Genomic DNA, 72,089 nt, shown 5'->3' on the forward strand with positions numbered 1-72,089 from the left:
AAGGGGTGCTTGGCGAGTTGTGTGTTGTCACACCAAGTACCCTTAATGGGAGCTACCACTTCTTACCTAGATCGTGATTATGTTCCAACGCCCGGGAAGACCACCTCCCCGACGCGCGTTTCGGCTCGGGCTGAGCCTTCGTCTGGGGGTGGCGTCCTCCCGGACGGGAATCTCCTCTTAAATCATGAATGGACCAATGAAACTGCATGTGGCCGGTCACGTGACCGAGATCGTGTGAGGCCTATGACGTGGCCATGTCACATGACCGATCACGTGTACCGTGTCTATGGGGAGCCGCGGTTGCGGTGGAGATTACAGCATGGAAACCGGCGTACCATGGCGCATGCGCCGATGCTGCAGTCCGACCAACAAGGTAATGGGGACATAGAAATCAATCAGACGAGTTATGATACCGGACACTCGAAAGTAGAGGTACTATGTGTTTGAGTTACTACGGCCATGGAGTGTATATTTGACACAGTTATGATTAAAATACGTTTAATGAAGTCCGTGCTTTAAAGTAACAAAATTTAAATGTGTCTGGCATGTCTTGTGTATAGCGTGATGCCCAAGGTATAACGTGCTTCGGCAAATGTGAGTATAAAGTGCTGTAGTGACGTTGTATCTGAAATATGTAGTGTATCTATAGGTGTGTCTAATGATATAGACTAGTATGATGAATCTATGGTGTAATTAGAGTAATAAGGTGCATGTGCTATAATAAATACATAAAAATGGGAAATGACATACAGAATCGACATATACTAATATTAATGTGTCAAGAGGTGACACTGCATTATACTGTATAAAAACATTATTAACAATACAACCATCCTATATGACATACAGAATCGACATATACTAATATTAATGTGTCAAGAGGTGACACTGCATTATACTGTATAAAAACATTATTAACAATACAACCATCCTATAGTACAACATCATCGGCTACGGTCAATCTAGTTCAATAGCCATTTATGGCTGGATGTGATACCCTTGTCGTTAGGTAAGTCCTTAATGGCCACAAAATCTTTAGTTCGTTAAATCCCAGACAAGCAAATCTACTTTGTATATATACATTAACACACTGGTATGTGTGTAGTGAAAGTGAAGGGGGAAGGGGGATAAACGTGAGGAAGGGAAAGTGAAGTGCCAAAAGGTGAGGGGAGATTGGGGTGTATGGGGTGTGATAACAGTGATGTATGGCCAAAGCAAGATTTACCATTCTAACATTCCATATACCTTTATAACGTTCCGTATAATAACTCGACATATGTCAATGTAAGCTGGACTGTAGATATAATACCTTAAACGCATATAAGACTTTTGATTATAAACTAGTGCTAACTATTCACTTTTTGTTGTTGTTAAGACCTGTATCTACTGTCACACCTTCCAGTATCTTGTTGTGACGTAACTTAGACTATATAATGCTGAGGCATTGGATGCTTGTTTGGTTCAAAGGTGGGTGGATGCCCACAGTCTGGTATAACCAATGATGTACTCATACTCAGCTGTCCCAGGATGTAGATAACCTCATGGCTCTATGGGTACATTGCCGTTTTATTTCTTTAGGTAAATGGTCCGTGATCTTCATATCTGTAGCATCGAAGTGACTCAGGAGAACGGCCGGGAGAAAAAGTATCTGGCTAGGATACAAAAATTGCAAGGTATGGTTAGTTAAAAACACTTAAAAGCTGGTGTATGATGACGCCAGTGCGCAAATGCAAGTCGTGACCCATATAGAACCAATAAGGTCCAATGGCCCACAAACCTGTGGGGTGAGGATATGGTGGGTGGTTTGCCCATTAGAGGAACGGAGCAAAGCTCAGTGTCTCATTGAGCCCCTGGGGTTTCAGAGTATTGAGGGTCCAAATCCATCGGGCCTCGCACTGTGCCAGTCTTTTTTGAACTGGACCACCTCTGATACCCACCTCAATTTTATCGATGCCGCGTACTTTCAAGAGCTTGGGGTCTGAGTTGTGTTTATCCTTGAAGTGTGCTGCCACCGGTTTACCTTCAAGGTCAGACTCTGTATCTCGAGTAGCCCTGATGTCACGCATGTGCTCCCTGATCCGAATTTTCAGAGAACGGCTTGTCAAACCCACATAGATCAGATTGCACGGGCACGTTGCATAGTATACAACTGCCTTTGTGCTGCATGTGATACTGTGTGTAATGTTGAATACTCTCCTTCCAGAGGAATCCAGAAATGTATTTGCCCGTTCCACATTCGGGCATGCGATGCATCTCCCACACGGTTTGCATCCCCAGGGTGGTCGTGGTGCCCCAAATATTGTGCTCGTTCTGCCTGATACATAATGGCTCCTTACCAGTAAGTCACGAAGGTTTTGTGCTCTCCGGGCTGTCACAGATGGGTATGGCGTTATGTATTTGTTTATGATGGGGTCACTTTGGAGTATTGGCCAGAAACGTGTCAGTATTTGGCGCATGTCCTGCCACCGAGAGTGATAGTTCGTGACGAACCTTACCTGATCTGTCGCTGGGCGTTTTTCTCTAGGTACCAAGAGAGTTTCACGTGGTGTATTTTTGGCGCGTCTATAGGCCTTTTTCAGTGATCGGTTGCTGTATCCACGTCGTTGAAATCTTTGTCGCAAGTCTGCTGCTTGTATTTCAAAATCTTTGTCCGTGGAACAGATTCTTCTAATTCTAAGGAACTGGCCTGTGGGAATCGCCCTGATTGTCTGGATCGGGTGAGATGATGTGGCGTGTAATAAAGAGTTGACTGAAGTTTCCTTTCTGTAGACGTCTGTCTGTAGATATCCTCCTGCGTCTTTCCTAATAGCCACATCCAGAAAAGAAACATGAGTTTTGTCAACATTGTATGTTAGCCTGATGTTGTAATGGTTGTTGTTAAGAACCTCAAAGAATCGTTGTAGTTCTATAAGGTCACCCTTCCAGACAATCAAAATGTCATCTATGTACCGGGCCCACAGGAGGACCCGGTCCATAGCGACATCGCAATTACTGTCCAGGAGGTCCCTCTCCCACAGCCCCAGGAACAAGTTCGCATATGAGGGCGCACATGACGCCCCCATAGCTGTTCCCTGGAGCTGCAGGTAGAAGGCACCCCCGAACACAAAGAAATTATGGTAGAGAATAAACTCCAACAACTGTAAAATAAATGAAGTAAACTCATTTGACAGATTTTCCATTGAAAGAAAAAACTGTACTGCCCGAAGGCCGTCTTGATGTCTAATGCACGTATATAAGGACTCCACGTCGCAGGTCACCAAATAGGTATCACTTTCGACGTGAAGGCCATCGATTTTACGTAGCAGGTCCATTGTATCACGGGTATACGATGGTAAGGTCTCTACCATTTTCTTTAAATAATGGTCGACGAACTTGCTTACATTTTCGGTGAGGCTCCCTCTTCCCGATATAATCGGACGGCCAGGTGGAACTTTGGGGTGCTTGTGCACCTTCGGTAGAAGATACAGAGTTGGGATAGTTGGATCTGGATTTCGCAAACATTCACACAGGTCTCCATCTATGATCTTGTTACGGACTGCCTGTGAAAGTAATGAGTTTAAATCTTGTGTAAACTTAATCAGTGGGTTAAAAGTAAGGCGTTGATAACATTGTTTATTCCCTAGTTGTCGATACGCTTCGGCCTCGTACATTTCTTGTGGCCAGAGGACCACATTGCCCCCCTTATCTGATTGTTTTATAACAATCGTTTTGTCCCTCTTCAAATTATTAATACATTTTCGTTGGGCATTAGAGAGATTGTCGTGACTCACCTGTTGGTTTATCTTACAAAATTCATTGGTCACTGTCTTGACAAATTGGTCCACCGCTGAGCAGGATGCTAAATTAGGGAATTTCTTAGATTTTTTCTTTACACATTGTGGAATTTGTGTGTCCATACTGTGTTCAACTTGTAGTTCCTCTAGAATCCGCACAGCCTCAATTTCTTTTTCTGTTTCGAATATCTCCGCTGGGTCAGTTGTATGAAACCATTTCTTGAAGATGAGGGATCTCCCAAATAATTGGAGGTCTTTTACTGTGGAGAAAACATTAAATTTAGCACTAGGAGAAAACGTTAACCCCTTTTCCAAAACTTCTGTCTCCTGAATTGTTAATGTGCGATTTGAGAGGTTTATTACCTTTAGTTGACTATCATTAGTGGCACTGCGGGTTTCCGGGCGTCTCTTGTTGTTGGCTTGTGCTTGAGTGTATTTCCTTTTCGTCCCTTGATTTCCTTGATTTGTAGAGTTGTCACCTTGGTCATTGTGCGACCTTATTGATGACAGAGATGAGGACCGACTTAATGTCCGTTCTGATCGATTAAAACGTTTGTTTCTACCAGGACGCCCCCAGTGGTATATCTTCTTTTGCGAATAATCATTCTGATCACGTTGGTATTTTTTTATCTTTTTGTCGCATATTTCTACTTCCCATTTCTCAAATTCTTGTTCGAGATTTAAATCAAAGGCTCTTGAAAGTACGCGGCATCGATAAAATTGAGGTGGGTATCAGAGGTGGTCCAGTTCAAAAAAGACTGGCACAGTGCGAGGCCCGATGGATTTGGACCCTCAATACTCTGAAACCCCAGGGGCTCAATGAGACACTGAGCTTTGCTCCGTTCCTCTAATGGGCAAACCACCCACCATATCCTCACCCCACAGGTTTGTGGGCCATTGGACCTTATTGGTTCTATATGGGTCACGACTTGCATTTGCGCACTGGCGTCATCATACACCAGCTTTTAAGTGTTTTTAACTAACCATACCTTGCAATTTTTGTATCCTAGCCAGATACTTTTTCTCCCGGCCGTTCTCCTGAGTCACTTCGATGCTACAGATATGAAGATCACGGACCATTTACCTAAAGAAATAAAACGGCAATGTACCCATAGAGCCATGAGGTTATCTACATCCTGGGACAGCTGAGTATGAGTACATCATTGGTTATACCAGACTGTGGGCATCCACCCACCTTTGAACCAAACAAGCATCCAATGCCTCAGCATTATATAGTCTAAGTTACGTCACAACAAGATACTGGAAGGTGTGACAGTAGATACAGGTCTTAACAACAACAAAAAGTGAATAGTTAGCACTAGTTTATAATCAAAAGTCTTATATGCGTTTAAGGTATTATATCTACAGTCCAGCTTACATTGACATATGTCGAGTTATTATACGGAACGTTATAAAGGTATATGGAATGTTAGAATGGTAAATCTTGCTTTGGCCATACATCACTGTTATCACACCCCATACACCCCAATCTCCCCTCACCTTTTGGCACTTCACTTTCCCTTCCTCACGTTTATCCCCCTTCCCCCTTCACTTTCACTACACACATACCAGTGTGTTAATGTATATATACAAAGTAGATTTGCTTGTCTGGGATTTAACGAACTAAAGATTTTGTGGCCATTAAGGACTTACCTAACGACAAGGGTATCACATCCAGCCATAAATGGCTATTGAACTAGATTGACCGTAGCCGATGATGTTGTACTATAGGATGGTTGTATTGTTAATAATGTTTTTATACAGTATAATGCAGTGTCACCTCTTGACACATTAATATTAGTATATGTCGATTCTGTATGTCATATAGGATGGTTGTATTGTTAATAATGTTTTTATACAGTATAATGCAGTGTCACCTCTTGACACATTAATATTAGTATATGTCGATTCTGTATGTCATTTCCCATTTTTATGTATTTATTATAGCACATGCACCTTATTACTCTAATTACACCATAGATTCATCATACTAGTCTATATCATTAGACACACCTATAGATACACTACATATTTCAGATACAACGTCACTACAGCACTTTATACTCACATTTGCCGAAGCACGTTATACCTTGGGCATCACGCTATACACAAGACATGCCAGACACATTTAAATTTTGTTACTTTAAAGCACGGACTTCATTAAACGTATTTTAATCATAACTGTGTCAAATATACACTCCATGGCCGTAGTAACTCAAACACATAGTACCTCTACTTTCGAGTGTCCGGTATCATAACTCGTCTGATTGATTTCTATGTCCCCATTACCTTGTTGGTCGGACTGCAGCATCGGCGCATGCGCCATGGTACGCCGGTTTCCATGCTGTAATCTCCACCGCAACCGCGGCTCCCCATAGACACGGTACACGTGATCGGTCATGTGACATGGCCACGTCATAGGCCTCACACGATCTCGGTCACGTGACCGGCCACATGCAGTTTCATTGGTCCATTCATGATTTAAGAGGAGATTCCCGTCCGGGAGGACGCCACCCCCAGACGAAGGCTCAGCCCGAGCCGAAACGCGCGTCGGGGAGGTGGTCTTCCCGGGCGTTGGAACATAATCACGATCTAGGTAAGAAGTGGTAGCTCCCATTAAGGGTACTTGGTGTGACAACACACAACTCGCCAAGCACCCCTTGTTCATTGTATACATTGGCACTGTCCATGAACAACATCTATATTATTTGCTACCCTTGTTCCCCCTGTTATACATATACAATATAGTTCCACCTTGCCCATCGGTTGACCACTGTTTCTGTTTCTGTGTCCTACCACCTTGTATCATACTGTATCCTGTGGACCTCCTTCACAGTGAGGCCACATTCTCTGTTTTCATGGTCTTTTTAATAGATTTCAACAGCATTATGTATTGCTGTATCAATAAAGGATATTTTTGACATTTCTAAAATTGTATCAGTGCCTTTCTCCTTCCCTCAGGGAAGGTAACTTTGGTTCCTAATGTATTTAGCTGTAGAGTCCCTTTAAGGCAGGTAGAGCACCAGGGGGGGGGGGGCACATATTTTTCTTGGCTCTTATGCCCCGTATAACATAAATGCTACGTGAAGTTCCAGTCTGTGCCATGTGCCAAGACGTCTTACACCCGGATCAGATTCCATAATATTCACCTGCCAAATCCAAGGAATCACTCACCCCAGCACCCTGCGCGTTACCCAAAATAACCTGTGTGTGTGTGGGGGGGGGGGGGGGTTGTCACAACCCTGAGCTCTAAATACAGGGGAATAACTCACAATAGCAGATACATATGAGGATGATGTATCTAATCCTATCATGTGTGATACTGGCTGCTGAGCTGTGTATCTAATCCTCTCCTTTGTGATACTACTGAGCTGTGTATCTAATCCTATAATGTGTGATACTGCTCAGCTGTGTATCTAATCCTTTCCTGTGTGATACTGCTGATCTGTGTATCTAATCCTCCCCTGTGTGATACTGCTGAGCTGTGTATCTAATCCTATCCTGTGTGATACTGCTGAGCTGGGTATCTAATCCTATCCTGTGTGATACTGCTGAGCTGTGTATCTAATCCTATCCTGTGTGATACTGCTGAGCTGTGTATCTAATCCTTTCCTGTGTGATACTGCTGAGCTGTGTATCTAATCCTCCCCTGTGTGATACTGCTGAGCTGTGTATCTAATCCTCCCCTGTGTGATACTGCTGAGCTGTGTATCACATTATGACATGTTACAGTATTACATGATGAGATGGGTAGGTGGATCTAAGTTGGTGCCATAGATTTTTCCTTGGGGGTGGGGACTTGTTTCGTTAGTGACATCATCAGTAATCCCGCCATTACTTGAAGCTGGTGGAAAATTACTCACAATTTGGGACACAGATTATGACCTGGATTCCGGCAGCCAGTAATAGGGCGTCTCGGATATTATGGGACTGGCACACTTTTTTTGGCTGTTATTTTGGTGAATGGAAACTATGTGTCATGTGACGGATCAGACAGAGCACGAGCCCTGGATACAATGTATTCAACTAGGATACTTCTAAAGCTACAGGACCAACATATAAACATACAGGAACATTCATCACTATTCTGCTGCTGGTGCAGTCACTGTGTACACACATGACATTACTTATCCTGTACTGATCCTGAGTTACATCCTGTATTATACCCCAGAGCTGCACTCACTATTCTGCTGCTGGTGCAGTCACTGTGTACATACATGACATTACTTATCCTGTACTGATCCTGAGTTACATCCTGTAAATCTTTTATTTTATATAAAAGTGAAAAACATAACAATAATAAACATAAATAAAGCCATAACTTCTGGCAAAAGAATTACAAAAGAACAAATATAAACGAAAATAAACTTACAAAACCTCCTGGCCCAGCCACACACACACCACACACTCAGCATAAGAATAAACAAAACCTTCACCCAGTCCCACCACCTAATTTTTTTTTTTTTTTTTTTTTTAATATCAAAATACACAGCAAAATACACATAAATAAATAAACAATAAATAAACACAGAAATAACAATGAATATAACGGAAATAACATTAATAACAATAAATAACATAAAATATAACTAACTAAATCCCACGCCCATCACCCTCCCCCCCCAGACACTGGTCTAACGTCCAAAGTCCGCGCTATATAGTCCAGACCAGTGCCCAGGATCGTACAGTCCAAGTCCCGTCCACCCCCCTCCCAACCTAACACCCTAACACCAACACCCCAAAACCAACCTATATACACACAAGAACTATAACTACATATAACTATATACACACTGTACACAAGATACAAACACATTAAACATATCAACATATATCAAAACCACATAAAGCCCAGGTTCGGCACCTGCAAGCCCAACATCACTATAACCTCAGATACAAAACAAAATTCTACAGTGCAGAATCAGCCCAACACCAGGAGCGGAGATGACAGACTAAGGGACACTAAAGGAGAACCCCCTCCAAAGGAGAGAGGCCCTCCCCGTGCCCAGCCTCTCATACTCCAGAGAGCGCACCTTCACCAGGTCACCCAGAATGTTCCTAACCACCTCATCCACCGGGAGGATTTTACGCTGCGTCGACACTAAGCACCGTGCGTTCCACGTGTGGTACCTGACCACTAGACTAACTAGAAATAACGTGCAGCGGTCCCGGCCACCCAGGCCTCTGAATGCTCCATAGGCCCACTCCGCATAGGAGAGACCGGCCAACCCGGGCCAATGGATGGAAGCGCCCACCCGGTTGTACACCTCTGTGTTAAAGGGGCACTGAAGCAGGAAGTGGTCCATGCTCTCCAGCAGGCCACCGCACTCCTCCCGGGGACAACCCCTTTCCTCAGAGCTCCTACACTTCAGATTGTCCCTCACACACAGCTTTCCATGGAAGCAGCGCCAAGTCACGTCCCAAAACTTCAAGGGGATCCTGATGGAATTCAATAAACTCAAACCCACCCCCAGATCCCGACTTGGGCAATCCCTGAGGGCCAGAGGCTTCTGGAAATGGGTCAACAGAACCCTCTTGTCAAGGACTTTCCTCGACATGGTCCTGATCTCCCACATTCCCAGACCCCACCGGCGAATCACCTTCAGAACCGGGGTAGCGTAAGCCGGAAGATGCCCATGCGGTGTACGGAGATCCTTCACTTGCCCTCCTGTCTCCCATTCCTGGAAGAAAGGCCTAAACCATCCCCTGCAGGAGTATACCCACGGAGGAGCCCTCTCTTTCCAGAGGTTTGCTACATTGATCTTAAGAAAGGTATTCACTAGGAACACCACAGGGTTGACCATACACAACCCTCCTTGTCTCCTCGTGCGGTAAGTAACCTCCCTCTTGATTAGGTTCAGCCTATTCCCCCATAACAGCTGGAAGAACAGACTGTACACCCGAGTCCAGAGGGGTTCTGGCAACATGCACACACTGCCCAGATAAATCAGCAATGGGAGCAGGTAAGTTTTGATCAGGTTAACCCTTTCTCTGAGGGTCAAAGACCAACCCTTCCACTGGTCCACCCTCTGAGCGGCGATCTTAAGCCTGCCGTCCCAGTTTTGCATGGGGTAATCCCCCTGGCCAAATTCGATGCCGAGAACTTTGGCAGAGTCCTGGGGCCCTGGAAGAGTGTCCGGGAGATCAAAGCCTGGACCTCCCTCTCCCAGCCAGAGACTCTCACACTTATCCCGGTTGATCTTGGACCCAGAAGCCTCTGAGTAGCGGTCAACCTCTGACATCACCCATTGCGCCTCCCCTCTCGAGGACACAAAAACGGTGACATCATCGGCATACGCTACCACCCTTAGAGTGGCTTCCGGTGCCGCCTGGTCCATCCCGACTCCCACCAACGGCCCACGATCAACCCTCCTAAGGAATGGGTCAATCGCGAACACGTATAAAAGTGGGCTCAGAGGACAACCCCGGCGAACACCAGACCCAACCTCAAAAGAGCGGCCAATCCAACCGTTCACAAGCGGGAAACTCTCTGCCCCTGCATACAAAACCTTTAGCCAATTGACAAACTCCCCCGGCAGGCCATACCTCAGAAGGACAGACCAGAGGTACTCGTGGTTAACCCGATCAAACGCTTTTGCCTGATCCAAGGACAGCAAGTACCCCTTCCAGTTACCAGCCCTGCCCTGCTCCACTGCCTCCCGGACACAAAGCACAGCACTAAATGTACTGCGGCCTGGAACAGAGCAGTGCTGGGTCCCCGAAAGGAGCCGGGGCGCAAACTGCACCAGCCGATTAAACAGCACCTTTGCCAAAACCTTTCTGTCCGTATTGAGAAGCGCTATGGGACGCCAGTTCTCAATACGAGATCGGTCCTTACCCTTTGACAGGATGATCAGGGCAGACCTCCTCATTGACTTCAGCAGAGCGCCCGAGGAAAGACACTCATTGAATACCTCAGTCAAGAGGGGAACCAAGGCGTCCTTAAAGGTCTTATAAAACTCGGATGTTAAGCCATCCGGACCCGGCGATTTCTTGAGGGCGAGCCCTTCAATCGCCAGGCTGACTTCCTCTTCCCTGATCATCTCTGTCAAAACATCAAGAGAGGGGTCTACTCCTGGCTCAGGGACAGTTTCAGCCAGGAAAGCCGACATCACATCCCGATCTAGATCCTTCCTGCCCAAGAGGTGTGAGTAGAAGGATCTGACGACCTCCAGAATCCCTGATCTGGACCTTTTCAGGGATCCCGTACTGTCAACCAGTCCCGTGACAACTTTACCATTCACTGACATCTTGCAGTTTCTGTAAGGGTCGGGCGAGCGGTATTTCCCGTAATCCCTCTCAAAAACCAAAGATGCGTGTCTATCGTACTGACACCTCTTCAGCAAGGATTTCACTCTGGAGATGTCCTCACGACTACCTCCAGTCGAGACGAGATGCTCGAGTTTCCTCCTCAGGCCCTGATACAAGCGGTACCTGTCCAGGCTCCTGAGGCTCGAGAGCTGGCGGAAGAATCTCGCCACCCTTTTCTTGAGCATCTCCCACCACTCTGACTTACTGCTACAAAGGCCCAGCAAAGGTACCTGGCTCTGAAGAAAGTCCTCAAAGGATTGTCTTATCTCCGCTTCTTCCAGGAGAGACGAATTGAGCTTCCAGTAGCCTCTTCCCATCCGGGGGGTCTCTGTAACATTCAGAGAAAACAAAATTAGACAGTGATCGGAGAATTCCACCTCAACAACGGACACTGCTGAAGAGATGGCTTCCTCCTTTAAATAAAACCTGTCTATTCTAGACCTGCAGCTACCCCTATAATATGTGAACCCCGCGTGGCCTGGGGTGTGCCGGATGTGGACATCCACCAGGCGAGCCTCACTAGCTATGCTATTAAGAGCGACGCTATCATAAGTCAGCTTGTCTCTGGAACCTCCCCTATCCTGGGACCTCGTGACAGCATTGAAGTCCCCTCCAAAGACCACCTGCCGACTTGTAAAAAGGTAGGGCTTGATCCTCATAAAGAGACACTTCCTGTCCCACTTGGACTGGGGACCATAGATGTTAATTAGGCGAAGTTCTTGTCCCTTCATGAGGACATCCAGGATCAGGCACCTCCCCATTTCTAACTCAATAACTCGTCGGCATTCTACCGGTGCGGTAAAAAGGACCGCCACTCCGCTATACGGCTCGGCCGCAAGAGACCAATAGGAAGGCCCGTGTCTCCATTCCCTCTTAGCTTTAAACACGGCCGCCAAATCTGGCAGCCTGGTCTCCTGCAAAAATAAAATGTCGGCTTCAACACGGCCGAGAAAATCAAAGGCCGCAAATCTAGCCGCATCAGACTTAATGCTGGCGACATTAATGGACGCCAGCGTCAACGGAGTGGGTGCCGCCATCATGAGTGATTGAGTTAGACGGCTTTTTTCTTTCCATTTCCCTTCCCCCGACTCTCCTCTGAAGATGATGCCTTTTCCCTTTTACCATCAGAATTGGGGCAACTTCTTTTTAACGAAATTGAGGTGTCCATGTTATTACTGGCCCCCAAGGACCCACCCGGACCACCCTCTCCTTCGTCCTTGTCTCCTGACTCTGAGTCAGTCTCCCACTCTGAGGACCCAGCATCCCCAGAGGATAGAGACTCGGCGCCCCCTGCAGGCTGCTCCGCCGCCACCTCCAGAACCCCACCCTCAGCCTCTCCTTCCGAGGAGGCGATCTCATCGAGGGTGAGGAACCGGTTGGAAAGCTCAACCAGAGGGGAGGAAGTTTTCCCTTCCTTAGGTACCTTAGATACACCGCGTTTTTTCTTTTTCTGCTTGCGCTTATTTTCTAGCCAAATCCTGTTATCCTCATCCATACTCTCATAATGGGAGGACGTGGAGGACATGGCACCTTTCTCGCGCTCCATCCTCCTGACCTCCTCATCCAACTCATCATCCCTCAGGGCCTCAGTAGCAAGACCAGCCTCTGAGGAAGGACCAAGGGTCACCCCAGCAGACTGAGGCTTCTCCAGTTCTCTCCCTTTTTGTCTGGCTTCAAGCCGCCTCAACTGAGAAGGCGACTTCTTCTTGCTTTTCTTCACAGGCCCCTCAGCTCCTCCACCTCTGCTGGTACCTTCCCCAGCAGAAGCAACCTCATGGCTCTCCTCCACTGGGGTCACAACCGCATTGGCAAAGGAGCGAGGACAACGGCTGAAAGGGTGACCGAGCTCACCACACAGGTTACACCTAATGTCCTTACAGGATGCAGCGAGATGACCTAGCCCACCACACAAAGCGCACTTCTGCACTTGGCAGCTGGCGCTAAAGTGTGTGGGGTCACCGCACCTGTGACAGACCTTCGGCTGCCCCTGGTAGAAAATCAGGATTCTGTCTCGCCCAAGAAAGGCTGAAGAGGGAATGTGGGCGACTGTGCCGCCTGAACACTTCAACTTCATCATGAAGGTCCAGGCTCCAGACCAAATACCAAATTCATCGCGGTTTTTCTGAGGTACCTGTACAACCTCACCATAACGACTGAGCCAAGTCATGATGTCCATGCAAGAAAGTGACTCGTTACGGGTCAAAACGGTCACCTTCTTGACTGCGTTTTGGCGAGACACTGCTTGCACAGCAAAGTCTCGCCATGCGGGCTCGTTCTTTGCCAGCTCATAATTCGACCAGAAGAGCTCTAAGCCCTCCGGCCGAACAAAGCTGACATCGAACTCCGGAGTACCATAAGGATGTATCAGGGCAAAGATGTCACTAGCCCTGAAGTTCATCCTCAGGAGGAGCTCCACCACCCTTGACCTGGGTGGGCATGCGTCACTGCCCCTCCAGCGAAGACGAACCACATTCCTACGGGCAGCTCCGGGCCCAGTTGTGGGTAAAGACCACACAGTCTCTCCCCCCCTTTTCTCTTGGAAGGCTGCCAGGCCATGCCTGTCTGTCCAGAAGGACAGATCAACCTCTCTCCCCTCTACATTGATTGACTTTTCCCCTCTCCTGAGAGCCTCCAGAAGACGCCTTTGCAAAACGCTATTCCCAGAGCCAGGAGACAAGGAGTTAACCCCACTTGCCCCAGCGGTGACACTCGCATAGCTCCTTATGGGAGCGGCCACCACTGGGGGTGCAGATGGTCCAGCACTCATACCAGGATCCCCCCCATCACCATTCACCACCCCCACATTCACCACACTATGTACATTACTGCCTCGCTTCCTTGCATCACTCACACCAGCTGGGCCAGGAAGACCTGGGGTTGCCTCGGCGTCACTGGACACTGGGGGTAGAGCCACCTCCATAGCTGATTCAGCCTGAGAAGAGGCAGCTCCAACCCCGATCTTACTTGTGCCCTCTGCCTCATTGGCATTAACCCCTTGTTGTCCAGCAGTTTTTATGATGTTTGAGCACCGCTGCTCAATGGATGGTAGAGGCCGCTTGTCCTTACAGACTCCAGACAGTCTCTTTGGCCCTTTCATATCTCCACAGTTTGATGCACCAATACAGAACAATACTTTTCCTGCACCTTTCCCTGCAGGCTGCACGGGATGTCTGGGAGGCGCCGCACTACAAGCCCCAGCAGCCCCATCACACTGCCGCTGCTCACCGGAGCAAGCAACAGCCACAGTGCTAGGAGCCACAGGAGCTACCGCCACTGCCCCTGGCACTGGGCCACCCCCCCCTCCCACTAGGGGGCAGCGCACAGTACCAGGACCTGCCGGATCGCCCTCACTGTCCGGCCTTTCGGCCGATGCCTTCCCTGCACCATCCTTGCTACTACAAACAAGGCTGGTGCTCTGCGCCATGATGGAACGTGGCTTTGCAATCTCCCCGCACCCTGGCACCGAGTCCACTGCAGGATTCGTGCTGGGCTGGGTAACGGGGCCTACACGACAGGCTGGCACTGCTGCCCTCCCGGAGGGAACAGGGAGGGGACGAAACACCAGATTCACCTCCTGAGACGCCTTGGTCTTCTTGGGTCTCTTCTTTCTCTTTTGGTCGTCATCTGGCATATCATCGCCGAAGGAGAAGTTCTGGAGGTGAACTGGGGACTCAAGCTGACGGATCTGAGCCATTAGCGCCCCTCCCTGGCCGCTGTCATCACTTTCCTCCTCCAGGTTGGCAGAGCCGCAGCCTGATGGTAATGGCGCTTGCTCCGCAGGCAGCCTGTCGTGCGAGGCCTGCTGGTGTTGGTGCAGGCCACCAGACGGACACGGCAGGTCTTCCTCATCCTCCTCATCATCGCCATCATCCGCCTGGATCTCAAGCCCCTTCTGCTTTCTTAACTGCTCCTGGCGCATTTCCTCAAACCGGGCATCGTTTTCCAACTTTTCGCGGAACGGACCGCTGTGCTCGCGGATAAGATGACGCTTCTCCTGCAGAGCGGTGACCTCGGCTTTTAGTCTGTCTATGGTGTTAAGAAGATCAGACTTTTTCTTTCTCTGCGTAGCCACCCCCGCTAGGGCCAAGGTCTCCCTTATCTCCTCCTGGAGCCTCCTCAGCGCCTTGCCAGCTTCCTCGTACTCACGGAGGTGCTCAGCAATCCGGGAGCCATAGATGGAAGCAGACTCCCGGGCCTTCAGATCACCCCATGCCTTTTGCACACCTCCGTGAGCACCCAGCTTTTCAGCTGAACCACCCAGCTTTCCCGCACAGTCACTCAGCTTTCCAGGAGGAGCACTCAGGCTGATGTCACTTGCCTTGATCTTCTGTGAACCGGAGACCTTGCGGCTTCCCTGGGTCTTGGGGGTGGCAGCCGAGGTCACATCGCTGCGTCCTTGGCTCCGGGCAGATCTTCTTACCCCCTCCGCTTTGGCCGGTAACTGGCTTCTCCTGCCCCCCGCCGGCCTGGTCCGGGAGGCAGAAGCCTGGGATTTTCCTGGCTCACTCATCCCAGAAACCCACTCCCTCCCTGGGGAGGAGAGAGCAGGCCTGGGTGGATTGATCTTCCTCCAGGTGGTGCAGGAGCTCAGCAGCAACAACCACACCCTTCAGTAGCACACAGCAGAATGATCCAGCACGAGCTATTCTGCTGCTGGTGCAGTCACTGTGTACATACATGACATTACTTATCCTGTACTGGTCCTGAGTTACATCCTGTATTATACTCCAGAGCTGCACTCACTATTCTGCTGCTGGTGCAGTCACTGTGTACATACATGACATTACTTATCCTGTACTGATCCTGAGTTACATCCTGTATTATACCCCAGAGCTGCACTCACTATTCTGCTGCTGGTGCAGTCACTGTGTACATACATGACATTACTTATCCTGTACTGATCCTGAGTTACATCCTGTATTATACTGCAGAGCTGCACTCACTATTCTGCTGCTGGTGCAGTCACTGTGTACATACATGACATTACTTATCCTGTACTGATTCTGAGTTACATCCTGTATTATACTCCAGATCTGCACTCACTATTCTGCTGCTGGTGCAGTCACTGTGTACATACATGACATTACTTATCCTGTACTGATCCTGAGTTACATCCTGTATTATACCCCAGAGCTGCACTCACTATTCTGCTGCTGGTGCAGTCACTGTGTACATACATGACATTACTTATTGTGTATAATATTTATACAAAGGTTAGACATCCCCTTTAATAGTCGGGTAATAGAGGATCTGGTTGGTGAGTGTCATATCTCCTGCAGTCAGTAGTCAATAATAAAGCGGCCATTACTCTATTCCCATTGGACTCCTGTCTGTAGAATAGACTTTTAAAAGCCATAATTAGCAGATAATGCTCTGGCGGATATAATAGGGCGCACACTTATATATATATATCTGCTGATAAGATATCTCCTCCTGAGTAGCGGATATTCAGTAATACGGAGCATTGCTAATGCTGAGTCACCGCCGCTCACAGCCGCTTTCTATTCTCCCTCAATGGGAAGACATGAAGGTTTTTAAACTCTGTCTTAAAATAGAAATAAGGGGTGGGGTCTGGTGGAAGGGGAGGGGCTTAAAGCTTTAATTTATAGCAATATAAAGTTGGTATTTTTGCCAAAAACTTATTCGGATATACCAATCAGTGCTGGAAACAACTCTGCAGCCTCCATAGAAATCGCTTATGGCCCGGTTGGTTCTTGGGTGTCATGGGTGACATGATGGACCCCTATCTACATTACTCTATAGGGCACTAAAACCTAATAGGGACTGGCATCTGCCCAGGTTTCCCTATGTCTGCACAGTACAGTTCCGCAGGGGCGTGTTCTTAGACAAAGGAAGTGGGAGGAGCATAACCTATCAAATTTTCACTCAAAATACCAAACAGGTCCAGATGAACTACACCCTGCCCTGTTTTCTTCTAGGTATTATCATCTAAATTGGTTAATCTTTGGATCTAGGGGCCCAGTGGGCATCATACTGGGCCCTCTATCTACTTCCCCCTCATCTGACCCCATCATCATGGGTTTCCACTCCTCGTACGGCTCTGGGATCTGCTCTCATTTGCCTATGGCTGATACCAGCCTATGGATGGCTCCGCAGGGGCGTGTCCTTCACCACCCATTTTCCTATTGGACAGAAGATGTGAGGAGGAGCATAACTTAAAGCTCATAATGTAAAATTTATAGAAGCTCCTTTTACCCTACACTTGGGTCTCCTGTTATCTCTCCTCCCCCCAAATGGGAACTTTACGTGGGGGGTCCAAAGTTAGTTCTGGGGGTCTACACTGTCAACTGTCCTAAATATCTGTCCAAAATGTATGAACTTTTGACCCTCCAAAAATTCTTCACATTTTCCGGGAATAAAAACAGTAAAATTAAACGCGCGCCGGCCCTTTAAATGCATTTTTTCCCACTTCCACCATAGACGCGCTGTGTTAGGAATACGCAGTTATCTCGCAGCCTTCACTTTGAAAAAACAAACCACTAATGAGTGGAAAACCACAATTTTGGAGGAATCCCGGGCCGTGGTCACATGAGACGCGTTCCCAGCTCAGTGTGTAATCGATGTGCCATAGGTGAATCATAGCAGGGGATGACATGTGACCACGCAATGTTGGGCCCCTCCGCCCCCATGACAACACATAACGGTGACTAATACTATTATCATCTCACATGGAATAGGCATGAGCCCCAAACATAAGAATGTGGGGGTGCAGGGAGTTATAGCCAGTGACTATGGCCTCTCTACCCAATCCCTTTAATAGTGCAATACCAGACACAGCCAGTGGACAATGGTGGCGCTGTTCATAGGAAATCACAATCCAGGATAAGCTGTACACTATAGCACTTAATAGCATTTAAAGGGCTTGACCAGGGTTGCAACTCTGCCCATTTACTCCCATATAGTGTAGCTGGATTAGCAGACACGACCCAGTGAGGGCGCTTTTTTGGGAATAAAGCAGAATTTTTTTATAAACATGGATAATGATAATTATAATTCCTTTATTTTTATACAGATTACGCATGATGCTCCCTTCTTGAAACAGCTCCCCCTTCATCCATGTGTTAGTCTCTGGTACTGCAGTCTGGCTTCATTGATGTAAACCCATCCTATGGACAACCCCTTTAAGAGGCAGTGTGGGGGAGTGGGTTTGATAATGTACGTGATAGTGACACCACCAGCCTTATATGTGATGGATCAGGCATCCGATTGGTCCTGAAAGTGAATGAACCTCCCTGCACTGATACATTGTAACAAACTATCAAGTAAAAAAGTTACTAAATTATTACAGGACTAAAAGTAAAGTGCAGTAACACTAATACTATATTATATCATATTATAAGGGTGGGCAGAGCAGGACCCCCAGAGGCCGCTCTCCACACACTGCAGCCGGGGCCCCTCTTTGCGCCTCTGTCACTAAATCCATGACAAAGATTTTATTATTCTGCACTGGTGACAGAGGGGCCTGCAGCAGGATCCAGCACTGACTGTATCATGTGTTACTAGGGGAGGGGTGTCACCATAAAGATCTGCAGGCAGCATGTTATAGAGCAGGAGGAGCAGATTATACATAGTGTCCTATCTGCAGGCAGCATGTTATAGAGCAGGAGGAGCTGAGCAGATTGTACATAGTGTCCTATCTGCAGGCAGCATGTTATAGAGCAGGAGGAGCTGAGCAGATTGTACATAGTGTCCTATCTGCAGGCAGCATGTTATAGAGCAGGAGGAGCTGAGCAGATTGTACATAGTGTCCTATCTGCAGGCAGCATGTTATAGAGCAGGAGGAGCTGAGCAGATTGTACATAGTGTCCTATCTGCAGGCAGCATGTTATAGAGCAGGAGGAGCTGAGTAGATTGTACATAGTGTCCTATCTGCAGGCAGCATGTTATAGAGCAGGAGGAGCTGAGCAGATTGTACATAGTGTCCTATCTGCAGGCAGCATGTTATAGAGCAGGAGGAGCTGAGCAGATTGTACATAGTGTCCTATCTGCAGGCAGCATGTTATAGAGCAGGAGGAGCTGAGCAGATTGTACACAGTGTCCTATCTGCAGGCAGCATATTATGGAGCAGAAGGAGCTGAGCAGATTGTACATAGTGTCCTATCTGCAGGTATCGTCTAACAGAGCAGGAGGAGCAGATTGTACATAGTGTCCTATCTGCAGGTAGCATGTTATAGAGCAGGAAGAGCAGATTGTACATAGTGTCCTATCTGCAGGTAGCATGTTATAGAGCAGGAAGAGCAGATTGTACATAGTGTCCTATCTGCTGGCAGCATATTATAGAGAAGGAAGAATTGAACAGATTGTACATAGTGTCCTATCTGCAGGCAGCATGTTATAGAGCACCAATAGCTGGTTGTACATAGTGTCCTATCTGCAGGCAGCATGTTATAGAGCACCAATAGCTGGTTGTACATAGTGTCCTATCTGCAGGCAGCATGTTATAGAGCACCAATAGCTGGTTGTACACAGTATGACTCATTCACAGATCAGATCCTCTGGCATTGCAGCTCCCATTATACACCAGACACCTGCTGAGCTTTGTAGTCCGCCAGCACTTAGTGCCCCAGTACTCTAGACTCCGGTGCTGCTGTAACAAGGGCACTTGTGACAAATGTCACATTCCTGGGTGACATCACTGAGGACAGAATGAGTCCCCCACTCCCTGCAGTATTATTTATAGCTCAGGCTCGGGCTCTGGAGTGATGTAGGGGCACACCCAGCACAGCAGCGTCATGGGGCGTCCATCCTGTTAAAGGGAAACTTATATCCTCACCCTGCACAGAGGATAACCTCAAATAACTCAGTGTGGACACAGACACTACACCACTGCCTGCAGCTGCTGCACCACAGGGAGGAGGCTACAACTGTAAGTACTGGACAGGTGGATGACACAGCCAGCACTACTACATCTGTCATGTGCCCTAACCTGCTTACACCTGCAGAGCTGAACGTGATCCTACATCTCTACTATAGCTTTACTACAGGGTCTGGGTATGAGGTCTGGATTGCAGGATCATTGCTCTGATACTAGTTGCACACAATGTAGCAGAAATGAATATCAGGTTTACCTGACCTCTACTTCTGCAAGAATGCGCGCATAGTAACAAACTCTGACCTGCTACATCTATCATGTATATAATGTATCAGATCTGTGCTGATGAGGATCTATTATGTCACGTATACAATGTATCTGATCTGTGCTGATGAGGATCTATCATGTATCAGATCTGTGCTGATGAGGATCTATTATGTCACGTATACAATGTATCTGATCTGTGCTGATGAGGATCTATCATGTAATGTATACAATGTATCAGATCTGTGCTGATGAGGAGGCATCTGCTGTGATGTATACAATGTATCTGATCTGTGCTGATGAGGATCCATCATGTAATATATACAATGTATCAGATCTGTGCTGATGAGGATCGATCATGTAATGTATACAATGTATCAGATCTGTGCTGATGAGGATCTATCATGTAATGTTTCTGATCTGTGCTGATGATGATCCATCTTGTAATGTATCTGATCTGTGCTGATGAGGATCCATCATGTCATGTATCTGATCTGTGCTGATGATGATCCATCTTGTAATGTATACAATGTATCAGATCTGTGCTGATGAGGATCTATCATGTAAGGTATCTGATCTGTGCTGATGAGGATGGATCTGCTGTGATGTGTGTGCCATGGCTGGGGATGGCTCCCTGGGTGTTGTCCTGGCTCTTCCTATACTGCAGATGCCAGGGCTCACACCCTTCTCACACTGTTATTCCACAGTATTGTCATCCCCACAGGTTAGTGAATACATATATATATATAAAATAGGAATTAAAATAGTACTATAAAATTAGAAAAAAATTACCAGGGTTGAATAGAATTCTAGTAAAACAATAATATAATGATTATATTATAATATTGTGAGGATGGGGCTCATTTCACAAGCAAATTAGGGTCTAGAATAACTTCATATTGTGATAGCAAATATCCAAATCCTTGTAAAATCCTAAACTCAACATTCTGGGAACTACTTTTTCCCAATGTGGACATGCCCTCGAAATGATCACGTTTCCACCCTTAAGGGTCTCGGCAGGAAAGCGCTGAATCTTTTCAGGAACCCAGACCCGGCTTAACTTGGATGAAACCTAATTCCCCTTTTCTTATTAAACCCATATGTCATTCATGTTACGAAGAAGGGGGGGAAAAAAATTCTCCTGCTTCATGGAAAATCTTGGAAACAGATGTGGGGAAGCTGGAATTCTGGGTGTGTGTGCAAAAAAAAATATATAATAAAAAAAAAGTTAACACTTTATTGCCCAGAAAATAATTGCATTGTATAATTAGTAAAAAAATGGACTTTTTCAAAGTTTTGCAATCATTTTTTGGGGTAAAGTTTTTGTTTTAATCTTTTTTTTCTTAAATAGAGTTCATACTGATTTTTGCTGAGTTGTAAACTGTGGGTCTTTTTTTTACACATCTTAATCCACCATTAAATGGAGGAGAATTAAATTTTTTTTGCTGAAATATCCAGTTATGTTCCAAACATGATAGGAGTGGTGATGCTGTGGCTCCCCCTACTGGCCAGTGGGTGGACAGACCCAGATTGACACACCCAGGCTCCCATTCTGTGCACTCACTCTGAGAGTTGTCGCTGTAGGTAACAGACTCACTCGGGGTCTTCTCTTTCCTTAGGAATTCGGATACTTGATTGAAAATGCTCCTCCTGTTGCTCGGGATCATTATCCTCCACGTCGCCGTCCTGGTCCTGTTATTCGTCTCCACAATTGTCAGCGTAAGTACCCAACATCTTTTTAATCCTAAAACATATGCGCCTCTGTGTGTACCAGGCAGTCTCTAATGTTGTGTTCTGCAAAACATTTCCAAATTTTGACCCTCAATCTATTTTGTTACTGGTCTTTTGGGGATTTTTCCGCAATATTTTTGAAAATTTTCTGGAAACATTGTATCCGTTTCTAACGGCCGGCGCGTGTTTACTGTATATATATTATTTATAGACGACTTTGGAAAGACAAATACACCCCTCATGTTCGCCCGGCATAAGTATAGCGGGATAATTGGGTGTAAATAATACATCGGATGGGTCTGAGGGGCAGGACGCAATCTGTTTTCCAGATGTGCCGTTCCAGGCATTTCCGTAGCGTTAATTTGGAGTCTGCTGCTCAGTCTTGGAGGGAAAGCTAAAAAAAAAAAGGATGAATTTTGTGCTAGGATTCAAATTCTGAAATTTGAGACCCAAAATCCATGCAGCTGCGCAGCTGGAGAAAGCTACAACCCCCCCCCCCCCCCCTTCTCCTGTGTACACAATATGAGGCTTGTGAGTGGGACTCAACGCTGGGAAAGTTGCAATGAAGAAGCTGAAAGAGTGAGATATCAGTTTTTTACAGGAATTATTTGAAAAATTCCCTAAAAAATGTCACAAAAATGAAACATTTTGGCAAAATCAAAATCTATAACAAAAACATACGTGAAAAATATCCTAAAAATGTAACCAAGTTAAAAAAATTGTGTAGCAAAAACATAGAACAAAATGTTAAGCAAAAAGCTACGTCAAAATTTGCTAAAACTGTAACATAGTTAAAGATTTTAGGAGAAAAACCTAGCATAAAGTCTAAAACAGAAGCCTTATGTGATGACCTGTATAGCAGTGGTGTCTCTAGGGTCCGGGCTCCCTCCAGTGTAGACCGCTAGTTTGTAGGATCCTCTTAAAGAGACAGCGCAGTTTTCATTTTGCTCTGTGAGTGTTTTTGAAAGCCGGGAGCGTGAAGGGTTAACAGGCCATTGAGTCCGGTGCTGACAGAGTGTTTCCTTGCTGGAGTCTTTGGTATTTTAGGGATTACGTACTCCAAAAACATACACATGAGTGTACTCGGGTTGGCAGGCGATGTGTGTCTGGTTTATAAACAGCCCCGGGCTCTTTTCTACCTGTCTGCAGCGGGTATTGTTCTGCCAAGTTCTGTGCTGTTTACTTCCAGTAATGAGGGATTGGAAAAGGGCAAAGAGAGAGAGAAAAAAAACATGTAACAATTACAATTTTTTTTAGCCTGATTTTAATTTAAAAATATTTGGATTTGCAAATTTCTTTCAACCGAGTTGTAGATTGCAGGTCAAATTATCTATGAGGAATCCCTGCTTCCATGTTATTGTGACTGTTTGGACTGCATATCCAATAATTGATATTTTTTTATTAGATGACTAGTTTGAGCGGGGGCGGGGCTTTGTAGAACTCTTATCATAACAGACAGGGATCAGTTATCCAATGATGTGCAGAACAGAATGTGAGAAATGTAACATTCCATCTGTAACATTCCATTGCTGTTCATTGGAGTATTTTGTAGAATTTATAGTTAAGGACACGCCCCCGAGGAGCAAGCATAAGTGTTTTAACTGGACTCTTTTTGGTATTAAGGTCACGTTATTATGGTCATGCTGCTTAGTGTGACGCAGAAAGATAACGCCATCTGTTGGCATTTCTAAATGTCGCATCCAAGCTTAGAGACGTGCCCATGCATAGTGACATGCCCATGCTTAGAGACACGCCCATGCTTAATGACAAAATTTGTAAACTGTATATGTAAGTAAGGGGGACACGCTGTATTTCGTCAGCCCCCAAGTGGCTATATTTCGCGGTAGGTCTCCAGATGGGGAGCAGAGTCATTATGACTTTTATTAAAGGTCCTCACATTTGCACTTTTATCCTAACACTTTGGACTTTCTTCTTTCTTTATCAGAGTTGGCTTGTCAGCAATGGCTACTCTGCGGATCTGTGGCAGAACTGCAGCGAAGGTGTCAGCAGTACCTGGAACTGCCTCTCCTCTTCAAACAATGGTGAGTAGGCCAGTGCCATTACAGGTGGAGCCCAGTTATACTCAGGAATTCCAAAAATTTCCAAAGAATTTTTTGTTACAGCAAGAGAAACAAAATAATATTCCATGTTAAACATGGATGCCAGATTTGTGGAACCCAACAAACCGTAAATCACTTGTAAGACTATTTCTGATTGCTGCCCTTTAAAACCCCAAAATAGCACGCCCGTTACCTACACAAAAATAGAAGTGGTATGGTCCAGGGTCTCTTCGATTTCGAGTTGGCTGAAAACCCTACAACATATTTGCAGCTCAGTTCAAGGAGGGGTTATGTAAACGCGTTGTGTCATAACGCCCCCTGGTGGTAGATAAGTAGTAATAACGCCAAACTGATAGGACACCCCTACGATGTATGTGGTCCAGCCCAGACGCAGACATAGAACCGCTACAATAAAGTTCAACATGTAACTTTTTCTCTAAGTTTATTGAATCCCACAACTTGGTGGAAAATTGCTTGTGGGTTATTTGGCCGCGGATCAGGTATGGATTACAAAAGATCTACAGACGCGGAGACAAGAACGTCCATTGTTTCCCAAAATTAATATCCGGTAAAGATTTCATATGGGGGATGGGATGGGGGGGAAATTATGGAAGGTTCCAGGGCCAAACCATTTCCTATCCCGATTTTTGACTGTGTGGGAATCATAAACCTAGCACTTATAGGAGGAAGTGCAGGAGGAAACTGGAGGGAAAGGGGATTGGAATATTATAGGGAGAAACCATTAGTGAGAAGGGGTGGGGGGGTACCATAATGTAATTTTTAAAAATAAGTCCAGGAATATCAAAATTATTATTTGAGACTGCGGAATTTTACTAGAGATTCCATTTCATGTGGGGGGAAGGGGGATGTTATATGGACGTAGCAGTTTGTGTCGGGAATCTGGAATGTAACATTCTATAAAAGTAACAATTCATGTAGAGAAGTTAGAATAGTGTAAAGAACTGAAAGATTATTTAGGGAATGACTCTATATGGAATTAATACTATATAGAGGCAATGCTACATAGAAGAAATGCTATATAGAGGAAGGGGCGTAACTTAAGGGGGTGTAGAGCGTGCGTTTGCAATTGGGCCCTAGAGGCCTAAGGGGGCCCACATGGTGTACCTTTCCTATATGGGAGGACTAGTACTATAAACACTACATTGTAATCGGGGGCCTGGCACAGCTTTTTGTTAACCCACTGTCTAGAGGTAACACTATAGAGAGGTAATGCTATATGGAGATAACGCTACTTAGAAGTAATGTTATATAAAGGTAACACTATATGGAAGTTACACTATATGGAGATAATGCTCTAATGGAGGTAATGGTATATGGAAGTAATGCAGTTCAGAAGTAATGTTATAAGAAGATAACTATACTATATACTATATGCAAGTTATATGGAGATAATGGAATAATGCTATATGGAGGTGCTGTATAGAAGTAATCTATATGGAGTTATGGCTATATAGAGGTAACGCTATGTGGAAGTACACATTCATGTAGGTGGTACTGGAGTGCTATATAGAAGTATCATTTCATGTATGGATGTAATATAGGAGCATGATTTTATGTAGGGGCTATGTGGAAGTATTATATAGGGGTTCTTTACCTCTGCCTAGTTCTGGAGTGCAATATAGAAGTACCGTAACTTTTCATGGTGTATAGGTCTACACTTTCATGGAATATGATAAGATTATATTATACTAGGGGCCCCGTGTTTGTCGGATGTGTAGAAAGTGAATGGTAACTTTTTGACCTGGGAGAATATTTTACCCGCCATGATTTAACCAGAAGGAAGGGCCTCGTGTGGATCCTACAGGTCTACATGTTAAATTATTCAGCACCGGTGTTCCCATTGTTTCCAGACCTTTCATTAGACCATTGACATAAAAGCTTTCTGGTTTATTACATCGGGGGTAGACCTCGTCTTATAGGGCACGCGCTGGTTTATTGGTCGCCTCAGCACAACTACATTTAGTACAGAAAATCTGATTAATAATGCAGGAAGAGATGGGAAGAGCATGGAGTCCATTCAGCTTCTGTGGATACATAGATAATAGATACATCACTTTGAAGTTGGCTTCCAGTCTCTCCCAGATCACTCAGGCTTGGACTTATTAAATTGAAGAGAAGGCCTGGAAGTTTCTCGGCAGATCTTCCTCTTCACTCGCTGCCATAGTAATCAGATTTTCATTAAAGTTCATCTATAATTTACCTATACCCCTCCGTTTGTATGACATATACCCCTACTATTTGAATTACATAGTTCATGTGACCCTCTTAACCCCCCAAAATGACTTCAAACCCCCAGACTCCTAAACAAATTGAGCCCAAGCCAAACTTTCTCAAATACAGAGCCAGACCAAAACTGATATAGATCTTAGACCAACTCCTCAAAACTAATTTAGACCACAGACCCGAACCACTTAAAAATACCCCTAAAATACATGTGTGTCCCAGACCAGTCCATTAAACAAATACAAATGCCTGGATAGACCCCCTAAACAAATTCAAAACCAATTATTACTCCTCAACAGACCCCAGACCACCCCTTAACATAAATATAGGTGCTAAATCAGACCCACTATACTAACACAGGCTCCAGACCACCCCCCACACCCAAATACAAATATCAAGTTAGACCCCCTAAACTATTACAGACTCCAGAACAAATCACTAAACAAATGCAGACCCCCTACACAAATACAGACCCCAGACCACATAACAAATACAGACCCCAGACCACAAAACAAATACAGACCACAAAACAGATACAGGCTAGACCGCCTAAACTAATATAGACTCCAAACTAGACCACTTGACAAATGCAGACCCCTACACAAATATAGACCCCAGACCACTCTACAAATACCGACCCCTACATACCAGGCTAAACCCACTAAACAAATACAGACCCCCGACACAAATACAGATACAGACCCCTAAACTAATACAGACCCCAGACCAGCTTTGCAGGACCAACATAGACCCCAGACCACTAAACAAATAATGATGTTAGACTCGAACTTCGAAGTTTATTCAGAACCCAAACCAGACCTGGACCCCATACCAGACCACTAAGCACATACAGAGGCCAGTCTAGACTCCCTTAACTAATACATGACCCAAACCAGACCTCCTGATCTAAAACAGACACCAGCGCAAACCTCAGCACAAATATAGATGCTAAGTCAGACCCCCCCCCACCTCTACAAATACAGACCCCAGAAAGGACCATTAAACAAATACAGATACCAGACTAGACCTCACTAATTCAGAACCCAAACCACATCTACTGAACTAATACAGACCCCAGACCAAACCTTCTGAACCAATACAGACTCCAAACCCGTCACTTAATACAGATGCCAGACTAGACCCCTCAAACTACTACAAAACCCAGACCGGACTCCTACACAAATACAGACCCCAGACCACTATAAAAATACAGACCCCAGACCACTACACAAATACAGACCTCAGACCACTACACAAATACAGATACCAGTCTAGATGTCTAAACTAATACAGACCCCAGACCACTACACAAATACAGACCCCAGACCAGACCACTACACATATACAGATACCAGTCTAGATGTATAAACTAATACAGACCCCAGACCACTACACAAATACAGACCCCAGACCAGACCACTACACATATACAGATACCAGTCTAGATGTATAAACTAATACAGACCCCAGACCACTACACAAATACAGACCCCAGACCAGACCACTACACATGTACAGATACCAGTCTAGATGCCTAAACTAACACAGACCCCAGACCACTAAACAAATAAAGATGCCACACTCTACCTTCTAAACTAATCCAGAACACAAATCTGACCTCCTGAACAAACACAGACCCCAGACCAGACCACTAAACGCATACAGATGCCAATCTAGACTCCTCTAAGTAAAACATGACCCAAGCCAGACCCCGCTAAACAAATACAGACCCCAGAAAGAACCATTAAACAAATGCAGACTAATCCAGAACCCAAACCAGACCTCCAGAACAAACACAGACCCCAGACCACAAAAAATACCGATGCCAGACTAGTCTCCCTGAACTAATACAGACCCCAAACCTGCTCGCTAAACAAATACAGATGCCTGACTAGACCCTTTAAACTAATACGAACCCCAGAACAGACTCCTAGACAAATACACGATCCAGACCAAAACTCCTAAACCAATACAGACCCCAGACCACGAAACAAATACAATCCAATGTCTGATTATGCAGAATATATAATTGGCCGGACTCTGGTGGGTTGTCCATTAGGTCGGGGCCTGTGATGCAGCGATGTGTCTGAGCTCTATGAATAAGTCATGTCTTCTTGTTTCTCTCGGCAGAGTGGCTCCAGTCTGTCCAGGCCATGATGATCCTCTCCATCATCTTCAGCGTCCTCTCCCTGTTCCTCTTCTTCTGCCAACTCTTCACACTCACAAAGGGTGGACGCTTCTACCTGACCGGCATCTTCCAGATCCTCGCAGGTAAGTGACGTCCATATTAGTCTTATATGGGGAGGCTATAGCCTTATATAGAGAGCACTCCGCTGCATTGCATTGTGGGAAGTGTAACTGCTCTTCACAGACGCTGAACAAGCAGGGGGTGATGTAGAATATGTAATGCCGTGAGAGCTAATAGTGCAGCTCTGGATGTGACTAGAGTAGCCATCACAGGTTAAGGAAATGATTATTCCCTGCACCCCACCCTTCCTTTTGGTCCAGGATTTCCCAGGCCCGGCCCAGTTACCATGATGCAAAGGGACAAAACGTTTCACAGTTTATTTATAGGAATGCTGGGTACTGGAATCCATTCATCAGTCCATTCAGCAGGGCCGTGCCCCTAAACCCCGGATTATCCTCTCAATGCCGCTGCGTGCCTGCTCTATGACTCACCCACTCCACGATCACACTGGAAGAGTAATAACCGGGCACCGCGAGGTGCCGCCTCCCATAGGAACCCAGCAAGCATTTGCTTTTCTGATGAAACCATTCACTCCGTTTCCCAGGACAAGAATTAGTATTTATCTACCACTCCGGCCCCTGACACTCCTGAAATCCTGCTAAAAAAGTTCCAAGATTAAGATTGTAATAGGGATTTAGTTGATAGCTCTGCACTGCCTCTAGAGGCTGCGGGTGGGACTGCATCATGTCAGCAGTAGGTGTGGTCTATATTAAGGTCCAACCCAGGAGGAGCTTCAAGTCCTGCATGAATGTAGGAATTCATTAATGGGAGGTCCAGGGTCACACTCAGACATGTATACAGACATATGTAGTCCCCGAAACTCCATAAAAGTTATCCCCACATAAAAATACCAGTTACTTTTTCCATAACTGTGTCACCAATTTACCCGAAGTCCTGAAATCCTGCAAATTCCAAGATAAGGTCTTGGCACAAATTTGCTTGATACTTGTGCACTTCACTGCCTCTTGAGGCTGGGGGTGGAACTGCATCTCTATGCAACAGGTGTGCGCTTTATTACAGTCCAACCCAGGAGGAGCCACAAGTCCTGCATGAATGTAAGAATTTGTTAATGGGAGGGACAGGGTCACACTGTGGCAAATATACATGTGCTAGCAAGTCAGTTATCGCCCTCAAGTGCCACCATAACAACAGCAGATACTTTTTTCATAACTGTGTCACTGATTTACCCAAAGTCCTGAAATCCTGCGAATTCCAAGCTAAGGTCTCGGCATGGATTCACTTAATAGTGGTGCACTACACTGCCTCTTGAGGCTGGGGGTGGGACTGCACCTTTCTGTGTGCCCTGTATTAGGGTCCAGCCCTGGAGGAGCCTCAAATCCTGCATTTATATAGTAATCCATGCATGGAGGCTCCTGGGTAATACTTACATGGATTTAGTGCCCTCATTAAAAGCCTCCAGAAAACTACCCAACACATAATCGTATAAGAATGCCGCTCATGACAATTCCAGCTAATTTTTCCATAACCATTCCATCAATATATTAGAGCAGACCTGAAATCCTGGTTATCCGGCAAGTTCCAAGCTTAATTCTTGGTAGGAATTGACTGGCACTTGACTGCCTCTTGAGGCTGGGGGTGGGACTGCATTGTGTGCGCAATATCCCGCCCACGAGGAGCTTTAAACTTCTGCATATGGAAAAATCTGACAAGGGTGGACCTCTAATAACAAATATGTCTTGTTAAAGAGGTTCTGCAGCAGCAGGATATGTATAATAAGGCACGAAATCAGGCCAATCACTGGGATCATCCATTGTTTCTATGACATTTATGATGAGCCCAATATGATGATTTAGCACTCACTGGGTATATAATGGGCACATACCTTAGGTAGTCTCGTCGCCACCTCACCACCCTCTCGGTGATATTTAGCAGATTCTGGCTGAGACGTGACATATTTTTGCCCTCCGCTCACACAGTTTCTCTTGTCTCTTAGTCTGGGTGGGAGGTTTGGCCAGGGTAGGCTCCAGTGACCCCGCCAGGGCTATGCCCACTTTTAGCCTTTTTGTAAACAATGCGTCTATTGAGACTCCCCACCCTTGGCAGGACTGTAGGTGTCCAGTGGACAATAAGACAAAATGATGAATGTCGTAGAAAATGCTGAAGCAGACAATGCCTCTCTCACAAATATTTGAAGATTTTTTTTTTCCTTACTCAACCTCTCCCCTACTAAGGCAGGGTCCTGTTAACACTCCTTAAAGGGGAAGCGCTGCCTGTTATAAAATGACTATACTGTAAGATATGTTATAGAGATCATCTTACTGATTTAAACAAGGTATCTCTCCGTGTAAGGGAACGATAGAGTCAATAGTTATTACCCATCACAGGTGTTGTAATCAGTAACCTGCAGTACCGCGGTTCACCACATTGCTAACTGGAAACAAAATCCATAGAAAACAATGCAACAGCGCCCCCATTCATGTTAATAAATGGAAATAAAAAAATTAAAAAAATTAAATATATATATATAATTCTTTAAGAAGAGAACCTGCTCTGGACAGTCGTTCACTGCACTTATTGAGTGCCAGTTTATCAGGTTTTCTGGATTAGTAATTGCCAGATTTAAAAAAACAATTCAGAAAAACAATGGCAGAAAAACAATGGCAGAAACCCTTTAAAAACAATGGCAGTGTATATTGGACAAGTATAGAGTAATTTCAGAGATTGTTTTGGAAGTTTTTTTTTTTGCAGAAGGGACAAGAGCTCCACCTAGTGGCAGGCTCACAATGAATAAAAAAATTTGAAAAAAATTAGAAAAAAATGTAAAATAGTTTTTTATATTTATGATATAAGTCTCCTCTGTCTCTCCTCAGGTCTCTGCGTGGTGGCCGGTGCCTCCATCTTTACCGTTCGCCACACGGAGTGGCATAGGGATCCCGCCAGCTTTGGCTATGCCTACATCCTAGCATGGGTCGCCTTCCCGCTCGCCATCATCAGTGGCATCATCTACGTCATCTTGAGAAAACGGGAATAATGTTTCATGTTGGCGTCAAGACTAGGAAAAAAAAAAAAAGTTCAATATAAAGGGGATCCGAAAACCAAACAAAAAAAAAAAAAATTAAAATTGAAACCAAAAATTTCAGCCCCCCTCCCTCACCCAACGAGAGAGAGAGTACGGTGAGGGCGGGATCCTGTGTTAATTGAAGGTGTAAATAGTATCTATGGTTTAAAAACCTATTTATAACACTTTTTACATATATGTACATAGTATTGTTTGCTTATTTTGACCTGTAGCCTAAAAGGAAAAAGAAAAAACTAAATTCGCTCTCGTCCTCTACAAATGTTTTTGAAAAAAAAAAAATTTTGGAGAGCAACAATCCGAAACATTTCAATTTGCGTGCCTTATGAAAAACAGACCGACAGTCTTAAGTCCATACCCCTTTGCTCGGAAAAAAAAAAAAGGCAAATTTTTGTGATTTTTAAAAAAAAAACATGGCTTCCCAAGCCAAGTTCAAAATGGCCGACGCTAGAAGTCGAGAGAGAGGCGTTCATAGCGTAAGCGGCCGTCTTGGTGTTTATACTTCTGAGCAGTTAAGCGTCCGTCGGGTCCGTAACATATAGAGAGAGGATGAGGACCCGACTGGAACTTATTAAAAGGGGGTGGAAGCCGTAGCCCGGCGGTCAGGAAGCCCGAAAAGGAATGGGCCATGAGGCTGGGCCAGCGACGGGGTCACGTTTTCAAAATGCCATTTAACTATTGCACTGAGGATGACGACAAAGTTCTGCGGAAGTCATCCGTCACTTTGTGGCCAGGACAATCACAAATTATTTGAATTAAAAAATTTTGGGGGCATTTTGAAAAAAAAAAAAGCAATAATGCAATGAAATTTAAGAAAAATTTAAAAAAAATAAAAAGTCCTTCCAATTTCCCTTCCTCTTCGTGGCATTATTGCTTTTTTTTTACGGCAATTTGTTGAGTTTTGCTTTACGGCCGAGTCTAAATTTTTCGACCCTACACTGCCAGCGGAGCCTGCGACTCATTGCAGCGCCAAGAAAGTGGGAGGGACTTTACCATCCGAACGTGTGCGTTTGCCTGTCTCGAAAAGAAAAAAAAAAAAAAAAACATTTAGGAAGTGGAAAAAAAGGACAGTCTATGTATATTTTTTATTTTAACCAATGTGCATGTATCATACGTATAGAAGTATTAGCTCTAAAAACAGGACGGTAGCCAAAACAGTTTTACCAAAATTTTACCAAAAAATTTTTTCGCGCATTCTAAAAAAAAACATAAAGGTTTTAAAAAAAAATAATAATAATAGAGAATTTTTTTAGATCATTGACTCCTGACTGAAATTAGAAGTAGATTCACACCGTGTAGTTTTTAACGTGGAAAAAAAAAATGGTGCTACGATAATTTTTTTTTTTGGACCATTCCTTGTACTCTAACCTCTGCATTAACTGCTGACCCAGTAACGTCTAGAGATGTTTTTTCTGTTTTATTTCCTTGTTTTTTTTTTTATTTTTAGAATAAAACCATTGAAACTCTGTCTAGTTCTCTAAATTTGAGGTCTATGTGAATATTTAATAAAAAATGGCTGCTTAGACGTCTGCTGGAGTGTTTACTGTCACATCCGTCTTCATTAGAGTTTGGGTTATATTTTTGACCCATTTACTATACTGTATAAATATATATATATAAAACACACAGGGAATTTTTTTTTTTTTTTTTTTTTAAGTCCCACCCCTCAACCAATTTGACACCTACTTGTGGGTGGGACTAAACAAACCCCTCCCCTTTGGAGCTAGAATCATCACATTTCTTATTGAAAACCAGATGAGATCTTTAAAAAAAAATCACTAGAAATACAGAACCAGACCGGACCCGACAATCTTCTAGTCGCCTAAATTCAGATGTAAGACCCAAGGGTGTAGAAAGAACTCAAAATCTAGAATGGGTCCCATCTCATGGTTTGCCACCTATTTTTTTGGTCAAAATTCACCAGGTTCAGCACCAAAACAGACAAGGTCCAGCCCTACAAACGTTAAAAAAGTGTCTTAAAATTCTTTATAAATTGGGAATCAGACCAGAGTCCGGATAACAGGGTGTAACATGAGGGGGTGCAGAGGGGGCAGTCGCAACCGGGCCCAGGAGGCTTAGGGGGCCCACAAGGGGTCACTTTCCCATATGACTAGTGCTATAAACCATACATTATAGTGAGGGGCCCGGCACAGACTTTGCACTGGGGCCCATCAGCTTCCAGTTACCCCATTGCCCAATAATAAAGCCCCTTCCATCATGGGCCCTACAGAAGGAATACAGATTGTGGCTTTAACCCTTCAACAATGACAGACCCCAGACCTACCCAACCACTTCTATATCCTAGAACCTCTTGTGCCTCTAACCCTAAGGACTTTGATAACGTGCAAGACTGTGTCCTAGGTCTCAGCAAGGAGGAGGAATGGAGGAGGAGAAAACTTGTTTCAGAGGACATCATCATCACAACTGATTGCCCTGAGCCAAGGACCGAGGATTTCTTGACAGTGTCAGCGTGTCCCTGTCCTGCCCCCCCCCAAGTGTCAGCGTGTCCCTGTCCTGCCCCCCCAAGTGTCAGCGTGTCCCTGTCCTGCCCCCCCAAGTGTCAGCGTTTCACTGTCCTGTCCCCCCAAGTGTCAGCGTGTCCCTGTCCTGTCCCCCAAGTGTCAGCGTGTCCCTGTCCTGTCCCCCCAAGTGTCAGCGTGTCCCTGTCCTGTGCCCCAAGTGTCAGCGTGTCCCTGTCCTGTCCCCCAAGTGTCAGCGTGTCCCTGTCCTGTCCCCCAAGTGTCAGCGTGTCCCTGTCCTGTCCCCCCAAGTGTCACCGTGTCCCTGTCCTGTCCTCCCAAGTGTCAGCGTGTCCCTGTCCTGTCCTCCCAAGTGTCAGCGTGTCCCTGTCCTGTCCCCCAAGTGTCAGCGTGTCCCTGTCCCCCCCCCAAGTGTCAGCGTGTCCCTGCCCTGTCCCCCAAGTGTCAGCGTGTCCCTGTCCTGTCCCCCAAGTGTCAGCGTGTCCCTGTCCTGTCCCCCAAGTGTCAGCGTGTCCCTGTCCCCCCCCCCCAAGTGTCAGCGTGTCCCTGTCCCCCCCCCCCAAGTGTCAGCGTGTCCCTGTCCTGTCCCCCAAGTGTCAGCGTGTCCCTGTCCTGTCCCCCAAGTGTCAGCGTGTACCTGTCCTGTCCCCCAAGTGTCAGCGTGTCCCTGTCTCTGTCCCCCCAAGTGTCAGCGTGTCCCTGTCCTGTCCCCCAAGTGTCAGCGTGTCCCTGTCCTGTCCCCCCAAGTGTAAGCGTGTCCATGTCCTGTCCCCCAAGTGTCAGCGTGTCCCTGTCCTGTCCCCCAAGTGTCAGCGTGTCCCTGTCCTGTCCCCCAAGTGTCAGCGTGTCCCTGTCCTGTCCCCCAAGTGTCAGCGTGTCCCTGTCCTGTCCCCCCAAGTGTCAGCGTGTCTCTGTCCTGTCCCCCAAGTGTCAGCGTGTCCCTGTCCTGTCCCCCCAAGTGTCAGCGTGTCCCTGTCCTGTCCCCCCAAGTGTCAGTGTGTCCCTGTCCTGTCCCCCCAAGTGTCAGCGTGTCCCTGTCCTGTCCCCCCAAGTGTCAGCGTGTCCCTGTCCCCCAAGTGTCAGCGTGTCCCTGTCCCCCCCCCCCCAAGTGTCAGCGTGTCCCTGTCCTGTCCCCAAGTGTCAGCGTGTCCCTGTCCTGTCCCCCCAAGTGTCAGCGTGTCCCTGTCCTGTCCCCCAAGTGTCAGCGTGTCCCTGTCCTGCCCCCCCAAGTGTCAGCGTTTCACTGTCCTGTCCCCCCAAGTGTCAGCGTGTCCCTGTCCTGTCCCCCAAGTGTCAGCGTGTACCTGTCCTGTCCCCCAAGTGTCAGCGTGTCCCTGTCTCTGTCCCCCCAAGTGTCAGCGTGTCCCTGTCCTGTCCCCCAAAAGTCAGCGTGTCCCTGTCCTGTCCCCCCAAGTGTCAGCGTGTCCCTGTCCTGTCCCCCAAGTGTCAGCGTGTCCCTGTCCTGTCCCCCCAAGTGTCAGCGTGTCTCTGTCCTGTCCCCCAAGTGTCAGCGTGTCCCTGTCCTGTCCCCCCAAGTGTCAGCGTGTCCCTGTCCTGTCCTCCAAGTGTCAGCGTGTCCCTGTCCCCCCCCCCAAGTGTCAGCGTGTCCCTGTCCCCCCCCCCCCAAGTGTCAGCGTGTCCCTGTCCCCCCAAGTGTCAGCGTGTCCCTGTCCTGTCCCCCCCCAAGTGTCAGCGTGTCCCTGTCCTGTCCCCCCAAGTGTCAGCGCGTCCCTGTCCTGTCTCCCAAGTGTCAGCGTGTCCCTGTCCTGTCCCCCAAGTGTCAACGTGTCCCTGTCCTGTCCCCCCAAGTGTCAGCGTGTCCCTGTCCTGTCCCCCAAGTGTCAGCGTGTCCCTGTCCTACCCCCCAAGTGTCAGCGTGTCCCTTTCCTGTCCCCCAAGCGTCAGCGTGTCCCTGTCCTGTCGCCCAAGTGTCAGCTTGTCCCTTTCCTGTACCCCAAGTGTCAGCGTGTCCCTGTCCTGTCCCCCAAGTGTCAGCGTGTCCCTTTCCTGTCCCCCAAGTGTCAGCGTGTCCCTGTCCTGTCCCCAAGTGTCAGCGTGTCCCTTTCCTGTCCCCCAAGTGTCAGCCTGTCCCTGTCCTGTCCCCCAAGTGTCAGCCTGTCCCTGTCCTGTCCCCCAAGTGTCAGCGTGTCCCTGTCCTGTCCCCGACAGGTCAGCGTGTCCCTGTCCTGTCTCCCAAGTGTCAGCGTGTCCCTGTCCTGTCCCCCAAGTGTCAGCGTGTCCCTGTCCTGTCCCCCCAAGTGTCAGCGTGTCCCTGTCCTGTCCCCCAAGTGTCAGCGTGTCCCTGTCCTGTCCCCCAAGTGTCAGCGTGTCCCTGTCCTGCCTCCCAAGTGTCAGCGTGTCCCTGTCCTGTCCCCCCAAGTGTCAGCGTGTCCCTGTCCTGTCCCCCAAGTGTCAGCGTGTCCCTGTCCTGCCCCCCCAAGTGTCAGCGTGTCCCTGTCCTGTCCCCCCAAGTGTCAGCGTGTCCCTGTCCTGTCCCCCAAGTGTCAGCGTCTCCCTGTCCTGTCCCCCCAAGTGTCAGCGTGTCCCTGTCCTGTCCCCCAAGTGTCAGCGTGTCCCTGTCCTGTTCCACAAGTGTCAGCGTGTTCCTGTCCTGTCCCCCAAGTGTCAGCGTGTCCCTGTCCCCCAAGTTTCAGCGTGTCCCTGTCCTGTCCCCCAAGTGTCAGCGTGTCCCTGTCCTGTCCCCCAAGTTTCAGCGTGTCCCTGTCCTGTCCCCAAGTGTCAGCGTGTCCCTGTCCCCGTTCCACAAGTGTCAGCGTGTTCCTGTCCTGTCCCCCAAGTGTCAGCGTGTCCCTGTCCCCCAAGTTTCAGCGTGTCCCTGTCCTGTCCCCCAAGTGTCAGCGTGTCCCTGTCCTGTCCCCCAAGTTTCAGCGTGTCCCTGTCCTGTCCCCAAGTGTCAGCGTGTCCCTGTCCCCCAAGTATCAGCGTGTCCCTTTCCTGTCCCCCAAGTGTCAGCCTGTCCCTGTCCTGTCCCCCAAGTGTCAGCCTGTCCCTGTCCTGTCCCCCAAGTGTCAGCGTGTCCCTGTCCTGTCCCCCAAGTGTCAGCGTGTCCCTGTCCTGTCCCCCAAGTGTCAGCGTGTCCCTGTCCTGTCGCCCAAGTGTCAGCGTGTCCCTTTCCTGTACCCCAAGTGTCAGCGTGTCCCTGTCCTGTCCCCCTAAGTGTCAGCGTGTCCCTTTCCTGTCCCCCAAGTGTCAGCGTGTCCCTGTCCTGTCCCCAAGTGTCAGCGTGTCCCTTTCCTGTCCCCCAAGTGTCAGCCTGTCCCTGTCCTGTCCCCCAAGTGTCAGCCTGTCCCTGTCCTGTCCCCCAAGTGTCAGCGTGTCCCTGTCCTGTCCCCCAAGTGTCAGCGTGTCCCTGTCCTGTCCCCCAAGTGTCAGCGTGTCCCTGTCCTGTCCCCCCAAGTGTCAGCGTGTCCCTGTCCTGTCCTCCAAGTGTCAGCGTGTCCCTGTCCTGTCCCCCAAGTGTCAGTGTGTCCCTGTCCTGTTCCACAAGTGTCAGCGTGTTCCTGTCCTGTCCCCCAAGTGTCAGCGTGTCCCTGTCCCCCAAGTTTCAGCGTGTCCCTGTCCTGTCCCCCAAGTGTCAGCGTGTCCCTGTCCTGTCCCCCAAGTTTCAGCGTGTCCCTGTCCTGTCCCCCAAGTGTCAGCGTGTCCCTGTCCTGTCCCTCAAGTGTCAGCGTGTCCCTGTCCTGTCCCCCAAGTGTCAGCGTGTCCCTGTCCTGTCCCCCCAAGTGTCAGCGTGTCCCTGTCCTGTCCCCCCAAGTGTCAGCGTGTCCCTGTCCTGTCCCCCAAGTGTCAGCGTGTCCCTGTCCTGTCCCCCAAGTGTCAGCGCGTCCCTGTCCACCAAGTGTCAGCGTGTCCCTGCCCTGTCCCCCCCAAGTGTCAGCGTGTCCCTGTCCTGTCCCCCCCAAGTGTCAGCGTGTCCCTGTCCTGTCTCCCAAGTGTCACCGTGTCCCTGTCCTGTCCCCCAAGTGTCAGCGTGTCCCTGTCCTGTCCCCCAAGTGTCAGCGTGTCCCTGTCCTGTCCCCCCCAAGTGTCACCGTGTCCCTGTCCTGTCCACCCAAGTGTCAGCATGTCCCTGTCCTGTCCCCCCAAGTGTCAGCGTGTCCCTGTCCTGTCCCCCAAGTGTCAGCGTGTCCCTGTCCTGTCCCCCCAAGTGTCAGCGTGTCCCTGTCCTGTCTCCCAAGTGTCAGCGTGTCCCTGTCCTGTCCCCCCCAAGTGTCACCGTGTCCCTGTCCTGTCTCCCAAGTGTCAGCGTGTCCCTGTCCTGTCCCCCCCAAGTGTCACCGTGTCCCTGTCCTGTCTCCCCAAGTGACAGTGTCACTATATGTACATATCTAAATCAATTTATACAAGAAGTGGAGAGTTGTTGCAGAATCAAAGCTTAAGCCTCCACACCAAAAAATATCTTATGAAAAAATACAAGAATGAAGCCAGTGTGTACAGGTTCGAAAATATATACAGGCAGTCCCCGGGTTACATACAAGATAGGGACTGTAGGTTTGTTCTTAAGTTGAATTTGTATGTAAGTCGGAACTGTATGTTTTATCATTGTAATCCCGGCCAGAACTTTTTTGGTCTCTGTGACAATTGGATTTTAAAAATGTTGGGTTGATAAGAATCAATATTAACACTAAAGCTTCATTACAGACGCCTGTGATACCTGTTACAGCTGATTATTGCAGCCTAGGACTAAAGTACAATAAATTACCAATATCCAGAGGTCCGTTTGTAACTAGGGGTTGTATGTAAGTCGAGTGTTCTTAAGTAGGGGACCGCCTGTACATCAAATTTTATTAAATACTACAAAAAAGACAATGACAGGACCGGGTAAGTAAATCTACCCCCATGTCTAATGCCAGTGATGCACATGCCTGCTGACCCAGGACCTGAGTTGGAAAGAAAAGTAAATCAGTAACCAGGTATACTGGGGGGAGGACAGTGTCCCACCCTACATGTACATATCTCTCGCCCCCCTCGGGTCTTCTCTCCTGAGGCGGGGTAACACTAGTGTCCTGTCGCATTAATGAGAGGTTTTATGATTCGGCTCAGGGAAGTCACAGATTTAGGCCCGGACAATGTCACATGATAAATTCCCTGCGAGCATAGATAGTATATGGATGGGTTTTCTTGAGTTTAAGTAATACAACCCCCAGCATCCTCTGTGTGCCTGGTATGACAGGTACTTACTGTATAATCACTGTGTTCTCCATGTTGTCCTGTTCTATGATCTCATGTATTACTCTATGTGGCCAGGGCTGTGCAGGACAAGTGATGTACAGACACTGATGTCAGAGCGCCCTCTGATGGCAGTCACAGGCACAACAAAATACATTTGTGACAGTTCAGATTTTCTGTCACTGCCATTTTGTTTTGGTGACACTGACACTTTGTGGCCCCTGACACTTTGTGGGGCCCCCACCCTTACACATTAGTTTCCCATCTTATAATACTGCACCACATCACAGGCATCACTTTAAGCATATCACGGTCCCCCGGTTGTATAGAGATTGCAGCCTCCTCAATGGTTTTATATGATCTGACATTTACTACATAAAAACAGCAACATAACAAAACTTGTTACATAGAAACAAAATATCAATGTAACTAAAATTATTACAAGAACCAATCTTACTACATAGATACAGCACAGGAACTATATGTAATAGAACTTGGATTACTACATAGGAACAGCACCGGAACCAAGCTAACTCCATGGATACCCTACCAGAACTAAGATAGATACATAGATACAGCACTGACATGACAGGGAAAGCAGCAGAGGTGCATGGCACAGGACCTTCAACACAAGGAGAAAGCAGCAGAGGTACATGGCACAGGACCTTCAATACAAGGGGAAAGCAGCAGAGGTGCATGGCACAGGACCTTCAATACAAGGGGAAAGCAGCAGAGGTACATGGCACAGGACCTTCAACACAAGGGGAAAGCAGCAGAGGTACATGGCACAGGGCCTTAAATACAAGGGGAAAGCAGCAGAGGTACATGGCACAGGACCTTCAATACAAGGGGAAAGCAGCAGAGGTGCATGGCACAGGACCTTCAATACAAGGGGAAAGCAGCAGTGGTGCATGGCACAGGACCTTCAATACAAGGGGAAAGCAGCAGAGGTATGTGGCACAGGACCTTCAACACAACTGGAGGAGAAAGCAGTAGAGGTGCATGGCACAGGACCTTCAACACAACTGGAGGAGAAAGCAGCAGAGGTGCATGGCACAGGACCTTCAATACAAGGGGAAAGCAGCAGAGGTGCATGGCACAGGACCTTCAATACAAGGGGAAAGCAGCAGAGGTGCATGGCACAGGACCTTCAATACAAGGGGAAAGCAGCAGAGGTGCATGGCACAGGACCTTCAATACAAGGGGAAAGCAGCAGAGGTACATGGCACAGGACCTTCAATAGAAGGGGAAAGCAGCAGAGGTGCATGGCACAGGACCTTCAATACAAGGGGAAAGCAGCAGAGGTACATGGCACAGGACCTTCAATACAAGGGGAAAGCAGCAGAGGTGCATGGCACAGGACCTTCAATACAAGGGGAAAGCAGCAGAGGTACATGGCACAGGACCTTCAATACAAGGGGAAAGCAGCAGAGGTACATGGCACAGGACCTTCAATAGAAGGGGAAAGCAGCAGAGGTGCATGGCACAGGACCTTCAATACAAGGGGAAAGCAGCAGAGGTACATGGCACAGGACCTTCAATACAAGGGGAAAGCAGCAGAGGTACATGGCACAGGACCTTCAACACAAGGGGAAAGCAGCAGAGGTACATGGCACAGGACCTTCAATACAAGGGGAAAGCAGCAGAGGTGCATGGCACAGGACCTTCAATACAAGGGGAAAGCAGCAGAGGTGCATGGCACAGGACCTTCAATACAAGGGGAAAGCAGCAGAGGTGCATGGCACAGGACCTTCAATACAAGGGGAAAGCAGCAGTGGTGCATGGCCCAGGACCTTCAATACAAGGGGAAAGCAGCAGAGGTACATGGCACAGGACCTTCAACACAACTGGAGGAGAAAGCAGTAGAGGTGCATGGCACAGGACCTTCAACACAACTGGAGGAGAAAGCAGCAGAGGTGCATGGCACAGGACCTTCAATACAAGGGGAAAGCAGCAGAGGTGCATGGCACAGGACCTTCAACACAAGGGGAAAGCAGCAGAGGTGCAGGGCACAGGACCTTCAATACAAGGGGAAAGCAGCAGAGGTGCATGGCACAGGACCTTCAATACAAGGGGAAAGCAGCAGAGATACATGGCACAGGACCTTCAACAGAAGGGGAAAGCAGCAGAGGTGCATGGCACAGGACCTTCAATACAAGGGGAAGGCAGCAGAGGTGCATGGCACAGGACCTTCAATACAAGGGGAAAGCAGCAGAGGTGCATGGCACAGGACCTTCAATACAAGGGGAAAGCAGCAGTGATGCATGGCACAGGACCTTCAATACAATGGGAAAGCAGCAGAGGTACATGGCACAGGAACTTCAACACAACTGGAGGAGAAAGCAGTAGAGGTGCATGGCACAGGACCTTCAACACAACTGGAGGAGAAAGCAGCAGAGGTGCATGGCACAGGACCTTCAATACAAGGGGAAAGCAGCAGAGGTGCATGGCACAGGACCTTCAACACAAGGGGAAAGCAGCAGAGGTGCAAGGCACAGGACCTTCAATACAAGGGGAAAGCAGCAGAGATACATGGCACAGGACCTTCAACAGAAGGGGAAAGCAGCAAAGGTGCATGGCACAGGACCTTCAATACAAGGGGAAAGCAGCAGAGGTGCATGGCACAGGACCTTCAATACAAGGGGAAAGCAGCAGAGGTACATGGCACAGGACCTTCAACACAAGGGGAAAGCAGCAGAGGTGCATGGCACAGGACCTTCAACACAAGGGGAAAGCAGCAGAGGTGCACGGCACAGGACCTTCAACACAAGGGGAGAGCAGCAGAGGTACATGGCACAGGACCTTCAACACAAGGAGAAAGCAGCAGAGGTGCATGGCACAGGACCTTCAACACAAGGGGAAAGCAGCAGAGGTGCATGGCACAGGACCTTCAACACAACTGGAGGAGAAAGCAGCAGAGGTGCATGGCACAGGACCTTCAACACAACTGGAGGAGAAAGCAGCAGAGGTGCATGGCACAGGACCTTCAATTCAAGGGGAAAGCATCAGAGGTGCATGGCACAGGACCTTCAACACAAGGGGAAAGCAGCAGAGGTGCAAGGCACAGGACTTTCAATACAAGGGGAAAGCAGCAGAGGTACATGGCACAGGACCTTCAACACAAGGGGAAAGCAGCAGCAGTGCATGGCACAGGACCTTCAATACAAGGGGAAAGCAGCAGAGGTGCATGGCACAGGACCTTCAATACAAGGGGAAAGCAGCAGAGGTGCATGGCACAGGACCTTCAACACAAGGGGAAAGCAGCAGAGGTGCATGGCACAGGACCTTCAACACAAGGGGAAAGCAGCAGAGGTGCATGGCAAAGGACCTTCAACACAAGGGGAAAGCAGCAGAGGTACATGGCACAGGGCCTTCAACACAAGGAGAAAGCAGCAGAGGTGCATGGCACAGGACCTTAAACACAAGGGGAAAGCAGCAGAGGTGCATGGCACAGGACCTTCAACACAACTGGAGGAGAAAGCAGCAGAGGTGCATGGCACAGGACCTTCAATACAAGGGGAAAGCAGCAGTGGTGCATGGCACAGGACCTTCAATACAAGGGGAAAGCAGCAGAGGTACATGGCACAGGACCTTCAACACAACTGGAGGAGAAAGCAGCAGAGGTGCATGGCAAAGGACCTTCAGTACAAGGGAAAAGTAGCAGAGGTGCATGGCACAGGACCTTCAACACAAGGAGAAAGCAGCAGAGGTGCAAGGCACAGGACCTTCAATACAAGGGGAAAGCAGCAGAGGTACATGGCACAGGACCTTCAACACAAGGGGAAAGCAGCAGAGGTGCATGGCACAGGACCTTCAACACAACTGGAGGAGAAAGCAGCAGAGGTGCATGGCACAGGACCTTCAATACAAGGGGAAAGCAGCAGAGGTACATGGCACAGGACCTTCAACACAACTGGAGGAGAAAGCAGCAGAGGTGCATGGCACAGGACCTTCAATACAAGGGGAAAGCAGCAGTGGTGCATGGCACAGGACCTTCAATACAAGGGGAAAGCAGCAGAGGTACATGGCACAGGACCTTCAACACAACTGGAGGAGAAAGCAGCAGAGGTGCATGGCACAGGACCTTCAGTACAAGGGAAAAGCAGCAGAGGTGCATGGCACAGGACCTTCAACACAAGGGGAAAGCAGCAGAGGTGCAAGGCACAGGACCTTCAATACAAGGGGAAAGCAGCAGAGGTACATGGCACAGGACCTTCAACACAAGGGGAAAGCAGCAGAGGTGCATGGCACAGGACCTTCAATACAAGGGGAAAGCAGCAGAGGTGCATGGCACAGGACCTTCAATACAAGGGGAAAGCAGCAGAGGTACATGGCACAGGACCTTCAACACAACTGGAGGAGAAAGCAGCAGAGGTGCATGGCACAGGACCTTCAATACAAGGGGAAAGCAGCAGTGGTGCATGGCACAGGACCTTCAATACAAGGGGAAAGCAGCAGAGGTACATGGCACAGGACCATCAACACAACTGGAGGAGAAAGCAGCAGAGGTGCATGGCACAGGACCTTCAGTACAAGGGAAAAGCAGCAGAGGTGCATGGCACAGGACCTTCAACACAAGGGGAAAGCAGCAGAGGTGCAAGGCACAGGACCTTCAATACAAGGGGAAAGCAGCAGAGGTACATGGCACAGGACCTTCAACACAAGGGGAAAGCAGCAGAGGTGCATGGCACAGGACCTTCAATACAAGGGGAAAGCAGCAGAGGTACATGGCACAGGACCTTCAATACAAGGGGAAAGCAGCAGAGGTGCATGGCACAGGACCTTCAACACAAGGGGAAAGCAGCAGAGAAATCAAATACTGTGTTCAGACCACAACTAATACAGACCCCAGACCAGTGTATACTGGGGATGACTGTTGTATACCGGAGAGGACTGGTGTATACCGGAGAGAGGACTGGTGTATACAGGAGAGGACTGGTGTATACTGGGGATGACTGTTGTATACAGGAGAGGACTGGTGTATACAGGAGAGGACTGGTGTATACAGGAGAGGACTGTTGTATACTGGAGAGGACTGGTGTATACAGGAGAGGACTGGTGTATACAGGAGAGGACTGGTGTATATAGGAGAGGACTGGTGTATACAGGAAAGGACTGTTGTATGCAGAAGAGGACTGTTGTATACTGGAGAGGACTGGTGTATACAGAAGAGGGCTGTTGTATACAGGAGAGGACTGGTGTATACAGGAGAGGACTGGTGTATACTGGATAGGACTGGTGTATACTGGAGAGGATTGGTGTATACAGGAGAGGGCTGTTGTATACAGGAGAGGACTGGTGTATACAGGAGAGGACTGGTGTATACTGGATAGGACTGGTGTATACTGGAGAGGACTGGTGTATATAGGAGAGGACCGGTGTATACAGGAGAGGACTGGTGTATACAGGAGAGGACTGGTGTATACAGGAGAGGACTGGTGTATACAGGAGAGGACTGGTGTATACAGGAGAGGACTGGTGTATACTGGATAGGACTGGTGTATACTGGAGAGGATTGGTGTATACTGGAGAGGACCGGTGTATATAGGAGAGGACCGGTGTATACAGGAGAGGACTGGTGTATACAGGAGAGGACTGGTGTATACAGGAGAGGACCGGTGTATACAGGAGAGGACTAGTGTATACTGGAGAGGACTGGTGTATACAGGAGAGGACTGGTGTATACTGAAGAGAACTGGTGTATACAGGAGAGGACCGGTGTATACTGGAGAGGACTGGTGTATACAGGAGAGGACTGGTGTGTAATGGAGAGGACTGGTGTATACAGGAGAGGACTGGTGTATATTGGAGAGGACTGGTGTATACAGGAGAGGACCGGTGTATACTGGAGAGGACTGCTGTATACAGGAGAGGACTGGTGTATACTGGAGAGGACTGCTGTATACAGGAGAGGACCGGTGTATACTGGAGAGGACTGGTGTATACAGGAGAGGACTGGTGTGTAATGGAGAGGACTGGTGTATACAGGAGAGGACAGGTGTATACTGGAGAGGACTGGTGTATACAGGAGAGGACTGGTGTATACTGGAGAGGACTGGAGTATATAGGAGAGGACTGGTGTATACTGGAGAGGACTGGTGTATATAGGAGAGGACTGGTGTATACTGGAGGGGACTGGTGTATACAGGAGAGGACTGGTGTATACAGGAGAGGACTGGTGTATACTGGAGAGGACTGGTGTATACTGGAGAGGACCGGTGTATACAGGAGAGGACTGGTGTATACTGGAGAGGACTGGTGTATACTGGAGAGGACCGGTGTATACAGGAGAGGACTGGTGTATACTGGAGAGGACTGGTGTATACAGGAGAGGACTGGTGTATACTGAAGAGAACTGGTGTATACAGGAGAGGGCTGGTGTATACTGGAGAGAACCGGTGTATACTGGAGAGGACTGGTGTATACAGGAGAGGACTGGTGTATACAGGAGAGGACTGGTGTATACTGGAGAGGACTGGTGTATACTGAAGAGAACTGGTGTACACTGGAGAGGACCGGTGTATATTGGAGAGGACTGGTGTATACTGGAGAGGACTGGTGTATACAGGAGAGGACTGGTGTATACTGGAGAGGACTGGTGTATACAGGAGAGGACTGGTGTATACTGGAGAGGACTGGTGTATACAGGAGAGGACTGGTGTATACTGGAGAGGACAGGAGAGGACTGGTGTATACTGGAGAGGACTGGTGTATATAGGAGAGAACTGGTGTATACTGGAGAGGACTGGTGTATATAGGAGAGAACTGGTGTATACTGGAGGGGACTGGTGTATACAGGAGAGGACTGGTGTATACAGGAGGGGACTGGTGTATACTGGAGAGGACTGGTGTATACTGGAGAGGACCGCTGTATACAGGAGAGGACTGGTGTATACTGGAGAGGACTGGTGTATACAGGAGAGGACTGGTGTATACTGCAGAGAACTGGTGTATACAGGAGAGGACTGGTGTATACTGAAGAGAACTGGTGTATACAGGAGAGGACTGGTGTATACAGGATAGGACTGGTGTATACAGGAAAGGACTGGTGTATACAGGAGAGGGCTGGTGTATACTGGAGAGGACCGGTGTATACTGGAGAGGACTGGTGTATACTGAAGAGAACTGGTGTATACAGGAGAGGACTGGTGTATAATGGAAAGGACTGGTGTATACAGGAGAGGACTGGTGTATAATGGAAAGGACTGGTGTATACAGGAGAGGACTGGTGTATACAGGAGAGGACTGGTGTATACAGGAGAGGACTGGTGTAAATAGGAGAGAACTGGTGTATACTGGAGGGGACTGGTGTATACAGGAGAGGACTGGTGTATACAGGAGGGGACTGGTGTATACTGGAGAGGACTGGTGTATACTGGAGAGGAACGCTGTATACAGGAGAGGACTGGTGTATACTGAAGAGAACTGGTGTATACAGGAGAGGACTGGTGTATACAGGAGTGGACTGGTGTATACTGGAGAGGACTGGTGTATACAGGAGAGGACCGGTGTATACTGGAGAGGACTGGTGTATACTGGAGAGTACTGGTGTATACAGGAGAGGGCTGATGTATACTGGAGAGGACCGGTGTATACAGGAGAGGACTGGTGTATACTGGAGAGGACTGGTGTATACTGGAGAGGACTGGTGTATACTGGAGAGGACTGGTGTATACTGAAGAGAACTGGTGTATACAGGAGAGGACTGGTGTATACAGGAGAGGACTGGTGTATACTGGAGAGAACTGGTGTATACAGGAGAGGACTGGTGTATACTGAAGAGAACTGGTGTATACAGGAGAGGACTGGTGTATACAGGATAGGACTGGTGTATACAGGAAAGGACTGGTGTATACAGGAGAGGGCTGGTGTATACTGGAGAGGACCGGTGTATACTGGAGAGGACTGGTGTATACTGAAGAGAACTGGTGTATACAGGAGAGGACTGGTGTATAATGGAAAGGACTGGTGTATACAGGAGAGGACTGGTGTATACAGGAGAGGACTGGTGTATACAGGAGAGGACTGGTGTATATAGGAGAGAACTGGTGTATACTGGAGGGGACTGGTGTATACAGGAGAGGACTGGTGTATACAGGAGGGGACTGGTGTATACTGGAGAGGACTGGTGTATACTGGAGAGGAACGCTGTATACAGGAGAGGACTGGTGTATACTGAAGAGAACTGGTGTATACAGGAGAGGACTGGTGTATACAGGAGTGGACTGGTGTATACTGGAGAGGACTGGTGTATACAGGAGAGGACCGGTGTATACTGGAGAGGACTGGTGTATACTGGAGAGTACTGGTGTATACTGGAGAGGACTGGTGTATACTGGAGAGGACTGGTGTATACTGAAGAGAACTGGTGTATACAGGAGAGGACTGGTGTATACAGGAGAGGACTGGTGTATACTGGAGAGAACTGGTGTATACAGGAGAGGACTGGTGTATACTGAAGAGAACTGGTGTATACAGGAGAGGACTGGTGTATACAGGATAGGACTGGTGTATACAGGAAAGGACTGGTGTATACAGGAGAGGGCTGGTGTATACTGGAGAGGACCGGTGTATACTGGAGAGGACTGGTGTATACTGAAGAGAACTGGTGTATACAGGAGAGGACTGGTGTATAATGGAAAGGACTGGTGTATACAGGAGAGGACTGGTGTATACAGGAGAGGACTGGTGTATACAGGAGAGGACTGGTGTATATTGGAGAGGACTGGTGTATACTGGAGAGGTCTGGTGTATACAGGAGAGGACTGGTGTATAAAGGAGAGGACTGGTGTATACAGGAGAGGACTGGTGTATACAGAAGAGGACTGGTGTATGCAGGAGAGGACTGGTGTATACTGGAGAGGACCGGTGTATACTGGAGAGGATTGGTGTATAATGGAGAGGACTGGTGTATACTGGAGAGGACTGGTGTATACAGGAGAGGACTGGTGTATACTGGAGAGTACTGGTGTATACAGGAGAGGACTGGCGTATACAGGAGAGGACTAATGTATACAGGAGAGGACTGGTGTATACAGGAGAGGACCGGTGTATACTGGAGAGGACTGGCGTATACAGGAGAGGACCGGTGTATACTGGAGAGGACCGGTGTATACTGGAGAGGACTGGTGTATACTGGAGGGGACTGGTGTATACTGGGGATGACTGTTGTATACAGGAGAGGACTGGTGTATACTGGAGAGGACTGTTGTATACATGAGAGGACTGGTGTATACAGGAGAGGACTGGTGTATACAGGAGAGGACTGGTGTATACTGGGGATGACTGTTGTATACAGGAAAGGACTGGTGTATACAGGAGAGGACTGTTGTATACCGGAGAGGACTGGTGTATACCGGAGAGGACTGGTGTATACAGGAGAGGACTGGTGTATACTGGGGATGACTGTTGTATACAGGAGAGGACTGGTGTATACAGGAGAGGACTGGTGTATACAGGAGAGGACTGTTGTATGCAGAAGAGGACTGTTGTATACTGGAGAGGACTGGCGTATACAGGAGAGGACCGGTGTATACAGGAGAGGACTGGTGTATACAGGAGAGGATTGGTGTTTAATGGAGAGGACTATTGTATACAGGAGGGGACTGGTGTATACTGGAGAGGACTGGTGTATACTGGAGAGGACTGGTGTATACAGGAGAGGACTGGTGTATACTGGAGGGGACTGGTGTATACAGGAGAAGACTGGTGTATACAGGAGAGGACTGGTGTATACAGGAGAGGACTGGTGTATACAGGAGAGGACTGGTGTATACAGGAGAGGACTGGTGTATACTGGAGAGGACTGGTGTATACAGGAGAGGACTGGTGTATACTGGAGAGGACTGGTGTATACAGGAGAGGACTGGTGTACACAGGAAAGGACTGGTGTATACTGGAGAGGACTGGTGTATACTGGAGAGGACTGGTGTATACAGGAGAGGACTGGTGTATACTGGAGAGGACTGGTGTATACAGGAGAGGACTGGTGTATAATGGAGAGGACTGGTGTATACAGGAGAGGACTGGTGTATACAGGAGGGGACTGGTGTATACTGGAGAGGACTGGTGTATACAGGAGAAGACTGGTGTATACAGGAGAGGACTGGTGTATATAGGAGAGGACTGGTGTATACTGGAGAGGACTGGTGTATAATGGAGAGGACTGGTGTATACTGGAGAGGACTGGTGTATACAGGAGAGGACTGTTGTATACTGGAGAGGACTGGTGTATACAGGAGAGGATTGGTGTATACTGGAGAGGACTGGTGTATACAGGAGAGGACTGGTGTATACTGGAGAGGACTGGTGTATACAGGAGAGGACTGGCGTTTACAGGAGAGGACCGGTGTATACTGGAGAGGACCGGTGTATACTGGAGAGGACTGGTGTATACAGGAGAGGACTGGTGTATATAGGAGAGGACCGGTGTATACAGGAAAGGACTGGTGTATACAGGAGAGGACTGGTGTATACTGGAGAGGACCGGTGTATACTGGAGAGGACTGGTGTATACAGGAGAGGACTGGTGTATACTGGAGGGGACTGGTGTATACAGGAGAGGACTGGTGTATACAGGAGAGGACTGGTGTATACTGGAGAGGACTGGTGTATACTGGAGAGGACTAGTGTATACAGGAGGGGACTGGTGTATACTGGAGAGGACTTGTGTATACAGGAGAGGACTGGTGTATACTGGAGAGGACTGGTGTATACAGGAGAGGACTGGTGTATACTGGAGGGGACTGGTGTATACAGGAGAGGACTGGTGTATACTGGAGAGGACTGGTGTATACAGGAGAGGACTGGTGTATACAGGAGAGGACTGGTGTATACAGGAGAGGACCGGTGTATACAGGAGGGGACTTGTGTATACTGGAGAGGACTGGTGTATACAGGAGAGGACCGGTGTTTACAGGAGGGGACTTGTGTATACTGGAGAGGACTGGTGTATACAGGAGAGGACTGGTGTATACTGGAGAGGACTGGTGTATACAGGAGAGGACCGGTGTATACAGGAGGGGACTTGTGTATACTGGAGAGGACTGGTGTATACAGGAGAGGACTGGTGTATACTGGGGATGACTGTTGTATACCGGAGAGGACTGGTGTATACCGGAGAGAGGACTGGTGTATACAGGAGAGGACTGGTGTATACTGGGGATGACTGTTGTATACAGGAGAGGACTGGTGTATACAGGAGAGGACTGGTGTATACAGGAGAGGACTGTTGTATACTGGAGAGGACTGGTGTATACAGGAGAGGACTGGTGTATACAGGAGAGGACTGGTGTATATAGGAGAGGACTGGTGTATACAGGAAAGGACTGTTGTATGCAGAAGAGGACTGTTGTATACTGGAGAGGACTGGTGTATACAGAAGAGGGCTGTTGTATACAGGAGAGGACTGGTGTATACAGGAGAGGACTGGTGTATACTGGATAGGACTGGTGTATACTGGAGAGGATTGGTGTATACAGGAGAGGGCTGTTGTATACAGGAGAGGACTGGTGTATACAGGAGAGGACTGGTGTATACTGGATAGGACTGGTGTATACTGGAGAGGACTGGTGTATATAGGAGAGGACCGGTGTATACAGGAGAGGACTGGTGTATACAGGAGAGGACTGGTGTATACAGGAGAGGACTGGTGTATACAGGAGAGGACTGGTGTATACAGGAGAGGACTGGTGTATACTGGATAGGACTGGTGTATACTGGAGAGGATTGGTGTATACTGGAGAGGACCGGTGTATATAGGAGAGGACCGGTGTATACAGGAGAGGACTGGTGTATACAGGAGAGGACTGGTGTATACAGGAGAGGACCGGTGTATACAGGAGAGGACTAGTGTATACTGGAGAGGACTGGTGTATACAGGAGAGGACTGGTGTATACTGAAGAGAACTGGTGTATACAGGAGAGGACCGGTGTATACTGGAGAGGACTGGTGTATACAGGAGAGGACTGGTGTGTAATGGAGAGGACTGGTGTATACAGGAGAGGACTGGTGTATATTGGAGAGGACTGGTGTATACAGGAGAGGACCGGTGTATACTGGAGAGGACTGCTGTATACAGGAGAGGACTGGTGTATACTGGAGAGGACTGCTGTATACAGGAGAGGACCGGTGTATACTGGAGAGGACTGGTGTATACAGGAGAGGACTGGTGTGTAATGGAGAGGACTGGTGTATACAGGAGAGGACAGGTGTATACTGGAGAGGACTGGTGTATACAGGAGAGGACTGGTGTATACTGGAGAGGACTGGAGTATATAGGAGAGGACTGGTGTATACTGGAGAGGACTGGTGTATATAGGAGAGGACTGGTGTATACTGGAGGGGACTGGTGTATACAGGAGAGGACTGGTGTATACAGGAGAGGACTGGTGTATACTGGAGAGGACTGGTGTATACTGGAGAGGACCGGTGTATACAGGAGAGGACTGGTGTATACTGGAGAGGACTGGTGTATACTGGAGAGGACCGGTGTATACAGGAGAGGACTGGTGTATACTGGAGAGGACTGGTGTATACAGGAGAGGACTGGTGTATACTGAAGAGAACTGGTGTATACAGGAGAGGGCTGGTGTATACTGGAGAGAACCGGTGTATACTGGAGAGGACTGGTGTATACAGGAGAGGACTGGTGTATACAGGAGAGGACTGGTGTATACTGGAGAGGACTGGTGTATACTGAAGAGAACTGGTGTACACTGGAGAGGACCGGTGTATATTGGAGAGGACTGGTGTATACTGGAGAGGACTGGTGTATACAGGAGAGGACTGGTGTATACTGGAGAGGACTGGTGTATACAGGAGAGGACTGGTGTATACTGGAGAGGACTGGTGTATACAGGAGAGGACTGGTGTATACTGGAGAGGACAGGAGAGGACTGGTGTATACTGGAGAGGACTGGTGTATATAGGAGAGAACTGGTGTATACTGGAGAGGACTGGTGTATATAGGAGAGAACTGGTGTATACTGGAGGGGACTGGTGTATACAGGAGAGGACTGGTGTATACAGGAGGGGACTGGTGTATACTGGAGAGGACTGGTGTATACTGGAGAGGACCGCTGTATACAGGAGAGGACTGGTGTATACTGGAGAGGACTGGTGTATACAGGAGAGGACTGGTGTATACTGCAGAGAACTGGTGTATACAGGAGAGGACTGGTGTATACTGAAGAGAACTGGTGTATACAGGAGAGGACTGGTGTATACAGGATAGGACTGGTGTATACAGGAAAGGACTGGTGTATACAGGAGAGGGCTGGTGTATACTGGAGAGGACCGGTGTATACTGGAGAGGACTGGTGTATACTGAAGAGAACTGGTGTATACAGGAGAGGACTGGTGTATAATGGAAAGGACTGGTGTATACAGGAGAGGACTGGTGTATAATGGAAAGGACTGGTGTATACAGGAGAGGACTGGTGTATACAGGAGAGGACTGGTGTATACAGGAGAGGACTGGTGTAAATAGGAGAGAACTGGTGTATACTGGAGGGGACTGGTGTATACAGGAGAGGACTGGTGTATACAGGAGGGGACTGGTGTATACTGGAGAGGACTGGTGTATACTGGAGAGGAACGCTGTATACAGGAGAGGACTGGTGTATACTGAAGAGAACTGGTGTATACAGGAGAGGACTGGTGTATACAGGAGTGGACTGGTGTATACTGGAGAGGACTGGTGTATACAGGAGAGGACCGGTGTATACTGGAGAGGACTGGTGTATACTGGAGAGTACTGGTGTATACAGGAGAGGGCTGATGTATACTGGAGAGGACCGGTGTATACAGGAGAGGACTGGTGTATACTGGAGAGGACTGGTGTATACTGGAGAGGACTGGTGTATACTGGAGAGGACTGGTGTATACTGAAGAGAACTGGTGTATACAGGAGAGGACTGGTGTATACAGGAGAGGACTGGTGTATACTGGAGAGAACTGGTGTATACAGGAGAGGACTGGTGTATACTGAAGAGAACTGGTGTATACAGGAGAGGACTGGTGTATACAGGATAGGACTGGTGTATACAGGAAAGGACTGGTGTATACAGGAGAGGGCTGGTGTATACTGGAGAGGACCGGTGTATACTGGAGAGGACTGGTGTATACTGAAGAGAACTGGTGTATACAGGAGAGGACTGGTGTATAATGGAAAGGACTGGTGTATACAGGAGAGGACTGGTGTATACAGGAGAGGACTGGTGTATACAGGAGAGGACTGGTGTATATAGGAGAGAACTGGTGTATACTGGAGGGGACTGGTGTATACAGGAGAGGACTGGTGTATACAGGAGGGGACTGGTGTATACTGGAGAGGACTGGTGTATACTGGAGAGGAACGCTGTATACAGGAGAGGACTGGTGTATACTGAAGAGAACTGGTGTATACAGGAGAGGACTGGTGTATACAGGAGTGGACTGGTGTATACTGGAGAGGACTGGTGTATACAGGAGAGGACCGGTGTATACTGGAGAGGACTGGTGTATACTGGAGAGTACTGGTGTATACTGGAGAGGACTGGTGTATACTGGAGAGGACTGGTGTATACTGAAGAGAACTGGTGTATACAGGAGAGGACTGGTGTATACAGGAGAGGACTGGTGTATACTGGAGAGAACTGGTGTATACAGGAGAGGACTGGTGTATACTGAAGAGAACTGGTGTATACAGGAGAGGACTGGTGTATACAGGATAGGACTGGTGTATACAGGAAAGGACTGGTGTATACAGGAGAGGGCTGGTGTATACTGGAGAGGACCGGTGTATACTGGAGAGGACTGGTGTATACTGAAGAGAACTGGTGTATACAGGAGAGGACTGGTGTATAATGGAAAGGACTGGTGTATACAGGAGAGGACTGGTGTATACAGGAGAGGACTGGTGTATACAGGAGAGGACTGGTGTATATTGGAGAGGACTGGTGTATACTGGAGAGGTCTGGTGTATACAGGAGAGGACTGGTGTATAAAGGAGAGGACTGGTGTATACAGGAGAGGACTGGTGTATACAGAAGAGGACTGGTGTATGCAGGAGAGGACTGGTGTATACTGGAGAGGACCGGTGTATACTGGAGAGGATTGGTGTATAATGGAGAGGACTGGTGTATACTGGAGAGGACTGGTGTATACAGGAGAGGACTGGTGTATACTGGAGAGTACTGGTGTATACAGGAGAGGACTGGCGTATACAGGAGAGGACTAATGTATACAGGAGAGGACTGGTGTATACAGGAGAGGACCGGTGTATACTGGAGAGGACTGGCGTATACAGGAGAGGACCGGTGTATACTGGAGAGGACCGGTGTATACTGGAGAGGACTGGTGTATACTGGAGGGGACTGGTGTATACTGGGGATGACTGTTGTATACAGGAGAGGACTGGTGTATACTGGAGAGGACTGTTGTATACATGAGAGGACTGGTGTATACAGGAGAGGACTGGTGTATACAGGAGAGGACTGGTGTATACTGGGGATGACTGTTGTATACAGGAAAGGACTGGTGTATACAGGAGAGGACTGTTGTATACCGGAGAGGACTGGTGTATACCGGAGAGGACTGGTGTATACAGGAGAGGACTGGTGTATACTGGGGATGACTGTTGTATACAGGAGAGGACTGGTGTATACAGGAGAGGACTGGTGTATACAGGAGAGGACTGTTGTATGCAGAAGAGGACTGTTGTATACTGGAGAGGACTGGCGTATACAGGAGAGGACCGGTGTATACAGGAGAGGACTGGTGTATACAGGAGAGGATTGGTGTTTAATGGAGAGGACTATTGTATACAGGAGGGGACTGGTGTATACTGGAGAGGACTGGTGTATACTGGAGAGGACTGGTGTATACAGGAGAGGACTGGTGTATACTGGAGGGGACTGGTGTATACAGGAGAAGACTGGTGTATACAGGAGAGGACTGGTGTATACAGGAGAGGACTGGTGTATACAGGAGAGGACTGGTGTATACAGGAGAGGACTGGTGTATACTGGAGAGGACTGGTGTATACAGGAGAGGACTGGTGTATACTGGAGAGGACTGGTGTATACAGGAGAGGACTGGTGTACACAGGAAAGGACTGGTGTATACTGGAGAGGACTGGTGTATACTGGAGAGGACTGGTGTATACAGGAGAGGACTGGTGTATACTGGAGAGGACTGGTGTATACAGGAGAGGACTGGTGTATAATGGAGAGGACTGGTGTATACAGGAGAGGACTGGTGTATACAGGAGGGGACTGGTGTATACTGGAGAGGACTGGTGTATACAGGAGAAGACTGGTGTATACAGGAGAGGACTGGTGTATATAGGAGAGGACTGGTGTATACTGGAGAGGACTGGTGTATAATGGAGAGGACTGGTGTATACTGGAGAGGACTGGTGTATACAGGAGAGGACTGTTGTATACTGGAGAGGACTGGTGTATACAGGAGAGGATTGGTGTATACTGGAGAGGACTGGTGTATACAGGAGAGGACTGGTGTATACTGGAGAGGACTGGTGTATACAGGAGAGGACTGGCGTTTACAGGAGAGGACCGGTGTATACTGGAGAGGACCGGTGTATACTGGAGAGGACTGGTGTATACAGGAGAGGACTGGTGTATATAGGAGAGGACCGGTGTATACAGGAAAGGACTGGTGTATACAGGAGAGGACTGGTGTATACTGGAGAGGACCGGTGTATACTGGAGAGGACTGGTGTATACAGGAGAGGACTGGTGTATACTGGAGGGGACTGGTGTATACAGGAGAGGACTGGTGTATACAGGAGAGGACTGGTGTATACTGGAGAGGACTGGTGTATACTGGAGAGGACTAGTGTATACAGGAGGGGACTGGTGTATACTGGAGAGGACTTGTGTATACAGGAGAGGACTGGTGTATACTGGAGAGGACTGGTGTATACAGGAGAGGACTGGTGTATACTGGAGGGGACTGGTGTATACAGGAGAGGACTGGTGTATACTGGAGAGGACTGGTGTATACAGGAGAGGACTGGTGTATACAGGAGAGGACTGGTGTATACAGGAGAGGACCGGTGTATACAGGAGGGGACTTGTGTATACTGGAGAGGACTGGTGTATACAGGAGAGGACCGGTGTTTACAGGAGGGGACTTGTGTATACTGGAGAGGACTGGTGTATACAGGAGAGGACTGGTGTATACTGGAGAGGACTGGTGTATACAGGAGAGGACCGGTGTATACAGGAGGGGACTTGTGTATACTGGAGAGGACTGGTGTATACAGGAGAGGACTGGTGTATACAGGAGAGGACTGGTGTATACAGGAGAGGACCGGTGTATACTGGAGAGGATTGGTGTATAATGGAGAGGACTGGTGTATACAGGAGAAGACTGGTGTATATAGGAGAGGACTGGTGTATACTGAAGAGAACTGGTGTATACAGGAGAGGACTGGCGTATACAGGAAAGGACTGGTGTATACAGGAGAAGACTGGTGTATATAGGAGAGGACTGGTGTATACTGAAGAGAACTGGTGTATACAGGAGAGGACTGGTGTATACAGGAGAGGACTGGTGTATACAGGAGAGGACTGGTGTATACAGGAGAGGACTGGTGTATACTGGAGAGGACTGGTGTATACTGGAGAGGACTAGTGTATACAGGAGGGGACTGGTGTATACTGGAGAGGACTTGTGTATACAGGAGAGGACTGGTGTATACTGGAGAGGACTGGTGTATACAGGAGAGGACTGGTGTATACTGGAGGGGACTGGTGTATACAGGAGAGGACTGGTGTATACTGGAGAGGACTGGTGTATACAGGAGAGGACTGGTGTATACAGAAGAGGACTGGTGTATACAGGAGAGGACCGTTGTATACAGGAGGGGACTTGTGTATACTGGAGAGGACTGGTGTATACAGGAGAGGACCGGTGTTTACAGGAGGGGACTTGTGTATACTGGAGAGGACTGGTGTATACAGGAGAGGACTGGTGTATACTGGAGAGGACTGGTGTATACAGGAGAGGACTGGTGTATACAGGAGAGGACCGGTGTATACAGGAGGGGACTTGTGTATACTGGAGAGGACTGGTGTATACAGGAGAGGACTGGTGTATACAGGAGAGGACTGGTGTATACAGGAGAGGACCGGTGTATACTGGAGAGGATTGGTGTATAATGGAGAGGACTGGTGTATACAGGAGAAGACTGGTGTATATAGGAGAGGACTGGTGTATACTGAAGAGAACTGGTGTATACAGGAGAGGACTGGCGTATACAGGAAAGGACTGGTGTATACAGGAGAAGACTGGTGTATATAGGAGAGGACTGGTGTATACTGAAGAGAACTGGTGTATACAGGAGAGGACTGGCGTATACAGGAAAGGACTGGTGTATACAGGAGAAGACTGGTGTATATAGGAGAGGACTGGTGTATACTGAAGAGAACTGGTGTATACAGGAGAGGACTGGTGTATACAGGAGAGGACTGGTCTATACTGGAGAGGACTGGTGTATACTGAAGAGAACTGGTGTATACAGGAGAGGACTGGTGTATACAGGAGAGGACTGGTGTATACAGGAGAGGACTGGTGTATACAGGAGAGGACCGGTGTATACTGGAGAGGACTGGTGTATACTGGAGAGGACTGGTGTATACAGGAGAGGACTGGTGTATACAGGAGAGGACTGGTGTATACAGGAGAGGATTGGTGTATAATGGAGAGGACTGGTGTATACAGGAGAGGACCGGTGTATACAGGAGAGGACTGGTGTATACAGGAGAGGATTGGTGTTTAATGGAGAGGACTGGTGTATACAGGAGAGGACTGGTGCATACAGGAGAGGACTGGTGTATACTGGAGAGGACTGGTGTATACAGGAGAGGACTGGTGTATACAGGAGAGGACTGGTGTATACTGGAGAGAACTAGTGTATACAGGAGAGGACCGCTGTATACAGGAGAGGACCGGTGTATACTGGAGAGGACTGGCGTATACAGGAGAGGACCGGTGTATACTGGAGAGGACTGGTGTATACAGGAGAGGATTGGTGTATAATGGAGAGGACTGGTGTATACAGGAGAGGACCGGTGTATACTGGAGAGGACTGGTGTATACAGGAGAGGACTGGTGTATACAGGATAGGACTGGTGTATAATGGAGAGGACTGGTGCATACAGGAGAGGACTGGTGTATACAGGAGAGGACTGGTGTATACTGGAGAGGACTGGTGTATACAGGAGAGGACTGGTGTATAATGGAGAGGACTGGTGTATACTGGAGGGGACTGGTGTATACTGGAGAGGACTGGTGTATACAGGAGAGGACCGGTGTATACTGGAGAGGACTGGTGTATACAGGAGAGGATTGGTGTATAATGGAGAGGACTGGTGTATACAGGAGAGGACCGGTGTATACTGGAGAGGACTGGTGTATACAGGAGAGGACTGGTGTATACAGGAGAGGACCGGTGTATAATGGAGAGGACTGGTGCATACAGGAGAGGACTGGTGTATACAGGAGAGGACTGGTGTATACTGGAGAGGACTGGTGTATACAGGAGAGGACTGGTGTATAATGGAGAGGACTGGTGTATACTGGAGGGGACTGGTGTATACTGGAGAGGACTGGTGTATACAGGAGAGGACCGGTGTATACTGGAGAGGACTGGCGTATATAGGAGAGGACTGGTGTATACAGGAGAGGACTGGTGTATACAGGAGAGGACTGGTGTATACTGGAGAGGATTGGTGTATAATGGAGAGGACTGGTGTATACAGGAGAGGACTGGTGTATACAGTAGAGGACTGGTGTATACAGGAAAGGACCAGTGTATACAGGAGAGGACTGGTGTATACAGGAGAGGACTGGTGTATGCAGGAGAGGACTGGTGTATACTGGAGAGGATTGGTGTATAATGGAGAGGACTGGTGTATACTGGAGAGGACTGCTGTATACAGGAGAGGACCGGTGTATACTGGAGAGGACTGGTGTATACAGGAGAGGACTGGTGTATACAGGAGAGGACTGGTGTACACAGGAAAGGACTGGTGTATACAGGAGAGGACTGGTGTATACAGGAGAGGACTGGTGTACACAGGAAAGGACTGGTGTATACAGGAGAGGACTGGTGTATACAGGAGAGGACTGGTGTATACTGGAGAGGACTGGTGTATACTGGAGAGGACTGGTGTACACAGGAAAGGACTGGTGTATACAGGAGAGGACTGGTGTATACAGGAGAGGACTATAATATACAGGAGAGGACTGGTGTATACAGGAGAGGACTGGTGTATACTGGAGAGGACTGGTGTATACTGGAGAGGACCGGTGTATACAGGAGAGGACCGGTGTATACTGGAGAGGACTGGTGTATACAGGAGAGGACCGGTGTATACTGGAGAGGACTAGTGTATACAGGAGGGGACTGGTGTATACTGGAGAGGACTGGTGTATACTGGAGAGGACTGGTGTATACAGGAGAGGACTGGTGTATACTGGAGGGGACTGGTGTATACAGGAGAAGACTGGTGTATACAGGAGAGGACTGGTGTATACAGGAGAGGACTGGTGTATACAGGAGAGGACCGGTGTATACTGGAGAGGACTGGTGTATACAGGAGAGGACTGGTGTATATAGGAGAGGACCGGTGTATACAGGAAAGGACTGGTGTATACAGGAGAGGACTGGTGTATACTGGAGAGGACCGGTGTATACTGGAGAGGACTGGTGTATACAGGAGAGGACTGGTGTATACTGGAGGGGACTGGTGTATACAGGAGAGGACTGGTGTATACAGGAGAGGACTGGTGTATACTGGAGAGGACTGGTGTATACTGGAGAGGACTAGTGTATACAGGAGGGGACTGGTGTATACTGGAGAGGACTTGTGTATACAGGAGAGGACTGGTGTATACTGGAGAGGACTGGTGTATACAGGAGAGGACTGGTGTATACTGGAGAGGACCGGTGTATACAGGAGAGGACCGGTGTATACTGGAGAGGACTGGTGTATACAGGAGAGGACCGGTGTATACTGGAGAGGACTAGTGTATACAGGAGGGGACTGGTGTATACTGGAGAGGACTGGTGTATACTGGAGAGGACTGGTGTATACAGGAGAGGACTGGTGTATACTGGAGGGGACTGGTGTATACAGGAGAAGACTGGTGTATACAGGAGAGGACTGGTGTATACAGGAGAGGACCGGTGTATACGGGAGAGGACTGGTGTATACAGGAGAGGACTGGTGTATATAGGAGAGGACCGGTGTATACAGGAAAGGACTGGTGTATACAGGAGAGGACTGGTGTATACTGGAGAGGACCGGTGTATACTGGAGAGGACTGGTGTATACAGGAGAGGACTGGTGTATACTGGAGGGGACTGGTGTATACAGGAGAGGACTGGTGTATACAGGAGAGGACTGGTGTATACTGGAGAGGACTGGTGTATACTGGAGAGGACTAGTGTATACAGGAGGGGACTGGTGTATACTGGAGAGGACTTGTGTATACAGGAGAGGACTGGTGTATACTGGAGAGGACTGGTGTATACAGGAGAGGACTGGTGTATACTGGAGGGGACTGGTGTATACAGGAGATTACTGGTGTATACTGGAGAGGACTGGTGTATACAGGAGAGGACTGGTGTATACAGGAGAGGACTGGTGTATACAGGAGAGGACCGGTGTATACAGGAGGGGACTTGTGTATACTGGAGAGGACTGGTGTATACAGGAGAGGACCGGTGTTTACAGGAGGGGACTTGTGTATACTGGAGAGGACTGGTGTATACAGGAGAGGACTGGTGTATACTGGAGAGGACTGGTGTATACAGGAGAGGACTGGTGTATACAGGAGAGGACCGGTGTATACAGGAGGGGACTTGTGTATACTGGAGAGGACTGGTGTATACAGGAGAGGACTGGTGTATACAGGAGAGGACTGGTGTATACAGGAGAGGACCGGTGTATACTGGAGAGGATTGGTGTATAATGGAGAGGACTGGTGTATACAGGAGAAGACTGGTGTATATAGGAGAGGACTGGTGTATACTGAAGAGAACTGGTGTATACAGGAGAGGACTGGCGTATACAGGAAAGGACTGGTGTATACAGGAGAAGACTGGTGTATATAGGAGAGGACTGGTGTATACTGAAGAGAACTGGTGTATACAGGAGAGGACTGGCGTATACAGGAAAGGACTGGTGTATACAGGAGAAGACTGGTGTATATAGGAGAGGACTGGTGTATACTGAAGAGAACTGGTGTATACAGGAGAGGACTGGTGTATACAGGAGAGGACTGGTGTATACAGGAGAGGACTGGTGTATACAGGAGAGGACTGGTGTATACTGGAGAGGACTGGTGTATACTGGAGAGGACTAGTGTATACAGGAGGGGACTGGTGTATACTGGAGAGGACTTGTGTATACAGGAGAGGACTGGTGTATACTGGAGAGGACTGGTGTATACAGGAGAGGACTGGTGTATACTGGAGGGGACTGGTGTATACAGGAGAGGACTGGTGTATACTGGAGAGGACTGGTGTATACAGGAGAGGACTGGTGTATACAGGAGAGGACTGGTGTATACAGGAGAGGACTGGTGTATACAGGAGAGGACCGGTGTATACAGGAGGGGGCTTGTGTATACTGGAGAGGACTGGTGTATACAGGAGAGGACCGGTGTTTACAGGAGGGGACTTGTGTATACTGGAGAGGACTGGTGTATACAGGAGAGGACTGGTGTATACTGGAGAGGACTGGTGTATACAGGAGAGGACTGGTGTATACAGGAGAGGACCGGTGTATACAGGAGGGGACTTGTGTATACTGGAGAGGACTGGTGTATACAGGAGAGGACTGGTGTATACAGGAGAGGACTGGTGTATACAGGAGAGGACCGGTGTATACTGGAGAGGATTGGTGTATAATGGAGAGGACTGGTGTATACAGGAGAAGACTGGTGTATATAGGAGAGGACTGGTGTATACTGAAGAGAACTGGTGTATACAGGAGAGGACTGGCGTATACAGGAAAGGACTGGTGTATACAGGAGAAGACTGGTGTATATAGGAGAGGACTGGTGTATACTGAAGAGAACTGGTGTATACAGGAGAGGACTGGCGTATACAGGAAAGGACTGGTGTATACAGGAGAAGACTGGTGTATATAGGAGAGGACTGGTGTATACTGAAGAGAACTGGTGTATACAGGAGAGGACTGGTGTATACAGGAGAGGACTGGTGTATACTGGAGAGGACTGGTGTATACTGAAGAGAACTGGTGTATACAGGAGAGGACTGGTTTATACAGGAGAGGACTGGTGTATACAGGAGAGGACTGGTGTATACAGGAGAGGACCGGTGTATACTGGAGAGGACTGGTGTATACTGGAGAGGACTGGTGTATACAGGAGAGGACTGGTGTATACAGGAGAGGACTGGTGTATACAGGAGAGGATTGGTGTATAATGGAGAGGACTGGTGTATACAGGAGAGGACCGGTGTATACAGGAGAGGACTGGTGTATACAGGAGAGGATTGGTGTTTAATGGAGAGGACTGGTGTATACAGGAGAGGACTGGTGCATACAGGAGAGGACTGGTGTATACTGGAGAGGACTGGTGTATACAGGAGAGGACTGGTGTATACAGGAGAGGACTGGTGTATACAGGAGAGGACTGGTGTATACAGGAGAGGACTGGTGTATACTGGAGAGAACTAGTGTATACAGGAGAGGACCGCTGTATACAGGAGAGGACCGGTGTATACTGGAGAGGACTGGCGTATACAGGAGAGGACCGGTGTATACTGGAGAGGACTGGTGTATACAGGAGAGGATTGGTGTATAATGGAGAGGACTGGTGTATACAGGAGAGGACCGGTGTATACTGGAGAGGATTGGTGTATAATGGAGAGGACTGGTGTATACTGGAGGGGACTGGTGTATACTGGAGAGGACTGGTGTATACAGGAGAGGACCGGTGTATACTGGAGAGGACTGGTGTATACAGGAGAGGATTGGTGTATAATGGAGAGGACTGGTGTATACAGGAGAGGACCGGTGTATACTGGAGAGGACTGGTGTATACAGGAGAGGACTGGTGTATACAGGAGAGGACCGGTGTATAATGGAGAGGACTGGTGCATACAGGAGAGGACTGGTGTATACAGGAGAGGATTGGTGTATAATGGAGAGGACTGGTGTATACAGGAGAGGACCGGTGTATACTGGAGAGGACTGGTGTATACAGGAGAGGACTGGTGTATACAGGAGAGGACCGGTGTATAATGGAGAGGACTGGTGCATACAGGAGAGGACTGGTGTATACAGGAGAGGACTGGTGTATACTGGAGAGGACTAGTGTATACAGGAGGGGACTGGTGTATACTGGAGAGGACTTGTGTATACAGGAGAGGACTGGTGTATACTGGAGAGGACTGGTGTATACAGGAGAGGACTGGTGTATACTGGAGAGGACCGGTGTATACAGGAGAGGACCGGTGTATACTGGAGAGGACTGGTGTATACAGGAGAGGACCGGTGTATACTGGAGAGGACTAGTGTATACAGGAGGGGACTGGTGTATACTGGAGAGGACTGGTGTATACTGGAGAGGACTGGTGTATACAGGAGAGGACTGGTGTATACTGGAGGGGACTGGTGTATACAGGAGAAGACTGGTGTATACAGGAGAGGACTGGTGTATACAGGAGAGGACCGGTGTATACTGGAGAGGACTGGTGTATACAGGAGAGGACTGGTGTATATAGGAGAGGACCGGTGTATACAGGAAAGGACTGGTGTATACAGGAGAGGACTGGTGTATACTGGAGAGGACCGGTGTATACTGGAGAGGACTGGTGTATACAGGAGAGGACTGGTGTATACTGGAGGGGACTGGTGTATACAGGAGAGGACTGGTGTATACAGGAGAGGACTGGTGTATACTGGAGAGGACTGGTGTATACTGGAGAGGACTAGTGTATACAGGAGGGGACTGGTGTATACTGGAGAGGACTTGTGTATACAGGAGAGGACTGGTGTATACTGGAGAGGACTGGTGTATACAGGAGAGGACTGGTGTATACTGGAGGGGACTGGTGTATACAGGAGATTACTGGTGTATACTGGAGAGGACTGGTGTATACAGGAGAGGACTGGTGTATACAGGAGAGGACTGGTGTATACAGGAGAGGACCGGTGTATACAGGAGGGGACTTGTGTATACTGGAGAGGACTGGTGTATACAGGAGAGGACCGGTGTTTACAGGAGGGGACTTGTGTATACTGGAGAGGACTGGTGTATACAGGAGAGGACTGGTGTATACTGGAGAGGACTGGTGTATACAGGAGAGGACTGGTGTATACAGGAGAGGACCGGTGTATACAGGAGGGGACTTGTGTATACTGGAGAGGACTGGTGTATACAGGAGAGGACTGGTGTATACAGGAGAGGACTGGTGTATACAGGAGAGGACCGGTGTATACTGGAGAGGATTGGTGTATAATGGAGAGGACTGGTGTATACAGGAGAAGACTGGTGTATATAGGAGAGGACTGGTGTATACTGAAGAGAACTGGTGTATACAGGAGAGGACTGGCGTATACAGGAAAGGACTGGTGTATACAGGAGAAGACTGGTGTATATAGGAGAGGACTGGTGTATACTGAAGAGAACTGGTGTATACAGGAGAGGACTGGCGTATACAGGAAAGGACTGGTGTATACAGGAGAAGACTGGTGTATATAGGAGAGGACTGGTGTATACTGAAGAGAACTGGTGTATACAGGAGAGGACTGGTGTATACAGGAGAGGACTGGTGTATACAGGAGAGGACTGGTGTATACAGGAGAGGACTGGTGTATACTGGAGAGGACTGGTGTATACTGGAGAGGACTAGTGTATACAGGAGGGGACTGGTGTATACTGGAGAGGACTTGTGTATACAGGAGAGGACTGGTGTATACTGGAGAGGACTGGTGTATACAGGAGAGGACTGGTGTATACTGGAGGGGACTGGTGTATACAGGAGAGGACTGGTGTATACTGGAGAGGACTGGTGTATACAGGAGAGGAATGGTGTATACAGGAGAGGACTGGTGTATACAGGAGAGGACTGGTGTATACAGGAGAGGACCGGTGTATACAGGAGGGGGCTTGTGTATACTGGAGAGGACTGGTGTATACAGGAGAGGACCGGTGTTTACAGGAGGGGACTTGTGTATACTGGAGAGGACTGGTGTATACAGGAGAGGACTGGTGTATACTGGAGAGGACTGGTGTATACAGGAGAGGACTGGTGTATACAGGAGAGGACCGGTGTATACAGGAGGGGACTTGTGTATACTGGAGAGGACTGGTGTATACAGGAGAGGACTGGTGTATACAGGAGAGGACTGGTGTATACAGGAGAGGACCGGTGTATACTGGAGAGGATTGGTGTATAATGGAGAGGACTGGTGTATACAGGAGAAGACTGGTGTATATAGGAGAGGACTGGTGTATACTGAAGAGAACTGGTGTATACAGGAGAGGACTGGCGTATACAGGAAAGGACTGGTGTATACAGGAGAAGACTGGTGTATATAGGAGAGGACTGGTGTATACTGAAGAGAACTGGTGTATACAGGAGAGGACTGGCGTATACAGGAAAGGACTGGTGTATACAGGAGAAGACTGGTGTATATAGGAGAGGACTGGTGTATACTGAAGAGAACTGGTGTATACAGGAGAGGACTGGTGTATACAGGAGAGGACTGGTGTATACTGGAGAGGACTGGTGTATACTGAAGAGAACTGGTGTATACAGGAGAGGACTGGTTTATACAGGAGAGGACTGGTGTATACAGGAGAGGACTGGTGTATACAGGAGAGGACCGGTGTATACTGGAGAGGACTGGTGTATACTGGAGAGGACTGGTGTATACAGGAGAGGACTGGTGTATACAGGAGAGGACTGGTGTATACAGGAGAGGATTGGTGTATAATGGAGAGGACTGGTGTATACAGGAGAGGACCGGTGTATACAGGAGAGGACTGGTGTATACAGGAGAGGATTGGTGTTTAATGGAGAGGACTGGTGTATACAGGAGAGGACTGGTGCATACAGGAGAGGACTGGTGTATACTGGAGAGGACTGGTGTATACAGGAGAGGACTGGTGTATACAGGAGAGGACTGGTGTATACAGGAGAGGACTGGTGTATACAGGAGAGGACTGGTGTATACTGGAGAGAACTAGTGTATACAAGAGAGGACCGCTGTATACAGGAGAGGACCGGTGTATACTGGAGAGGACTGGCGTATACAGGAGAGGACCGGTGTATACTGGAGAGGACTGGTGTATACAGGAGAGGATTGGTGTATAATGGAGAGGACTGGTGTATACAGGAGAGGACCGGTGTATACTGGAGAGGATTGGTGTATAATGGAGAGGACTGGTGTATACTGGAGGGGACTGGTGTATACTGGAGAGGACTGGTGTATACAGGAGAGGACCGGTGTATACTGGAGAGGACTGGCGTATATAGGAGAGGACTGGTGTATACAGGAGAGGACTGGTGTATACAGGAGAGGACTGGTGTATACTGGAGAGGATTGGTGTATAATGGAGAGGACTGGTGTATACAGGAGAGGACTGGTGTATACAGTAGAGGACTGGTGTATACAGGAAAGGACCAGTGTATACAGGAGAGGACTGGTGTATACAGGAGAGGACTGGTGTATGCAGGAGAGGACTGGTGTATACTGGAGAGGATTGGTGTATAATGGAGAGGACTGGTGTATACTGGAGAGGACTGCTGTATACAGGAGAGGACCGGTGTATACTGGAGAGGACTGGTGTATACAGGAGAGGACTGGTGTATACAGGAGAGGACTGGTGAACACAGGAAAGGACTGGTGTATACAGGAGAGGACTGGTGTATACAGGAGAGGACTGGTGTACACAGGAAAGGACTGGTGTATACAGGAGAGGACTGGTGTATACAGGAGAGGACTGGTGTATACTGGAGAGGACTGGTGTATACTGGAGAGGACTGGTGTACACAGGAAAGGACTGGTGTATACAGGAGAGGACTGGTGTATACAGGAGAGGACTATAATATACAGGAGAGGACTGGTGTATACAGGAGAGGACTGGTGTATACTGGAGAGGACTGGTGTATACTGGAGAGGACCGGTGTATACAGGAGAGGACCGGTGTATACTGGAGAGGACTGGTGTATACAGGAGAGGACCGGTGTATACTGGAGAGGACTAGTGTATACAGGAGGGGACTGGTGTATACTGGAGAGGACTGGTGTATACTGGAGAGGACTGGTGTATACAGGAGAGGACTGGTGTATACTGGAGGGGACTGGTGTATACAGGAGAAGACTGGTGTATACAGGAGAGGACTGGTGTATACAGGAGAGGACTGGTGTATACAGGAGAGGACTGGTGTATACTGGAGAGGACTGGTGTATACAGGAGAGGACTGGTGTATACTGGAGAGGACTGGTGTATACAGGAGAGGACTGGTGTACACAGGAAAGGACTGGTGTATACTGGAGAGGACTGGTGTATACTGGAGAGGACTGGTGTATACAGGAGAGGACTGGTGTATACTGGAGAGGACTGGTGTATACAGGAGAGGACTGGTGTATAATGGAGAGGACTGGTGTATACAGGAGAGGACTGGTGTATACAGGAGGGGACTGGTGTATACTGGAGAGGACTGGTGTATACAGGAGAAGACTGGTGTATACAGGAGAGGACTGGTGTATATAGGAGAGGACTGGTGTATACTGGAGAGGACTGGTGTATAATGGAGAGGACTGGTGTATACTGGAGAGGACTGGTGTATACAGGAGAGGACTGTTGTATACTGGAGAGGACTGGTGTATACAGGAGAGGATTGGTGTATACTGGAGAGGACTGGTGTATACAGGAGAGGACCGGTGTATACTGGAGAGGACTGGCGTTTACAGGAGAGGACCGGTGTATACTGGAGAGGACCGGTGTATACTGGAGAGGACTGGTGTATACAGGAGAGGACTGGTGTATATAGGAGAGGACCGGTGTATACAGGAGAGGACTGGTGTATACTGGAGAGGACCGGTGTATACTGGAGAGGACTGGTGTATACAGGAGAGGACTGGTGTATACTGGAGGGGACTGGTGTATACAGGAGAGGACTGGTGTATACAGGAGAGGACTGGTGTATACTGGAGAGGACTGGTGTATACTGGAGAGGACTAGTGTATACAGGAGGGGACTGGTGTATACTGGAGAGGACTTGTGTATACAGGAGAGGACTGGTGTATACTGGAGAGGACTGGTGTATACAGGAGAGGACTGGTGTATACTGGAGGGGACTGGTGTATACAGGAGAGGACTGGTGTATACTGGAGAGGACTGGTGTATACAGGAGAGGACTGGTGTATACAGGAGAGGACTGGTGTATACAGGAGAGGACTGGTGTATACAGGAGAGGACCGGTGTATACAGGAGGGGACTTGTGTATACTGGAGAGGACTGGTGTATACAGGAGAGGACCGGTGTTTACAGGAGGGGACTTGTGTATACTGGAGAGGACTGGTGTATACAGGAGAGGACTGGTGTATACTGGAGAGGACTGGTGTATACAGGAGAGGACTGGTGTATACAGGAGAGGACCGGTGTATACAGGAGGGGACTTGTGTATACTGGAGAGGACTGGTGTATACAGGAGAGGACTGGTGTATACAGGAGAGGACCGGTGTATACTGGAGAGGATTGGTGTATAATGGAGAGGACTGGTGTATACAGGAGAAGACTGGTGTATATAGGAGAGGACTGGTGTATACTGAAGAGAACTGGTGTATACAGGAGAGGACTGGCGTATACAGGAAAGGACTGGTGTATACAGGAGAAGACTGGTGTATATAGGAGAGGACTGGTGTATACTGAAGAGAACTGGTGTATACAGGAGAGGACTGGCGTATACAGGAAAGGACTGGTGTATACAGGAGAGGACTGGTGTATACTGGAGAGGATTGGTGTATAATGGAGAGGACTGGTGTATACAGGAGAGGACTGGTGTATACAGTAGAAGACTGGTGTATACAGGAAAGGACCAGTGTATACAGGAGAGGACTGGTGTATACAGGAGAGGACTGGTGTATGCAGGAGAGGACTGGTGTATACTGGAGAGGATTGGTGTATAATGGAGAGGACTGGTGTATACAGGAGAGGACTGGTGTATACAGGAGAGGACTGGTGTATACAGGAGAGGACTGGTGTATACAGGAGAGGACTGGTGTATACAGGAGAGTACTGGTGTATACTGGAGAGGACCGTTGTATACTGGAGAGGACTGGTGTATATAGGAGAGGACTGGTGTATACTGGAGGGGACTGGAGTATACAGGAGAGGACTGGTGTATACTGGAGAGGACTGGTGTATACAGGAGAGGACTGGTGTATGCTGGAGGGGACTGGTGTATACAGGAGAGGACTGTTGTATACTGGAGGGGACTGGTGTATACAGGAGAGGACTGTTGTATACTGGAGGGGACTGGTGTATACAGGAGAGGACTGGTGTATACTGGAGAGGACTGGTGTATACTGGAGAAGACTGGTGTATACAGCAGAGGACTGGTGTATACTGGAGAGGACTGGTGTATACTGGAGAGGACTAGTGTATACAGAAGGGGACTAGTGTATACAGGAGGGGACTGGTGTATACTGGAGGGGACTGTTGTATACAGGAGAGGACTGGTGTATACTGGAGAGGACTGGTGTATACTGGAGAGGACTGGTGTATACAGGAGAGGACTGGTGTATACTGGAGAGGACTAGTGTATACTGGAGAGGACTAGTGTATACAGGAGAGGACTGGTGTATACAGGAGAGGACTGGTGTATACTGAAGAGAACTGGTGTATACAGGAGAGGACTGGTGTATACAGGAGAGGACTGGTGTATACAGGAGAGGACCGGTGTATACTGGAGAGGACTGGTGTATACAGGAGAGGACTGGTGTATACAGGAGAGGATTGGTGTATAATGGAGAGGACTGGTGTATACAGGAGAGGACCGGTGTATACTGGAGAGGATTGGTGTTTAATGGAGAGGACTGGTGTATACAGGAGAGGACTGGTGCATACAGGAGAGGACTGGTGTATACTGGAGAGGACTGGTGTATACAGGAGAGGACTGGTGTATACAGGAGAGGACTGGTGTATACTGGAGAGGACTAGTGTATACAGGAGAGGACCGCTGTATACAGGAGAGGACCGGTGTATACTGGAGAGGACTGGCGTATACAGGAGAGGACCGGTGTATACTGGAGAGGACTGGTGTATACAGGAGAGGATTGGTGTATAATGGAGAGGACTGGTGTATACAGGAGAGGACCGGTGTATACTGGAGAGGATTGGTGTATAATGGAGAGGACTGGTGTATACAGGAGAGGACCGGTGTATACTGGAGAGGACTGGCGTATATAGGAGAGGACTGGTGTATACAGGAGAGGACTGGTGTATACTGGAGAGGACCAGTGTATACAGGAGAGGACTGTTGTATGCAGGAGAGGACTGGTGTATACTGGAGAGGATTGGTGTATAATGGAGAGGACTGGTGTATACAGGAGAGGACTGGTGTATACAGTAGAGGACTGGTGTATACAGGAAAGGACCAGTGTATACAGGAGAGGACTGGTGTATACTGGAGAGGACTGGTGTATACAGGAGAGGACTGGTGTATACTGGAGAGGACTGGTGTATACAGAAGAGGACTGGTGTATACAGGAGAGGACCGGTGTATACAGGAGGGGACTGGTGTATACTGGAGAGGACTGGTGTATACAGGAGAGGACTGGTGTATACTGGAGAGGACTGGTGTATGCAGGAGAGGACTGGTGTATACTGGAGAGGATTGGTGTATAATGGAGAGGACTGGTGTATACAGGAGAGGACTGGTGTATACAGGAGAGGACTGGTGTATACAGGAGAGGACTGGTGTATACAGTAGAGGACTGGTGTATACAGGAGAGGACTGGTGTATACAGGAGAGTACTGGTGTATACTGGAGAGGACCGGTGTATACTGGAGAGGACTGGTGTATATAGGAGAGGACTGGTGTATACTGGAGGGGACTGGTGTATACAGGAGAGGACTGGTGTATACTGGAGAGGACTGGTGTATACAGGAGAGGACTGGTGTATGCTGGAGGGGACTGGTGTATACAGGAGAGGACTGGTGTATACTGGAGGGGACTGGTGTATACAGGAGAGGACTGGTGTATACTGGAGAGGACTGGTGTATACTGGAGAGGACTGGTGTATACAGCAGAGGACTGGTGTATACTGGAGAGGACTGGTGTATACTGGAGAGGACTAGTGTATACATTAGGGGACTGGTGTATACTGGAGGGGACTGGTGTATACAGGAGAGGACTGGTGTATACTGGAGAGGACTGGTGTATACAGGAGAGGACTGGTGTATACTGGAGAGGACTAGTGTATACAGGAGAGGACTGGTGTATACTGGAGAGGACTAGTGTATACAGGAGGGGACTGGTGTATACTGGAGAGGACTTGTGTATACAGGAGGGGACTGGTGTATACTGGAGAGGACTGGTGTATACAGGAGAGGACTGGTGTATACTGGAGGGGACTGGTGTATACTGGAGGGGACTGGTGTAAACAGGAGAGGACTGGTGTATACTGGAGAGGACTGGTGTATACAGGAGAGGATTGGTGTATACTGGAGAGGACTGGTGTATACTGGAGAGGACTAGTGTATACAGGAGGGGACTGGTGTATACTGGAGAGGACTTGTGTATACAGGAGGGGACTGGTGTATACTGGAGAGGACTGGTGTATACAGGAGAGGACTGGTGTATACTGGAGAGGACTGGTGTATACAGGAGGGGACTGGTGTATACTGGAGAGGAC

At 48.3% G+C, this 72,089-nt stretch overlaps 1 protein-coding gene across 2 annotated transcripts; it reads left to right on the forward strand.

Annotated features, from left to right (window-relative positions):
* The first annotated feature begins 19,820 nt into the window (after positions 1–19,820).
* On the forward strand, positions 19,821–33,026 carry PMP22 (peripheral myelin protein 22). 2 transcript variants are annotated; one of them, XM_072112648.1, is made up of 5 exons: positions 19,821–19,971; positions 21,801–21,900; positions 23,858–23,954; positions 28,347–28,487; positions 31,296–33,026. In XM_072112648.1, exons 2-5 carry the CDS (start codon positions 21,823–21,825, stop codon positions 31,454–31,456), a joined length of 477 nt encoding a protein of 158 aa, XP_071968749.1. In that variant the 5' UTR covers positions 19,821–19,971; positions 21,801–21,822; the 3' UTR covers positions 31,457–33,026. The 2 variants fall into 2 exon arrangements, with proteins under 2 accessions (XP_071968749.1, XP_071968750.1); XM_072112649.1 differs by lacking the exon at positions 19,821–19,971 and having other exon boundaries at positions 21,729–21,900.
* Positions 33,027–72,089: the final 39,063 nt, after the last annotated feature.

The sequence above is a fragment of the Engystomops pustulosus genome, chromosome 6 (assembly GCF_040894005.1).
Source record: "Engystomops pustulosus chromosome 6, aEngPut4.maternal, whole genome shotgun sequence".
Classification (NCBI taxonomy): Eukaryota; Metazoa; Chordata; class Amphibia; order Anura; family Leptodactylidae; genus Engystomops; species Engystomops pustulosus.

Coding starts and splice junctions, on each gene's coding strand:
- PMP22 (XM_072112648.1), top strand. CDS start 21,823: ATGCTCCTCCTGTTGCTCGGGATCATTATCCTCCACGTCGCCGTCCTG. Junction 23,955..28,346: donor CCTCTCCTCTTCAAACAATG/GTGAGTAGGCCA, acceptor TTCTCTCGGCAG/AGTGGCTCCAGTCTGTCCAG. Junction 28,488..31,295: donor CATCTTCCAGATCCTCGCAG/GTAAGTGACGTC, acceptor GTCTCTCCTCAG/GTCTCTGCGTGGTGGCCGGT.